The sequence below is a fragment of the Nycticebus coucang genome, chromosome 17 (genome assembly GCF_027406575.1).
Source record: "Nycticebus coucang isolate mNycCou1 chromosome 17, mNycCou1.pri, whole genome shotgun sequence".
In the NCBI taxonomy this organism is placed as follows: Eukaryota; Metazoa; Chordata; class Mammalia; order Primates; family Lorisidae; genus Nycticebus; species Nycticebus coucang.
The window spans coordinates 50,987,463-51,059,551 of NC_069796.1; the positions used below are offsets into that span (position 1 = coordinate 50,987,463).

Consider the following 72,089-nt stretch of genomic DNA (forward strand, 5'->3'; position numbering starts at 1 on the left):
AACCTCCAACTCCTGGGCTCAAGCAATTCTCCTGCCTCTGCCTCCCAAGTAGCTGGGACTATAGGCACCCGCTACAACACCTGGCTATTTTTTTTTTTTTGGTTGCAGCCATCATTGTTGTTTGGCGGGCTGGGGTGGATTTGAACCCACCAGTGCAGGTGTATTTGGCTGGCGCCTTAGCCACTTGAGTCACAGGTGCCGAGCCTAGTTTATCTTTCTTTTGTGAGACCAGGTTCTCATGCCATTTCCCAGGCTAGAATACAGTGGCATCATTATAGCTCACTGCAACCTCAAACTTCTGGGCTCAAGCAATCCTCCTGCCTCAGCTTCCCTAGTAGCTGGGACTATAGGCATATACCACCACATCTGGCTAATTTTTCTATTTTTTGTGAGACAGAGTCTCTCTCTCAGACTGGTATCAAACTCCTGGCCTCAAGAATACTCTGGTCTCAGCATCTCAAAGTGCTAGGATTACAGACATTAGCCACCATGCTTGGCCAGAATTTATTAGTTTTAATAATTTTTATTAGGGTCTTTGGGGTTTTCTATATACAAGATCATGTCATCTACAAGCAGGGACAGTTTAACATCTTCCTTTCCAAGTAGGATGCCTTTTATTTCTTTTTCTTGCTTAATTGTTCTGGCCTGCATTCTGCTCTCTTTTGTTTTGAATGATTTTTTGGTAGTGTACTATTGCAATTCCCTGCCTATTTCCTTCTTTGTATGTTTTAGTTACTTTCTTGTTGGATGCCGTGGAAATTATAATGAGCATCCTAAATATATAACAAGATAGATTATAACAAGATAGATTGGATTGCTAACAACATAGTTTCAATAGCAGGCAGAACACTGCTCCATCCTCCCTCCACCCTACCTTTATGTTGGTATTATAGGTAAAATCAACACAAAGTCAGAAATTGTTAGAAAAAATGAAGATCATTATATATTGAAAAAAATTCATCAAGAAGATATATTATTTAAAGCATTTGTGTACTAGACAACACAGACCCAAAATATATGAAGCAAACATTGACATAATTAAAGAGAAATATATAGTTCTACAATAGTAATAGGAGTCTTCAATACCCCATGTTGAGTAATGAATTGAACATAGAGACAAGATCAAAAAGTAAATAAAGGATTTAAATCATACTATTAACCAACTAGACCTAATAGACATGTACAGAATACTCCACCCATCAAGAGAAGAATATATGCTGGTTGCGCTCCTTGCAGTGCGTGGCAAGCACAGACCGGCACCGCTCCGGGGATGCAGTTGGTGATGGTCACTCCCCTACGGGAAGGGCGACCCGGCCAGCTTTCCTTTGGGTCGGGGACCCGGCGGGTTCAGGGAAGGGACTCTCCTGTTGCACCCACACTCACTCCGGTTGGACTCGCCGGTGTCACTGCCACGGACCTCACTTCGGGTGTCATACCTAGTGAAAATAATGGACTTTCAAGATGTAGTTCATTTAAGAAAAACAGACTTAAAGTTTTTTCAGAAAAAGGAAACTAAGACAGCCTTGGATTTCACAGATTCTCAAGAAAATGAAGAAAAACTTCTGAATATAGAGGATCTGAAACCAATCAAGTTGTTCCTGCAGCACAATCCTCACTTATAAACTGTGAGAAGATAGAAAACTTATTACCATTTGAGGGACTGAGTAATCTTGGCAATACTTGTTATCTTAATAGCATACTTCAGGTACTACATTTTTGTCCTGGTTTTAAGTCTGGAGTGAAGCACTTATTCAATACTGTTTCAAGGAAGAAAGAAGCTCTAAAAGATGAAGCCAATCAAAAAGATAAGGGAAATTGCAAAGAAGATTCTTTGGCAAGTTATGAACTAATATGTAGTTTACAGTCCTTAATCATTTCAGTGGAACAGCTTCAGGCTAGTTTTCTCTTAAATCCAGAGAAATATACTTGCTGCTCAGCCAAGGCGACCACTTAATACACTCAGGGAACTTCACCCTATGTATGAAGGATATCTACAGCATGATGGGCAGGAAGTACTACGGTGTATTTTGGGAAACATTCAAGAAGCATGCCAGCTCCTAAAAAAAGAAGTAAAAAATGTGGCAGAATTTTATCTACTAAGGTGGAAGAAAAACCTGATAATCAGAAAGAGGAAATGAGTGATTTTAATGGCATAGAGATTGACAATGTTAGGCATTTTGAAGAGTATAAAGAAAAACTCCCCAAAGGAAATGGGAAAAGAAAAAGTGCATTGAATTTGGTAACATGAAGAAAAAAGTTGAAGTATCCAAGGAACAACAGTCATTGGAAGAGAACCACAGACAAACTAGATCAAAAAGAAAAGCTACAGATGATACAGTAGAGGTTCCTTCTAAAATAATCCCCAAGTACATATCTGAAAATGAGAGTGCAAGACCCTCACAACAGAAATCAAGAGTTAAGATAAATTGGTTAAAGTCAGCAACTAAGCAACCCAGCATTCTTTCTAAATTCTGTAGCCTGGGAAAAATAACAACAAACCAAGGATCGAAAGGACAATCTAAAGAAAATGAGTATGATCTTGAAGAGGACTTGGGGAAGTGTGAAAGTAATAACACAGATAATGGTTGTGGACTTGAACCTACAGGAAATAATGTTAAACCTGTAAATGTTAATGAAGCTAAGCCCATTAACAAAGGTACAGAGCAAATTGGTTTTGAGCTAGGGGAGAAATTATTTCAAGGTCAGCTGGTGTTAAGAACTCGTTGCTTGGGATGTGAAAGTTTAACCGAAAGAGGAGAAGATTTTCAAGACAACAGTGTGCCAGTGCAAGAAGATGAGCTTTCCAAAGTAGAGGAGAGTTCTGAAATTTCTCCAGAGCTGAAAACAGAAATGAAGACCCTGAGATGGGCAATTTCACAATTTGCTTCAATAGAAAGGATTGTAGGAGAAGATAAATATTTCTGTGAAAATTGCCATCATTATACTGAAGCTGAACGAAGTCTTTCGTATGACAAAATGCCTGAAGTTATAACTTCATTTGAAGTGCTTTGCTGCTAGTGGCTTGGAGTTTGATTGTTACCGTGGTGGACTTTCCAAGTTTGGAATGTGTGTATTCACAATGGTGTACGTTTTGTGCCTTGAGTCACTTTGAAAAGTGTCTCAGAAAACTTGGACGGTCCTCATCTATCTTCACAAGAATTTTATATGTATTTATGAAGATGATTCTGTACTCCAGTAGATCTCTTTGGGCATGAACTAATTTGTATCTCTTCATACTTGATATTCTGCACTATCTGTATATAGTATCTCAGGCTTATAGAGGCAACCTTAAACTTTAACTTTTTTAAAAAAACCCCGGAGGTCAATAAAATTTAAACTGCTTAAAAACTATGTATACAAATGTTTGAATTTTTTACTTGCATATTTTTATCATAAGTAAGAGTTCTCTTAAGCAGAATAGATACATATATAGAAAGAATAAACATGCATAATCACTTTAATATACTCAATACTTTCAGACCGTGGAGGTGGAAAATTTTCAAAGGAGAAATTGTACTTAGTTCATCTAAGTTATCATATTTACAAGGTTTTAATAAAAATTTGTTGCCTCTAGTCCTTTAAAGTAGTCATATAAGTTAATGGAATCTAAAACTGGAAAAATTAAGATGATGCTTTGGGCACACAAAAACTTGGTTAATATCTCATTTTAAACACAATATACTAAACTGGTAAATGATTATCTTGTGATGTGTTGAAGAAGGTTCTTTATACTGAAGAGTTTTTCTTAATGATTCCAAGGAATATATAAATACTATTGGAATAGCACTGTTACATTCTATTTCAACAAATAAGAGTACCTTGTCAGCTAATAAATTTGGTGTCTTACATCCTTTCAAAAAAAAAAAGAGAGAGAGAAGAATATACATTCTCCGCAAGTGCACATGGTACATTCTAAAAATCATGTATTAGGGCACAAAACAAATGTTAATAAATTTTAAAAGAGCACAATGGAATGAAACTAGAAATCAATAAGAGAAGGAAAACTGGGAAGCTCACAAATATGTTGAATTTAAATAGAATATATTTGAGCAATTTATGGGCCAGAGAATAAATTACAAGGGATATTATGAAATACTTTTAGACAAATGGAAACAAAAATATGACATGCCAAAACTTATGGGATGCAGCAAAGACAGTGCACAAAAAGAAATGCTTACATTAAAAATATGAGAAAGGTTTTAAACAAGTAACCTGACTTTAGATACCAAATAACTAGAAAAGGAAACTAAACCCAGAGCTAATATAAGGAGGAAATAATAAAGATTAAAGAAAATAGAGAATAGAGAAACAATAGGATTAACAAAACCAAAAGTTAGTTCTTTGAAAGATAAACAACAATCATACACTTTTAGCTAGACTGACTAAGATAAAAAAGAAGGGACAAATTACTAAAATCAGATGTGAAAGTAGGGAGGTTAACACAGCCCTGTAACAGAAAAAGAGTACAAAAGAATACTATGGATAATTGTACCAACAAAATAACCTGCAAAATGAACAAGTTGCTAGAAACATACAAACTGCTAAAACTGATTCAAGAAGAAATAGAAAATTTGAACAGACATATAACAAATAGATTAAACCAGTAATCAGAAACCTCCAACAAAGAAGAGCATAGATCCACATTATTTAAGTGGTAAATTCTACCAAAGAGTTAAAGAATTAATAAAACACCTTCTCAAAATCCTCAAAATAGAAGAGTAGGGAGAAGAACATTTCTATTTCATCCTATGAGGCCAAAATTACCCTGATACCAAGCCAGACAAACAAAAAAAGTACAGGCCGGTATCCCTTATGAATATGTTTTTTTAAATCCTCCACAAGAAAGAAAGAAACTGAATAAAGGCCATCCTTGTTATTTAAAAAAAAAAAAAAAAAAAAAAAACCTCCACAAAATACTATTAAACCAAATTCAGCAGCATTTTAAAAGAATTATATAATATAAGCAAGTGGCATTTATCCTCAAAAAAAAGTGTTTCAGCAGGCAAAAATACATTAATGTAATTAGTGGAGTAAAGGGTTAAAAATGATTGTCTCATTCTATCAATTAATGTGGAAAAGTGTTCACAAGTTCAACACTCTCTCATGATAAAAAATATCCAACAAACCAGGAAGAGAAGGAAAATTTCTCGACATAATAAACATTATTTATGAAAAACCTACACAGCTAACATTTCCAATTATAAAAGACTATAATAGTTCCCCCTAAGATCAGGATCAAGACACAAATGGCTGCATTCACTACTTCTATTCAATATTATATTGAAAGTTCTAACTAGATCAATTAGCCTTAGCTATTATGAATGAATGAATGCATACATAAATAAATAATAAATAAGCCAAAAATTTTTTTCTGATTTTTCTATCTTTTGTTTGTTTATTTGGGATTCAGTGAGGGTACAAAGAATTAGGTTACACTGACTGCGTTTGTTAGGTAAAGTCCCTCTTATACTTACTTTCCGCCCCCAAGACCCAAGAGGTATGCCATACATCATGACCCCCATTTCCCTCCCTCCGCCCCTCTCCCTACTCACTCATTCCTCTACCCCCTCACCTTGTATTAGGTCATCAACTGCCTTCATATTAGAATTAAGTACACTGGATTCTTGTTTCTCTATTCTTGTGATGCTTTACTAAGAAGAATGTATTTCACCTCAACCTAGGTTCATACAAAAGATGTAAAGTCTCCATCTCTTTTAATGGCTGAATAGTATTCCATGATATACATATACCACAGTTTGTTAATCCTTTCCTAGGTTGGTGGGTATTTAGGTTGTTTCCACATTTTGGCGATTATAAATTGAGCTGCAATAAATGGTCTAGTGCAAATGTCCTTATGATAAAAGGATTTTTTTTTTCTTCTGGGTAGATGTCCAGTAGTGGGATTGCAGGATCAAATGGGGGGTCTAATTTGAGTTCTTTGAGGATTCTCCATACTTCCTTCCAAAAAGGTTGTGTTAGTTTGTAGTCCCCCCACTTTTACATTGTAAAAGTGTTCTCCTCTCTCCACATCCACACCCGCATCTGCAGCTTTGAGACTTTGTGATATGGGACATTCTCACTGGGGTTAGGTAAAATCTCAGGGTGGTTTTGATATGCATTTCTCTGATGATTAGAGATAATGAGCATTTTTTCATGTTTGTTAGCCATTCATCTGTCTTCTTTAGAGAAGTTTCTGTTCATATCTCTTGTCCAGTGATATATGGAATTGTTAGCTCTTTTGTTGTTGATTAATTTGAGCTCTTTGTAGGTCCTAGTTATCAAACTTTTGTCCAATTAATAATATGCAAATATTTTATCCCATTCTGAAGGTTCTCTATGTGGTTAAGTTGTTGTCTCCCCATAAGCTATTCAGTTATTTAAGTCCCATTTGTTTATTTTTGTTGTTGTTGCAATTGCCATGGAAGTCTTCTTTATAAAATGTTTTCCCAGGCTGATAACTTCAAGTGTTTTCCCCATACTTTCTTCAAGGATTTTTATTGTTTCATGCCTCAGATTTAAATCTTTTATCCATCTTGAGTCAATTTTTGTAAATGCTGGAAGGTGAGCGTCCATTTTCAGTCTTTTACATGTGGTTATCCAGTTCTCCCAGCACTATTTATTGAATAGGGATTCTTTTCCCCAGTGTATGTTCTTGTTTGGTTTATGAAAGATCAGATGGCCATAAGATGTTAGTTTCATTTCACGGTTTTCTGTTCAGTTCCAAATGTCTATGTCTCTATTTTTGTGCCAATACCACGCTGTTTTTGGTCCTGTGGCCTTGTAGTACAGCCCAAAGTCTGGTAGGGTAATGATCTTGGCTTTATTTCTATTACTAAGAATTGCCTTGGCTATACAGGGGTTTTTCTGGTTCCATACAAAATGAAGAATTATTTTTTCCAAATCTTGAAAGTATGATGTTGGTATTCAAATGGGGATTGCATTGACTCTGTAGATTGCTTTGGGAAGTATAGACATTTTAACAATATTGAATCTTCCCAGCCATGAGCAGGGTATTTTCTTCCATTTGTTAATATCTTCTGTTATTTCTTTTCTTAGGGTTTCATAATTTTCTTTATAGAGGTCCTTTACCTCTCTTGTTAGATATATTCTAAAACATTTCTTTTTTTTTTTTTTAGCTACTGTGAAGGAAATTGTGTCTTGATTAGCTTCTCAACTTGGCTATTGTTGCCATATACAAAGGCTACTGATTTGTAGACATCAATTTTATATCCTGAGGCATCACTGTATTTTTTGATCACTTTCACAAGTCTTGGGTTGAATCTCTGGGGTTCTCTAAGTATAAGATCATTCCATCAGCAAAGATGAGAGTTTGACCTCTTCTGCCCCCGTGTGGATGCCCTTTATTTCCTTCTCTTGCCTGGTTGTATTGACTAGAACTTTCAGCACTATGTTGAATAATAGTGACAACAGAAGACAGCCTTGTCTGGTTCCAATTCTAAGTGGAAAAGCTTTCAGTTTTACTCCATTCAGTATAATATTAGCTGTAGGTTTATCATAGATGGCTTTGATCAGTTTGAGAAATTTGCCACCTATACCTATATTCTTTTTTCTCTTTTCTTTTTTTTTTTTAGAGACAGAGTCTCACTGTACCGCCCTTGGGTAGAGTGCCGTGGCGTCACACAGCTCACAGCAACCTCTAACTCTTGGGCTTACATGATTCTCTTGCCTCAGCCTCCCAAGCAGCTGGGACTACAGGCGCCCGCCACAACGCCTGACTATTTTTTTGTTGCAGTTTGGCTGGGGCTGGGTTTGAACCCGCCACCCTCAGCATATGGGGCCGGCGCCCTACTCACTGAGCCACAGGCGCTGCCCTATACCTATATTCTTAAGTGTTCTACTAATTAAAAAAGAATGATGAATTCTATTGAATGCTTTTTCTGCATCTATTGAGAAGATCATATGATCTTTGTTTTTGCTTCTGTTGATATGGTGAATGGTGAATTAAATTTATGGAGTTGTATATGTTAAACCAGCCTTGCATCCTTGGGATGAAACGTACTTGATTGTGATGTATGATTTTTTAATCATAGCTATATCGTAGCTATATTCTATTGGCTTGGATTTTATTGAGAATTTTTGCATCTATATTAATTATTGAAATTAGTCTGAAGTTCTCCCCTTTAGTTGGATCTTTTCCTGGTTTTGGTATCAAGGTGATGTTTGCTTTGTAGAACATGTTGGGCAAGATTCCTTCCTTCTCAATTTTACGGAATAATTTCTGCAGTACGAGTATAAGCTCTTTGAAGGTTTGATAGTATTCTATCAAAACAGCCAAATTAAAAAGGAAGATGTAAAACTACATAATTTACAGACGATATAATCTTAGGAAGTTCCTAAAGGATTGAAACACACACACAAACTATCAGTGTTGCAGGATTGGCCAATCAAAACCAACAGACTCTTGCACCAAGAGTATGAGCAAGGAATGTTTTCAGCTGGCAGGAATTTTTTCGCAGCAGGCCATGAGCCTTAAAGCACTGAGACCCCCAAGTTGTTCCCACAAAGCTCTTTTATACTATTCTAGCAAGACATATGCATAGTTACAGTTACAGATGTTAGGTCATGGGAAATTTTTAGTTAGCAGGCAAAAAAAGTCATAAAAAGTTAATGATTATATTTCTTAAGAAACCAAAGTGATATTATTTGTTACATAGTCTCTTTCAAGGTTACTCCCATTTTGTGTATCTCTTAAAGTTCTTTCTTATCTTTGGATGCTGAGTTCTTCTGTAGCTGTTTTGCTGCATTCTCAGGACCACCAGGAAGTATAAGATTTATTTCTCCTTTCTCATTATAGCTAATAAACAAATGCAGTAAAATCACAGGATACAAGATCAGCAAACAAAAATATATGTTATTTCTGCATAATAGAGAAGAAAAATCCAAAAAAAGAAATGAAGAAAATATTCTATTTGTAATAGCTACCAGAAAGTAAAATATCTAGGTATAAACTATATCAAAGAGTTTAATACTTGTACACTGAAAACTACAAAACATTGCTGAAAGTAAAAATGAGCTAAAGAAATAGCAATGTGTCACATGATCATTGATAAGAAAACCTTTTTTTTTTTTTTTTTGAGACATAGCCTCATTCTGTTGCTCTGGGTGTAATGCCCTAGTGTCATCATAGCTTACAGCAACCTCCAACTCTTGGGCTCAAGTGAGTCTCCTGCCACAGCCTCTTGAGTAGCTGGGATGATGAGCACCCACCATAATGACTTGCTAGTTGGTGGATTTTCTTGTTTTTTATTACTTTTAGTAGATATGGGGTCTCGCTCTTGCTCAGGCTGCTCTTCAACTTGCAAACTCAAGCAATCCACCATCTTTGGCCTCCCAGAGTGGTAGGATTACAGGCATGAGCCAACACACCTGGCCTAGAAAACGATATTATTAAGATGCACTATTTCCCAAAGGAATCTACAGATTGAATATAATCCCCATTAAAAATCTCATGTTTCTTCTGCAGAAATAGTGAAGATGATGCTTAAATTCCTATGAAATTGAAAGGGAGCCATAACAATCTTTTTTTTTTTTTTGGCAGTTTTGGCTGGGGCCAGGTTTGAACTGGCCACCTCCGGTATATGGGGCCAGCACCCTACTCCTTTGAGCCACAGGCACTGCCCACCATAACAATCTTTAAAAATGGGGCAGCACCTGTGGCTCAGGGAGTAGGGCGCTGGCCCCATATACCAAGAGTGGTGAGTTCAAACCTGGCCCCAGCCAAACTGCAACAACAACAACAAAAATAGCTGGGCATTGTGGCAGGCGCCTGTAGTCCCAGGTTCTCAGGAGGCTGAGGCCAGATAATCACCAAAACCCAGGAGCTGTAGGTTGCTATGAGCTGTGATGCCACAGCACTCTACCAATGGCAACAAAGTGAGACTCTGTCTCTAAAAATAAAAAAATAAAATAAAATAAAAAATGATTCATTTGATGGATTCATACTTACTGATTTCAAGACTTACTACAAAGCTACAGTAATAAAAAGTGTGGGGAAATAATGCATTTGATAGACTCATACTTACTGATTTCAAAATGTACTACAAAGCTACAGTAATCAAAAAAGTGTGGTACTAGCATATGGGTAGAAATTTAGATGAATGGAGTAGAATGAATAGTATATACTTGTACATAAACCTGTACACCTGTGTTTAACTGGTGTTCAACAAGGGTGGCAAGACCTTTCAATGTGGAAAAAACAGTATTTTCAACAAATGGTGCTGGGAACACTGAATAGGTACCTACAAAGAGGTAGCTACAAAGAGGAAGTTAGATCCTTATCTTGTACCATACACAAAATTCACTCAAAATGGATTAAAGCTGTAGGTATGAGAGCCAAAACTATAGACATATGTTCCTATAAACTAGAAAACATTGGAGTAAATCTTTATGACTTTGGATTTGACAGTAGTTTTTTCCAAATAACATCAATAGTATAAACAACAACAAAAAAGTAGGTAAATTGGAAAAATTTGATACTTTTCCCTAAGATCCAGAGATAAACCAGATGCTTTCTTCTAAGATACCATCAGAGAATGAATATTCACTCTGTTTAGCATTCTAAATATGCTAAACATGGATTGGAAGACTTAATACTGTTAAGATGTTAGTACTCCAAGAATTGACCTACAAATTTAACACAATCTCTATCAGAATTTCAGCTAACATCTTTGGAAACATTAACAAGCCATTCCTAAAATCACATGAAAATACAAGTGACCCAGAATAGTCAAAGCAAACTTGTAAATAGCAACAAAGATGAAAGTATCACACGTCCCAATTAAAAACATAGTACAAAACTACAGTAATCAAAACACTATGTTACTGGCAAAAGAATAAACATATACAGAAATGGAATTCAATTAAGAGTTCAGAAATAAATCCACATATCTATAAACAACTGATTTTTGACAAGGGTAGTAAAGTAGTTTAACCATGGGGAAAAAACAATCTTTTCAACAAATGGTGCTGAAACAAATGGATAGCCCTATGGAAAAGAATGAAGTTGGACATTTACAAAAATTAACTCAGAATAGACTGAATATCTAAATGTAAGATAAAAACTATGAAACTCTTAGAAGAAAGCATAGAAGTAAATTTTTTTCCCTTTTTTTGTAGAGACAGAGTCTCACTTTTTATGGCCCTTGGTAGAGTGCCGTGGCCTCACACAGCTCACAGCAACCTCCAACTCCTGAGCTTAAGCGATTCTCTTGGCTCAGCCTCCCGAGCAGCTGGGACTACAGGCGCCCACCACAATGCCCGGCTATTTTTTGGTTGCAGTTTGGCCGGGGCCGGGTTTGAACCCACCACCCTCAGTATATGGGGCCGGCATCCCACCGACTAAGCCACAGGTGCCGCCCAGAAGTAAATCTTTATTATGTCCCCTGGAAATGGATTCTTAGCTGACTCCAAAAGCACAAGCAACAAAAGAAAAAATAGGGAAAAAAAGGTTTCATCAAAAGAAAAAAAAATTTTTTTCTGCTTCACAGGATAATATGAAAGCAAAAAGGTAACCTAAAGATTGGATGGAAATATTTGAAAATCCTATATTTTATAAGGATGAATACAAAACTTTTATGCCTCAATAATTAAAAAGACAAATAACCTAATTATTAAGAATTGGGCAAAGGACTTCACAAGACATTTCTCCAAAGAGGATACACAAATAGCTAACAAACACATGAAAAGATGTTCAAAATTATTATTCAGCAGGGAAATGCAAATCAAAACCACAAGCAGAAACCACTTCACATTCACTAGGACGGCTAGCATCAAAAAGTCAGATAATAACAGTGGTTAAAGATGATTTGGAAAAACCGGAACAGCCCCCCACCCTACACTGCTAATGGGAATGTAGGTGCAGCCACATTGGAGAGCAACATTACAGTTCTTCAAATGGTTAAACAGAATACCATGTGACCCAGGAATTCCTTTTGTAGAAATATACCCAAAAGAATTGAAAACACATATCCACACCAAAACTAAAACACTAATTTTTGTAGCAGTATAATTTATAAAGCCAAAAAATGAAAATAATACAAATGTCCATCAACCAATGAATGGGTAAAGAAAGTATGATATATATGTTCAATGGAATATTACTCATCCAGAAAAAGAAATACGTGCTACAACATGGATAAATGCAATTACACTAAATAAAAGAAGCCAGTGATTTAAAAAACTACATATTATATTATTCCATTTATATGGAATTTTTAGAATGGGCAACTCTACAGAGACAGAAAATAAAGCAGTGATTGCTAAGGGCTAGTGAAAAAGGGAATATAGGAGTGATTAACTAAAGGTTATAACGGTATCTTTGTGAGAAGAAATGTTATGAAATTCACTGCAGTAATGGTTTTACATATCTGTGAATATGCTAAAAATCACTGAATCATATATTTTAAATCGATGCAATGTATAGTATATATTATATCTCAATAAAGACATTCTTTTTTTTTAAGCTGAAACTCTTAAAAGAAATCAGAGGAAAACAGACACATTCCCTTTAAAGGAATAAGATTACCAGTTGACTTTTCAACAAAAATTATAAAAGCCAAAACAACACAATAAGATATTTAAACTTAAAATAACACTACCAAACCAGAATTTTATACCTACCAAAATGTCCATCAAAAATTGAAATGAAAATATTTTCAGACAAAAAACACCTGAGAACTGGAGCCAGCTTTCCACAGAGGCTCCGGTCCAGAAGGAGAGTTAAAGGACAGAAATTTAGCAAGTAAGCTGATGGTTTGGAGCTGAGCCAAGAGAAAAGGTTGAAGAACACACATCAACCCACTGAGGTGAGCTGCAACCCCAAGGAAACAAACAAAAGTTACAAAATCCATTGCCAAGCAGATGGGAGTCCCCTCCCCATGAGGACACCTTGCAGTATACTTTCTACAAACAAGTGAGCAGAGCTCAGATATCCTCCTATTTTATCCCACAGGAGAGACCCTCTAAAAACCAGAACTCCTTCCCCAGAGAGGACCTAGTAGTGTGCCATGGCATTCTCCCACCAGGCATAAAACTGTATAAAATGGTATATATTCTCTACTTGCAATTCTGAACTCCCAGCACTCCCCTCCACTCTCACCCTGAGGTCTGGAAGCCTATCCCCCATGGAGTCCAGATTCTTGGGCATTTTCTCGAGAGGTGTGGACAAGGCATGGGCTGTCGCAGGTCTGTGCTGATTCTGTGGCATGGGTGTAAGGAGAAGATGGCGAACTGGGGAAGCCATAGGGGCGAGGGAGAGGCAGTGCTTCATGGCACAGAGTGGTGGCAGCAGCAGTGGCAGGAACAATAAGCTCACACCCCTGGGGATATTTTGGAGAGACACTCCCCACCTCTCTGGGCAACCAGAGGAAGCAGGGTATCTTCTCCTGTGGCAACCACTGGTAGAATAGATCTGGGATGGAAACGCAGGCCCTGTGAGCAAAGGGTATGTCTGAGGCAGTACCTATCTGGGTGGGCCACAGTAGGGACAGAGACTAGAATACATGTGCACAGAGACGGCATACTCCCATGGAGGTGCTAAGTCAGAAGGGCTGCTTTAGTGAGCGTAAGAAGCACCTGGCACCCAGAGGATCATAGCTGAGACAGGAGAAGGTGGGGAAACTGCACCAGCTCAGGGAGAGGCAAGCATTAAGAGCTGAGCATGAGCTCTAACAGCACCCACCCCAACACAGAGTGCAGCACAGTTTCTGTGAAACAGTGCCTGGCCTGCAGGAGAATATCGCCAGAACAGAAACACAAATTCTGCGAAAATGTGTCAGCAACATCTATCAGGGGCAGGACTGGAACTGAGTGAACAAGCCCACCTTCCACCTAAGGTTCCCCCTGCCGGATGGTGGCAGAATGCCTCAGTCTGGCTGAGAAGACATAGATCTCCCTGTGACTCAGGCAGGCACAAACCCCTGAAGCATCGGCTCCTTGGAGGGAACTGGGTCACAGCCCTACGGGGTTACCAGTGCCTGGGTGTGACAGAGGTGCAAAAGTTGAGAAGGAGGCATCAATCTTCCCTGACTAATTCATTTGCTGGGTGGGTCCTTCTGACCTCAAGGAGCACCAGAGCAAGTCATATTCAAGCTGCCATCAGACACCTGTTATCTAGTTGCTGGAGACCTTTGAACTCTCCCGCTTGAGACTGGGTGCTAACTTGGACAATTGCTTTGGAACTCTTGAACTGGCCAATCACCCGAGGACTATCCAAAGTGGTAACCTGGGTGTGTGGTTTGGGGAAGGTTTGATTTTCCTTTTCCAGTTGTTGCCCATGGAGGGCAGGGTGACTTAATTGCTGGTATTTCTCCACAGCTGAGACTTCAACCCAAAGTAACTGATTCACTAGGATTGGACAGAGGCCAGCTGAAAACAAGACAGAGCCACTTAGCCCCACCACACAAAGTAGGTCCCCAGTGTCTCAGGCCATAGCACTGTATAGGTCCTTTGCAAAGCTCTAGGGGAAAAGGTACAAACACCAGTCCCAGCTCTTGGGCAAAGGGCTGGTTAATCACTACTCCAGGAGCCCACAACCCAACTTCAGCTTATGTGCTTATCTAGCCAAACAGTCCAAAATAGTCATGGGGCAGAATCAGTGGAAAAACTCTGGCAACATGAACAACCAGAGTAGATCATCTTCTCCAAGGAATGACATGGTTGATGCCACAGAAGATCCCTTCATAAACAAATGGCAGAGATGTCAGAAATCAAATTCATAATTTGGATTGCAAATAAGATTAATAGAATGGAGGTAAAGTTGGAATTAGAAATTCAAGGAGCATTTCAAAATTTATCTCAAGAATTCAATGAATTCAAAGACAAAATCACCAAAGATGTTGACACATTGAGACAAGAATTTGCAACCCTCAAAGATCTGAGAAATACAGTAGAATCCCTCAGTAATAGAATGGAGCAGGCAGAAGAAAGGATTTCTGACATTGAAGACAAAGCTTTTGAATGCTCCCAAATGCTCAAAGAGGAAGAGAAGTGGAGAACAAAAACAGATCATTCGCAGAGAGCTCTGGGATAATTCAAAGAAAACTAATATTTGCCTTATAGGAATTCCTGAAGGTGACAAGGTTGCTTTGAAAGGCAACAATGTTCTACTCCATGAGATAATAAAGGACAACTTCCCAGACATGCCAAGAGATTCTGAAATTCAGATAGCAGACAGTTTGGAAACCCCAGTATGACTCAACTCAAATAAGACATCTCCTAGACATTATCATTAACCTTGCCAAAGTTAATATAAAGAAGAAAATTCTGCAAGCAGCAGATATAAGAAAACCATAACCTACAAGGGGAAGAATATTAGAATGACTACAGATCTCTCTGCTGAAACCTTTCAAGCTAGAAGAGGATGGTCATCAACTTTTAATCTCCTAAAACAAAATAAGTTTCAACCCACAATCCTGTATCCAGAAAAACTGAGTTTCATTTGTGATAGAGAAATTACTTTAGTGACATTCACATGTTGTAGAAATTAGCCATAACTAAACCAGCTATCCTTCATAATGAGAAGTGTAATCTTTCACCACAAAAGTAAACTCACTCAGAAACTTTTGATCAAATTCCAACTTCCACAGTGGCAAAAGGATTAAAAATGTTCACTGGACTTTCAAAAAACTCGATACCCAAAATTCTACCAGGCTTATCAATATTCACAGTTAATGTAAATGGCTTAAATTGACCTCTAAAGAGGCGCAGGTTCACTGACTGGATACAAAACCTCAGGTCAGATATATGCTGCATACAAGAATCTCATCTTCCCTTAAAAGATAAATACAGACTCAGGGTGAAGGGATGGTCTTCTATATTTCAGGCAAATGAAAATCAGAAAAAAGCAGGTGTTGCAATTTTATTTGCAGACACAATAGGCTTTAAACCAACAAAAGTAAGGAAAAAGGATGGTCACTTCATATTTGTTAAGGGTAACACTCCTCATGATGAGATTTCAATTATTAACATTCATGCACCCAAACAGAATGTACCTCAATTTATAAGAGAGACTCTAACAGACATGAGCAGCTTGATTTCCTCCAGTACCATAATAGTTGGAGATTTTAACACTTCTTTGGCAGTATTAGATACATCCTCCAAAAAGAAGCTAAGCAAAGAAATTTTAGACTTAAACGTAACCATTCAACAATTGGATTTAACAGACATCTACAGAACAGTTCATCCTTAAAAAACTGAATACACACTCTTCTCATCAGCCCATGAACATCCTCAAAAATTGATCACATCTTAAGTCACAAGTCTAAACTCAGCAAATTTAAAAGAATAGAAATTATTATTGCATCTTCCTGGACAATCATGGAATAAAAGTTGAACTCAGTAACAACAGGAATCTGCACACTCATACAAAAACATGGAAACTAAATAACCTTATGCTGAATGATAGATGGGTCATAAATGACATTAAGAAGGAAATTACCAAATTTTTGGAACAAAACGATAATAAAGACACGAATTATCAGAACCTCTGGGATACTGCAAAGGCAGTCCTAAGAGGGAAATTTATAGCACTGCAAGCCTTCCTCAAGAGAATGGAAAGAGAGGAAGTTAAATTAATGGGACATCTCAAGCAACCAGAAAAGGAAGAACATTCTAATCCCAAACCCAGCAGAAGAAAAGAAATAACCAAAGTTAGAGCAGAATTAAATGAAATTGAAAACAAAAGGATTATTCAACAGATCAATAAATCAAAAAGTTGGTTTTTTGAAAAGCTCAATAACATAGATAAACCTTTGGCTAACCTACCCAGGAAAAATAGAGTAAAATCTATAATTTTATCAATCAGAAACGGTAAAGATGAAATAACAAGACTCCTCAGAAATTCAAAAAATCCTTAATGAATATTACGAGAAATTCTATTCTCAGAAATATGAAAATCTGAAGGAAATAGACCAATACTTGGAAGCACACCACCTTCCTAGAGTAAGCTAGAATGAAGTGAGAATGTTGAACAGGCCTATATCAAGTTCTGAAATAGCATCAACTATACAAAATCTCCCTAAAAAGAAAAGCCCGAGACCAGATGGCTTCATGTCAGAATTCTACCAAACCTTTAAAGAGGAACTAGTACCTATATTACTCAACCTTTTCCAAAATATAGAAAGAAGAAATACTACCCAACACATTCTATGAAGCAAACATCACCTTGATCCTCAAACCAGGAAAAGACCAAACAAGAAAAGAAAATTATAGACCAATATCACTAATGAATACTGATGCAAAATATTCAGTAAGATCCTAGCAAACAGAATCCAGCAACACATCAAACAAATTATACACCATGACCAATTGGGTTTTATCCCAGGCTCTCAAGGCTGGTTCAATATACATAAATCTACAAATGTAATTCATCACATAAACAAATTAAAAAACAAAGACCATACAATTCTCTCAATGGATGCGGGAAAAGCTTCCAGCATCCTTTCATGATCAGAACACTTAAGAAAATTGGTATAGAAGGGACATTTCCTAAACTGATAGAGGCCATCTACAGTAAACCCACAGCCAATATCATATTGAATGGAATTCAATTGAAATCATTTCCACTCAGATCAGGAGCCAGGCAAGGTTGCCCATTGTCTCCACTTCTTTTTAACATCATAATGGAAGTCTTAGCCATCACAATTAGGCAAGAAAAGCCAATCAAGGGTATCCTTGTAGGATCAGAAGAGATCAAACGTTGACTCTTCACAGATGATATGATTGTATATCTGGAAAACACCAGGGATTCGAACACAAAACTCTCAGAAGTGATCAAGGAATACAGCAGCGTCTCAGGTTACAAAACCAACACTCATAAATCTGAGGCCTTTATATATACCAATAATAGTCAAGCTGAAAAAACAGTCAAGGACTCTATTCCTTTCATAGTAGTGACAAACAAGATGAAATATTTGGGAGTTTACCTAACAAAGGACGTGAAAGATCTCTATAAACAGAACTATGAAACTCTAAGAAAAGAAATAGCTGAAGATGTTAACAAATGGAAAAACATACCATGCTCATGGCTGGGAAGAATCAACATTGTTAAAATGTCCATACTAACCAAAACAATATACAATTTTAATGCAATTCCTATTAAAGCTCCACTGTCATACTTTAAAGATCTCAAAAAATAACACTTCATTTTATATGGAATCAGGAAAAACCTGGAATAGCCAAGACATTACTCAGAAATAAAAACAAAGCAGGAGGAATCACACTCCCAGACCTCAGACTATACTATAAATTGATAGTGATCAAAACAGCATGGTACTGGCACAAAAACAGAGAGGTAGATGTATGAAACAGAATAGATAACCAAGAGATGAACCCAGCTACTTACTGTTATTTGATCTTTGACAAGCCAATTAAAAACATGCAATGGGGAAAAAAAAAACATTCAATGGGGAAAAGATTCCCTATTTAACAAATGCTGCTGGGTGAACTGGCTGGCAACATGTAGAAGACTGAAACTGGACCCACACCTTTCACCATTAACTAAGATAGACTCATGCTGGATTAAAGATTTAAACTTAAGGGCAGCACCTATGGCTCAAAGGAGGGCACCAGCCCCATATGCCAGAGGTGGCAGGTTCAAGCCCAGCCCCAGCCAAAAACTGCAAAAAAAAAAAAAAAAAAAGATTTAAACTTAAGACATGAAACTATAAAAATACTAGAAGAATGTGTAGGGAAAACACTTGAAGAAATCAGCCTGGGCGAATATTTTATGAGGAAGCCCCCCCCAACCCCCCGGACAATTGAAGCAACACCAAAAATACATTACTGGCTCCTGATCAAACTAAAAAGCTTCTGCACAGTCAAGAACACAGTAAGTGAAGCAAGCAGACAGCCCAAAGAATGGGAGAAGATATTTGCAGGTTATGTCTCTGACAAAGTTTTAATTACCAGAATCCATAGAGAACTCAAACATATTATCAAGAAAAGAACAAGTGATCCCATCTCAGGGTGGGCAAGGGACTTGAAGAGAAACTTCTGTGAAGAAGAAAGGCACATGGCCTACAGACATATGAAAAAATGCTCATCATCCTTAATGATCAGAGAAATGCAAATCAAAACCACTTTGAGATATCATCTGACTCTAGTAAGATTAGCCCACATTACAAAATCCCCAAACAGGAGATGTTGGTGTGGATGTGGAGAAAAGGGAACACTTCTGCACTGCTGATAAGAATGCAAACTAATATAATCCTTTTGGAAAGATGTTTGGAGAACACTTAGGGATCTAAAAACAGACCTGCCATTCGATCCTACAATTCCTCTGCTAGGAATATTTCCAGAAGACCAAAAATCACATTATAACAAAGATATTTGCACCAGAATGTTTATTGCAGCCCAATTCATAATTCCTAAGTCATGGAAGAAGCTCAAGTGCCCATCAACCCATGAATGGATTAATAAATTGTGGTATATGTACACCATGGAATATTATGCAACCTTAAAGAAAGGTGGAGACTTTACCTCGTTCATGTTTACATGGATGGAGCTGGAACATACTCTTCTTAGCAAAGTATCTCAAGAATGGAAGAAAAAGTATCCAATGTACTCAGACCTACTATGAAACAAATTTCATATGAAAGCTATAACCCAATTATAGCCTATGAATATGGAGAGAGGGGAGTGTGAAGGGAGGGGAGGTGGGAGGATGGGTGGAGGGATGGTAATTGGTGGACCCACACCTACGGTGCATCTTACAAGGATACATGTTAAATTTACTAAGTGTAGACTATAAATGTCTTAACATAATAACTAAGAAAATGCTGTGAAGGCTATGTTAACCACTTTGATGAAAATATTTCAAATTGTATATAAAACCAGCACATTGTACCCCATGATTGCATTAATGTACACAGCTATGATTTAATAAAAAAAAAGAAAACACCTGAGATTATTCTTTTCTAGCATACTACCCTGTTTTCCCAAAAATAAGACATCCTCCGAAAATAAGACCTACTTACAGGAAAGATAAGACGTCCCCTGAAAATAAGACCTAGCTCATCTTTGGGAGCACACCTTAAAATAAGACACTGTCTTATTTTTGGGGAAACAGGGTAAATGAAATATTACAGATAATTAATTCTTCAGAGAGAAGGAAAAATTTTATTGTAAGATCTAAGCCAACCAATAAATGGATAATAAAGATAAATGAAATTATTTGATGAGAGAAATGTAATACTTAGAGATATTGCAGGTTTGGTTCCAGACCACTGCAATAAAGAGAGTATCCATAGAAAGTGAGTCACATGAACTTTTTGCTTTCCCAGTGCATACAAAATTTATGTTTACGCTATACTATAGTCTACGAAGTGTGCAATAGCATTATATCTTTAATATAAAAGATATATAATCTTCATGTGTCATGAAATTTTATTCTGTATCAATTATATTTTTTTGTTTTGTATATGTTATGATGTTTTGAAATGTTGTGCAGGAGTATTTGCTGGCTGGGGAAAGACTGCCTCTCCCAGAGCTAGTTAATTCCTAACCTGGTACCTTGCCTGAGAGCACTCTTTTCATATGCAAACCAACCGATCCCAAATCCATCTCCCCAACCACCTTCTTTATCTTTCTTTTACCCACCACACCAGTATTTCCCCTGCCCTAAATCCCAGGGTCAGGTATCAGACAAATAAGGACAACACTATGCCCAAAGCCCTTCTGAATTATTTCAAATACCCAATCCTAACGTGTCTACTCCACCCACCTTGCCTTTCCCAAAGAAATCACAAGGAACTGTGTCCTATTCTTTCTCCTCTCTTCTGTTTCCTGACTGACATGAAGTTTTCCCCTCTCCTCCTACATGCAGGCCCAGCCCCTCATTTCTATGGGAACATTAATAACATTAAGCTTTCCTTTCAATGGCATTGAACTCAGTCACCTTTACAAATTAAGAACAGAATGTTACCAGAATTTCTTTCTGCAGTAGGTTCTTGGTCTCAGAAAGGTTCAAAGACTAAATCTATGGACCACAGAAATCAGTGATAAGATAGGATTTATTACGTATGATAGAAAGGAATAAGGAAGAGAGGAAAGGTACCAGAGCCTTTGGCAGAAGAGGGAGACCCAAGTAGGAATAGCCACATGAGTTTGTCATCTAGGAGCTTTTGTACTGTTTTTTCCAGAATTATACTTGGCCAGGACTTGACAGACTTCGATGTTAATTAGCGACTGAATGAGAGATTTTCCCACGTGGGGGGGGGGGAGTGTGTGTGTGTGTGTGTGGGCACAGCCTGGGGTCCACTCCAGAAGGGGCTTAGCTTACTGGAAAAAGTACTTTTCTCTTGTCCTGTTTGCATTCAGACAGTGCAGTTTTGAAGAGATAAGGTCTGTTGGCTTCCCAGTCCTGAGTGGGAGAAACCTCGTATCAAGAGCACAAATCATATTATTCTTTTAATTTTTTTCCCACTCAGTTACAAATGTAAAACAACATTCTTGGGTTGCAGGTAGTGGCAGTTTACCAATCAGTACTCTATCTTGCTCTCCCACTAACTAGCTGTGTCCCCTCAGGCAAGTTGATTAATCTCTCTGTGTCTCAATTTCTTCATGTGTAAAATGAGATTATGAATGGAACCAAGTTCGTGGAGTTGTAGTTCAAAAGGTGTAGTTCATGGAGTATATATTCAAAGCACCTTGAACAATGCATGGTTCACAGTGAGAATGATTTCTGACGCTTACTACCTGGAGGTGAGCCAAACTACACAGGTTAAAAGTAGTCCTCTAAAGATTGACCTCACTTTAGTCACCAACTGCAAACTGAGGAGTACCAGACAACCTTCACTTCTGACCAGTAGGCTACAAATTCAGGGGTTCCCACAACTCCCCTCAGGATTGATAACTCACTTCAGTAATTTACATATACAGAGGGTGGCAAAAAATGTATACATTAAGAAAGGAAAAAAACTTTTAAAATTGTAATACTCAAGTCACATTTGACTTCTGCAATTACAAAAGATACAATATACAAGATAACAAACATCGGTATGTATCGAGTATAAAAATTTTAATTCATTGTTTTCTTTTCTTAAAATCTGTATATATATTTTTGGCACCCTCTGTAGAACTCAGGAAAGCAATATACTTACAACTACAGTTGTATAGTAGCAAAAGGATAGAAATCAGAACTAGCCAGAAGGAGACATACATATTGAGGTCTGGAAGAGTCCCAAAAGAAACTTTTCTTGTTTTCTCACCATTGAGTCAGGACATGTTATTCTTTTAGTACATCACAGTGTCACCATACATGGATTAATGCCAACCACGAGTTTCCCTGAATTTGGTGTTCAGTGTTCAGTGTTTTTATTGAGGGTTTATTACCTAGGCTTGATTGATCGAATCATCTGCCATAGTGTTGAACTCAATGTCCAACTCTTCTCCACTCCCCAGATGTTGGGAGATCCTTACCATAACATTTTATATTTTAAAGCCACAACCCTCCAATCATAGGGTTGGTCTTTTCAGGGTGAGCAGCCTACATCCTAAGTCGTTTTTGTTGTTTTTTTTTTAGTAAGTCTTAGTATAAACTAGGGGGTCCTCCGTCTGGTTAGCATAAACCACTAGAACCCATCCTGATTAGCAAAAATACTCCTATCACTGGGGAAATTCCAAAGATTTAGAGGTTACTCGCTAGGAAATGGAGACAAAAGCTAGCCAAATTCTTTATTACACAATATTAAATGTTGTGTAATTCTTTTTTACTTTTTTTTTTTTATTTTTTTGAGTCAGAGCCTCACTTTGCTGTCCTAGGTAGAGTGCTCTCACGTCACAGCTCACAGCAACCTCAAACTCTTGGGCTTAAGTGATTCTCTTACCTTTACCTCCCAAGTAGCTGGGGCTACAGGCACCTGCCACAACACTGGCTAGTTTTAGAGACGAGATCTCGCTATGGCTCAGGCTGGTCTCAAACCTGTGAGCTCAGGCAATCCACTCGCCTGGGCCTCCCAGAGTGTTAGGATTGATTACAGGTGTGAGCCACTGCGCACGGCCTTCCTTTTTTTTTTTTTTTTTTAACATGCCATATGGAAACTTACATAACACGAAGGGTGATTATATATTTCCCCCCCAACAACCAGATTTCCCATACTATAGAAACTTTGCTGATTGGGTATTGATCAATTTCAAGTAATATCATCTTTACAGTATTAAAACGTCCTGTGGAGGAAAACTCTCTGCTTTTGTTTTGTTTTTTAATATTAACCCTAATGGGCTGGTTATTGGTGTTGACATTTGTGGAATCAGTATAAATTTAAATGTGTGTTCTTAGGAATGATCCTACTTGATCGAAGAATACTAATTTAAAGTATTGTTAGCTTTAATTTGCAGGCATTTTAATTAAATCTCTGGGATGTATTTCCCCTTTGGTCATAACTTTATACTCACAGATCCACTCTGAGAAGTGGTAGGATCAAACGCAAGAATTGATAGCCAAAAGGCTTTGGGCTCAAGCTCAAATTCGGAATTCAGTATATAAACCTTTACTGAAATGTGATCCCGCTCGCAATACTTCTTGAAATGGGATGGGTCTGCGTGCGGGGTGCCTGTGCATCACTCATTCTGGGTATCTTTTCGTAAGGGGTGGGGGACTGACGAGGGGAACGCAGTACTGGAATTAGAAAGCGCGGGGAAGACCCACGGACCTGGCCTGAGGACGCGCATGTGCAACAGCGGAGCGCGGGCATCCTGGAAGGTGTAGTTTGCGCTCCGAGGGGGACCGCGCTCCGGCGAGCCCCGCAGGCGGAGCCCTCTTCTGCGCATGTGTGCTCCCCCCGCCCCGCCGCGCTGCCTGGGGGCGGGGGTGAGTCCCGAGGGGCTGTGCCCTCGGTCTGGCTGGACTGGCGTGAGCTGGGGATGCGGCAAGCAGAGGAAGAGGACGCGGGCTCGGACGAGGTGGGGAAAGAACAATAGGGTTCAGCGGGACTTTGGGGTAGGCGGTGGACCGCGGGTGTTAACAGCTGGAGGGGCCTTCACCCCAGCTTGGTCTGTGAGCCCGGGGCAGTTGTGCTTCGGCAGGTTCCCGGGTCTGCGTTTCTGCGGGTCTGGAGACCTGACGCAGTACGCCGGCACTGCAGGTGCCGCGTCCCGAAGCGCAGCCAACGGTGGCTGTGCGCATGCGTGCTGAAGGGACCGGGGAGGTGCGTACTCCCGATGCTTTACCGAAGCTCTGAATGTTCAGGTAGAGTACTACCTGCTTTTCCAGAGGTGTCTGACCATAACTGTAAGTAAATGTTTTTCAACAATGGACTGCAACCTGTTAATGAGTATGGGTCGTGAAATCTAGCGAGTCAGATATCTTTATTTACCAGGGTTCTGTCTAAAACTTAGAGTATCGTTTACATAAAATGAGATAGACAGCATTTACAGGAAATAAAAGCATACAATTTTGTTGTATACACCCGTGTAGCTACCACCTTCATGAAAATATGTAACCTTTCAGTCCGCTATGAAGTTCTACCCCTTTCCTATCAACACCACCCTCCACCTACCCAGTAAACAGTTTTTCAGTTTCTTTCTCTAGAGGTTACTTTTCTCATTATGTAGAACATCGTCTATGGAATCTCGCAGTATGTACTTTTATATGAGCATCATTTAAAACACATAAAATTCTCTAACAGATGATATGTGTATTCACCTAACAAGGATTGTTTTACCAAACTTGCTGCAGCTATATAGTATTTTTTTTTCCAGTTACTATTATTGAGCATCTCTGAGCCAGGCACAGTTCCAGTGCTGGGAAAAGAACACTGAATCAGACAAAAATCCTGCCTTCCTGAAATTTTTGTTTTAGTAAGTAGATGCAATCAATACGCATAATAAATAGACTATATAATATGTTAGAAGATAATTGTGTTATACACCAAGAAAAAGTAGATCAGGATGAAGGAGATGGGGGAGGGGTTAAATTTAAATTAAGTAGACAGAGGGAGGCCTCCTTGGTGACATTTAAACAAAACTTGAAAGAAATAGTGAAAGAATGTGCTGAACAAAGGGAAGAACCAACGTGGACATACACAAACATAAATTAACACTAGATAGTTTTGTAAAATAATCTTAATGTAAAAAATAAAAACTAAAAGGCCCCTGGTATAATACAGGTATTATTTCCAATATTACTGAGGCTCAGAAATGTGAAATGACTTGCTCAAGGTCAAACAGCCAGTAGGTAAATTCAAACCCAAATGTTTGCCTTCTCCCAACCTGAAAACATAGCATTTGCTCTCTGCAACTTAAATCTTAGAGACCAGCACCTCATCTCCCCTGTGGAAGATTTCAGAGACACTGTGGAATGAATTTTACCTTGTGGATGTTATGTTTTCCAGGGTTTGTTGATGTGTCTGCCCAGTCCCTGAGTCCCACTAAAAAAACAGTGCTGGTACATAACTACCTTCAGACTCTAGCCTATCTCTGCCTGTTTTGGCCCTGGTTAGAGTCTACAGAAGGTATGACTGAAGGGTCAGAGAAGAGCATATTCTCAGCTACCATTTACATAACCATAAAAATCTTATTTGATGACTGCAAGTTTATCTTTGGGGCATAGAGTCTATGTTTTTAACCAGTTTTTTAATTTGATTACAACTTTTCTTTATATTAAAAAGTGCTGTGACAGATACCCTTTTAGCTAAAATCTTAGTGCAAATCTGTAATTTTCTTACAGTGAATAATGGAGGGCCCAAGGGACATCTTCCCTCAAGGTATCTTGATCCCCCTTACTATGTAGAGGTTTGTTAGGCCAGTGATTCTGGGATCAAGGTCCTCATGGCTCTATCTCTTACCCTACCTCTGTCTTCTTAGATACCTGCTTTCACCCCAGTGCCACAGAAAATGACCAAGTCACAGGTGAGTTTGTATGTTTTTTTTATACAGCTTCACTAATACAGGACTATAAAAATGACCATGCAAGTTGAAATCATACAAAGCAATCTTCACAATCAGTGGGATTTTTCCATTGGTTAAAGTTGTTCCCTGACCTTAAATTTTTTTGTTGAAACATTACTCTCTTACTGTTGGTTATATATGTATAGGGAAATGAAAAAGAATAAAACAAACATTTCATCAACTGTAGCTTAAAACATTAGAAACCTTAAGAATTAAAGTGTTTTCTTTATTGAAAACAAAATCCTTATCAATAGTTTAAACAGTGCTTGTTTCTTATTAAATAACTTTCAGTACAGACAGAGCATCATTTCTATGCTTTGGCAGATTGAATCAGTTTCCAATATTTGATCATTTGCATCTAGGACAGTCAGTTTTGGACTTGCAGGGGATGCTCAGTAAATGTTTGTGTAATGACTTAATAAATGAATGGCCTGATGAATAAGTATAAAGCATTTCAAATACAGTTTTATGTCAGCCATAAAATAGAACATAAAACTAGACAAATGAGCATCATGTTTAATTTAGCACATGCTCAAGAGGCAGAATGAGACCAACTTGGTGTAATGTCACCCAAAATAAAATGGAGCTAAATTTCAGTGCCTACTCAACTCCCTTTTCCTTAATGATAAATATTCTTAGAATAAGTTGCCAGGATTGGTAGGTCCTCTTCCCCAGTATAATGCAATACTGATCACTTTAGTTGGACAAGGAATATGTTGTTACAGGGACCAGTATCCTTCAAGGATGTGGCGGTGGATTTTACCCGGGAGGAATGGCAGTGTTTGGACTCTCCCCAGAGGGACCTGTATAGGGATGTGATGCTGGAGAACTACATCAACCTCATCTCTGTGGGTGAGGACCATTTCCAAGTATTGATTGGCATGTGCTGGTTGACTGCTTTTCTCATTCACTCCAAATTGCCAACCCTTTGAAATACTTTCATAGGTGTAAGTATGTGACTCTCAGGAGATTAAGATCAACAATCTTTTGGGAAGTCTGACTTTTGGGGGTCTGTTTAAAGACCTTTCTGTTTTAGGTCTAAATGGGCACCTTCATCAGGCAGTCTCTGATGAAGTGCACAATTCAAAGGATTGAAACCCAAGGAACTAGACCCAAATCCCATATTATTTCCCATTGACAGGATGTCAAACCACGAAGCCTGCTGTAATCCACAAGTTGGAACAAGGAGAAGAGCCATGGATAACAGAGAAAGAAACCTCAAGGTGGAGCAATCCAGGTGAGTTAGGTAAAGAGTGGCATGGATGGCTCAGTGCCCATCACTCAGTGGTAGGGCGCTGGCTAGATACACCAGGGCTGGTGGGTTCAAACCCAGTCCCCTGCTAAACAACAATGACAACTGCAACCAAAAATAGCCAGGCATTGTGGCGGGCAACTGTAGTCCCAGCTACTTGGGAGGCTGAGGCAAGAGAATTGCTTAAGCTCACCAAGAGTTTGAGGTTGCTGTGAGCTGTGGTTGCTACCGAGGGCAACAGAGTGAGAGACTGTCTAAAAAAAAAAAAAAAAAAAGTGGCATGGATGGAGGTGAGTCAAAGTAAGATCACAGTTGGTCAGTGAAGATTGGCATTTTTTGAGAAAAATGCTATAGGATTCTCTTATAGGCCTTAGACCTTTGGAAATAATTGTGGACATCTGATGTAAGCTTCTTATGCATCTGAGCACCATTTTCATGTATCATCTTTCTGTGTCAGTGCTCTTTGCATGGCTTGTAGAGAGCATTTTCCCCTTCAGCTATATTCTGCCCATGACTCTGATCAATTTCATTTAGGACTTTGATGGGATTTTTTTCTCTTTCATTCTTCTATAATTGTGGTGAAAATGTATGTAGCATAAAATTTACCATTTTAACCATTTGTAAGTAGCCTTCCCTTGTCAACAAACAGCAATATTTTTGCTCTTTTTTTTTTGTCTTGGAGACAGAGTTTTGTTTTGTCACTCTTGGTAGAGTGCCATCGCATCACAGCTCACAGCAACCTCAAACTCTTGGGCTTAAGCAATTCTCTTGCCTCAGCCTCCCTAGTAGCTGGGACTTCAGGTGCCTGCCACAACGCTCCTATAACATGAGACACAACGGTGTTAAAATTAGGCCAGTTAGGGCAGCGCCTGTGGCTCAGTGAGTAGGACGCTGGCCCCATATACTGAGAGTGGTGGGTTCGAACCCTGCCCCAGCCAAACTGCAACAAGAACAACAACAAAAATAGCCGGGTATTGTGGTGGGCATCTGTAGTCCCAGCTACTCGGGAAGCTGAGGCAGAAGAATTGCCTAAGCCCAAGGCTGTGAGCTGTGACGCCACAGCATTCTACTATGGGCAACAAAGTAAGACTCTGTCTCTTAAAAAAAAAATTAGGCCAGTTAATTTTCAGTGTTCAAGTGAAATAAGAGTTGCATGTCTTTCACTTTATATCAAAAGCTAGAAATGACTAAGCTTAGAGAGGAAGGCATATCAAAAGCCAACATAAGCCAAAGCCAGACCTCTTACACCAGTCAAGTTAAAGATGCAAAGCAAAAGTTCTTGAAGAAAATTAAAAATGTTTTCCAGTCCACATACAAAATGATGAGAAAGTGAAATACCCTTACTGCTGATAAGAAAAAGGTTGAGGCTTGGCACCTGTAGCTCAGCGGCTAGGTTGCCAGCCACATTCACCAAGGCTGGTGGGTTTGAACCCGGCCCAGGCCTGCCAAACAATGATAACTACAGCAACAACAATGAAAAAATAGCCGGGTGTTGTGGTGGCTGCCTGTAGTCCCAGCTACTTGGGAGGCTGAGGCAAGAGAATCGCTTAAGCCCAAGAGTTTGAGGTTACTATGAGCTGTGGTACCACAGCACTCTACCCATGGCAATCTGCTGAGTGTGACATAGTGAGATTCTGTCTCAAAAAAACAAACAAAAAAAAATGTTGAGAGAGAAGATCAGACTAGCCACAACATTCCTGTAAGCCAGAGCCTAATCCAAAAAAAGGTCCTAACTATATTGAATCCTATGAAGGCTGAGAGAAATGAGGAAGCTGATGAGGAAAAATTAGAAAGTAAAAGAGATTGGTTCATGAAGTTTAGAAAAAGAAGCTGTCAGGAGTGGCGCCTGTGACTCAGAGTAGGGCACCAGCCCCATATGCCAGAGGTGGCGGGTTCAAACCCAGCCCCGACCAAAAACTGCAAAAAAAGAAAAAAAAAAGAAGCTGTCTGCCTAACTTGCAAGGTGAAGTAGCAAATGCTAATCTAGAAGTTGCAACAAGTAATCTAGAAGACCTACAGAAAATCATTGATGTAAGTGGCTACATTTAAACAACATATTTTTATTGTAGACAAAATGGCCTTCTCTAGGAAGAAGATGCCATCTAGGACTTTCATTACTAGAGAGGAAAAGTCAATGCCTGGGTTCAGAGAACAGGCTGATTCTTGTTATATATATATATATTATATATATATATATAATATAGCTGGTGACTTCAAGTTGAAGCCAGAACTTCTGAAAGTCTGAGGACTCTTAAGAACTATGCTAAATATACTCTGCCTTTGCTTTATAACTGGAACAACAAAACACAGATGACAACACATTGTATACAGAATATTTTAAGCCCATTATTGAAACCTGCTGCTCATAAAAAAGGACTCCTTTCAAAATATTGGTGTTCCAGCTGGATATGGTGGCTCACGCCTGTAATCCTAGCACTCTGGCAGGCCACAGAAAATGGATTGCCTGAGCTCACAGGTTTGAGACCAGCCTGAGCCAAAGCAAGACAATACCTCATCTCTAAAAATAGCCAGGCATTGTGGTGGGTGCCTGTAGTCCCTGCTACTTGGGAGGCCGAGGCAAGAGAATCTCTTGAGCCCAAGAGTTTGAGGTTGCTGTGAGCTATGATGCCACGGCACTCTACCAAGGGCAACAAAGTAAAACTCTGTCTCCAAAAAACAAACAAACAAAATATTGCTGTTCACTGACAGTATACCTGATCACTCAAGAGGCCTGATGGAGATGTACAAGAAGTTAAATGTTTTCATTCCTTCTAACCATCATCCATTCTGAAAACAAGTTAAATGTTTTCATTCCTTCTAACACATCAATCCATTCTGCAAGGATGAAGGAGGAGTTTTGACTTTTAGGTCGTATTATGTAAGAAATGCATTCCATAAGGCTATAGCTGCCATAGATAGTGACAGCTCTGATGGGTCTGGGCAAAGTAAATTGAAAACCTTTTGTAAGGAATTCACCATTCAAGATGCCATTAAGAACATTTGTGATTCATGGGAGGAGGTTAAAATATCAACATTACTAGAAGTTTGTAAGATATTTATTCTAACCTTAATGCATGACTCTGAGGGGTTCAAGAGTTTAGTGGAGGAAGTAACTGCAGATATGGTAGAAATAGCAAGATAACTGGAATTAGAAATGGAATCTGAAGATGTGACTGAATTGCTTCAATTTCATGATAGCACACGAATGGGTGAGGAGTTGCTTCTTATGAATGAGCAAAGGAAGTGGTTTCTTGAGATGGAATCAACTCCTGGTAAAGACGCTGTGAACATTGTTGAAATGAAAACAAAAAATTTAGAATATTGTTCAAACTTAGTTGATAAAACAACAAAGTTGAGAGGATTGACTTTGATTTTCAAAGAAGTTCTGTGGGTAAATGCTACCAAATAGCATTGAATGCTACAGAGGAATCTGTTTTGAAAGGAAAAGTCACTTGACGTGGCAGACTTTATCATTGTCTTATTTTAAGAAATTGCCAGAGTTGCCCTAAACTTCAGCAACCACCACCCTGATCATTCAACAGCCATCAACATCAAGACCTTCCACCAGCAAAAAGATTATGACTTGCTGAAGACTTAGACGATCATTAGTATTTTTTGGCAATAAAGTACCTTTAAAACAAGGCATGTAAATTGGTTTAGACATAATGCTTATGCACACTTAAGAGACTATAGTATGGTGTAAACATAACATTCATGTTAGAAGAAAACCAGTAAGTTCATATGACTTAACCTTGTCGTCATATTCACTGTCTTGCCTGGTCTCAAACCTGTGGTATGCATGTATATGATTTGCAGATATTTTCCCCCTTTCCGTAAGTTGCTTTTTCACTGTCTTGTGGTTTCTCTTGATATAAAAATGATTTTAATTTTGATACAGTAAACTTTATCTGTTTTTTCTTTTTTTGCCTATGCTTTTAGAGTCATACAAAAAAATATTAACAAATCCAATGTCATAAAGTTTCCCCTAATGTTTTCTTTTTTCATTTTTTTTATTGATTGAGGGTACAAAGAATTAGGTTACACTGATTATAGTTTGTTATAATATATAATCGTGTCCCACCCCCAAGAGGTGTGCCCTAATGTTTTCTTTTAAGTGCTTTATAATTTTTAAATCTTACATTTAGATGTTTGATCCATTTTGAGTTAATTTTTTTATATGGTGTAAGGTAAGCACCCAACTTCATTCATTAGTATGCAGTTTTTCCAGCATTTTTATTCAAAAGACTGACTTTTCTCCATTGAATGGATAGTCTTGGCACCCTTTTCAAAAATTACTTAACTATATATACAGGAGTTTATTTCTGGGCTCTATTTTGGTCCTATGATTATAAGTCTGTATTTATGCCAAATAAATATATATCATACCATTTTGATTGGAGTAGCTTTATGCTGAGTTTTGAAATCAAGAAGTGTCAGTTCTTCCACTCTGTTATTTTTTCTTTTTTTTCTTTTTTTTTTTTATTAAACCATAGCTGTATACATTAGTATGATCGTGGGGCACCATACACTTGGTTCATAGATCGTTTGACACATTTTCATCACATTAGTTAACATAGCTTTTGTAGCATGTTCTTAGTTATTTTGCTAAGACCTTTACATTCCACATTTACTAGGATTCACATATACCCTTGTAAGATGCACCGCAGGTGTAATCCCATTAATCACTCTGTTATTTTTTCAAGATTGTTTTGATGATTTGGGATCCCTTGAGATTTCGTATGGAATTGAGGATAGATTTTCTGTTTCTTAGGAAAATGTTTTTGAGATTGGATTTAGAGTGGGTTTTTTGTTGTTGTTGTTGTTGTTGTTGTTGTTGTTGTTGTTGTTTTATGAGACAGAGTATCAGTATGTTGCCCTTGGTAGAGTGCTGTGGCATCACGGGTCACAGCAACCTTAAACTCTTGCGCTTAAGTGATTGTCTTGCCTGAGCCTCCCAAGTAGCTGGGACTACAAGCACCCGTCACAACACCTGGCTATTTTTCTGCAGCAGTTGTCATTGTTTTAGCTGGCCCCAGCTGGATTCGAACCCTCCAGCCTTGGTGTATGTGGCTAGAGCCATAACCACTGTGCTATGGGTGCTAAGCCAGATTTAGAGTGTTTTTAATCTTTATTTTTCTAGTATTGGGTTCAGCATCTATAGCTCAGTGGTTACAGGGCTAGCAGGTTTGAACCTGGCCTGCTAACAACAATGAGAACTACAACAAAAGAATACCTGGGCACTGTGGTGAGTGCCTCCAGCTACTTGGGAGGCTGAGGCAAGAGAATCACTTAAGCCCAAGAGTTTGAGGTTGCTGTGAGCTGTGATGCCACAGCATACCAAGGGTGACAAAGTGAGACTCTGTCTCAAAAAAAGAAAAAAAAAATTATTTTTCTAGTATTGTAGCCTCACCACCCCTACCTTTACATAGTCACAGGGTCTTGTAGTAGTTTCCTAAGCAGTCACTAAAAATTACCACGAAACTGGGTGGCTTAAAACAACAGAAATAAATTGTCTCATAGTTTCAGAGTTCAGAAGTTCAAAAGCAAGGAGTTGGCAGGGCTCTGCTCTGTATGAAAGCTCTAAGGAAGAATCCTCTTTTCCTCTTCCAGTTTCTGTTAGCCCCAGGTGTTCCTTAGCTTATATCTGCCCATGTAATTCCTTTCTCTGCCTCAGTCAGCATATGACCATCTTCTCTGTGCCTCTACATGCTCTCTTCTTCTTATAAAGACGTCAGTCATTGGATTTAGGACCAACCCTAAATCCAGGATGATTTCATCTCAAAATTATTTACTAATTAATTCTGCAAAAACCCTGTTTCCAAACAAGGGTATATGAATATTTGGTAGAGGCTGTGAGGTCTGACAGTTAATTTTGGTGAGCCATTCTAGAAAAAGTGCTCCATACCTCATTGCTGAATATCTCTACAATCACCTTTGAAGTACTCTCCTTGGGAAGCTGTGCACCAATGCCAATACCTAGTCCATCCTTCACAGCAGTTTTGGAACTCTTTTTTTCTGGAATGACCATTAAAGCTGTGGTAGTATTACCCTTGATATCCTAAATGTCATCAAAATGTTTTCCTTACAATATTTTCTTTATCTTAAGGTGAAGAAAAAAGTCACTGGGGGCCACATCATGTGAGTAGGGAGGGTGTTCCAATATAGTTGTTTGTTCACTGGCTAATAACTCCCTCACAGACAGTGCCATGTGAGCTGGTGCATTGTTGTGATGCAAGAGCCATGAATTGGTGAAAAGTTCAGTCATTTTCATCTAACTTTGTCATGCTACCTTTTCAGCACTTTCAAATAGTAAACGTTGTTAACTGTTCAAGTTAGTACAAATACATAATGAACAATCCCTATGATATCAAAAAAGGTTTGCGACATCAAATCTTGATTTGATTTGGAATGATGGAACTTTTGGGGCTGTGGAGAATTGGCTGACTTTCACTGTGCATGTTGACACTTTGTTTCAAGGTCATATTGGTACATTCATATTCCAGTAATTATCATAGCTCAAAACATCGTCTTGCTTCTCCAGAAGGTTTTGGTATACTTCAACTCTCCTTTGCTTTTATTCATCAGTGAGCTCTTTGGGACCATTTGTGCACCTTTCTCATGCCAAGAGTTTTAGTTATTTTTTTTTTTTTTTTTTTTTTGTAGAGACAGAGTCTCACTTTATGGCCCTGGGTAGAGTGCCATGGCCTCACACAGCTCACAGCAACCTCCAACTCCTGGGCTTAAGCGATTCTCTTGCCTCAGCCTCCCGAGTAGCTGGGACTACAGGCGCCCGCCACAACGCCCAGCTATTTTTTGGTTGCAGTTTGGCCGGGGCCGGTTTTGAACCCACCACCCTCGGTATATGGGGCCGGCGCCCTACCGACTGAGCCACAGGTGCCGCCCTTTAGTTAAGATTTTATTAACTGTTTCTCTGTTGATGTTTACTTGGTCTGTTATGCTTCTCACAGTCAACCAATGATTTTGATGTACAATTTGATGAATTTTTGCGGGGTTTTGTCAGTTCTGCCATTATTGGCCGCCTTGACCTCTCTTCTTCAGAAATGCTTTCTCTCCCCTCAGAAAAGTATTTAATCCATTTGTACCTTGCTGTTTTCTTCATGGCTTTATCCCCACAAACTTGGACTAACATATCCCTGATTTCACTTACATTCTTGCCAAGTTTAACAAGAAATTTGTTCATTGCCCTACTTCAAGCTCTGACATTCTCATGATGGCACATGAAAACATGCACCACCAATATTGAACACCATTCAGCAAGATAACACATGTTGACATGAACACAACTGTGAGACACCAATATAGCAGAGTTCTGAAACCTTACCAAGTTGTTGGTATAGTGCTGCACAATGCGGCAAGTTGGCAGGCTTAATTGTCAGACCTCATATTCAACCTACTACAGACATTGTAGAGGATTTCAAACATATACCAAAATCTAAAAAGTAATATGACAAATCCCTGGGGACCCATTAGCCTGCTTCTACAATTATCAACGTAAGGCCAGTATTTCATCTCTGTTTCATTCACTCATTCTCTTCTCAAATAATTTGGAGGCAAATTCCCAAGACCATATTCCATCAAAAAATATTTTTATATATGTTATAGGTAATAGTATCTTTAAAAAAAGAATACTTATACCTAATAAATAACTTAATATCATTATTTAATATCCCAAGTAGCAAGTAAACATATTTCCACTCTTAGACTTTTTAATTTTATTGAAACCTTAATCTTTTAATTCCAATTATCTTCTATTTTATTTTATTTCTTAGAAAAGGCTTCAGATCAGTAATTTCTCACAGTCACACTTCCTATTCTCTCCTTAATCCCTGCAGAAAGGAATATTGCTTCCTGTGTTCCCTGTGGTATTAACTAAAGCCAAGCCTCCACACATTTCTAAGGAATTACCCTTCTTTTGTATATTTTTATGCTAATTAGACTGGTGTATTACATAGTGATTAAGAGCACAGACTTAAATCAGACTGTGTGGTTAAAATCTCAGCTCTACTACTTAATAGATACATAAATTTGGGCAGGTTACTAAACTTTGTACCTCATTTTTCTCATCTATAAAATGAAGATAGTAGCAGGGTCTAACTTATAAGGTTGTAGTGAGATCTAAAAGAGTTTATATACATGCCTAGCACATAATTAACACCATATAAGGATTAGCATTTATCATTACATTTATTGTAATCTTTCCTAAAATTTGCCTCCACCTGAATTTAAGTAAAGCACATTCACGTGGTCTCATTTAAATTACTTTATCACTTTTTTTTTTTAGCTCACAGTTACTTTTATTATTATTATTATTATTTTTTATTGTTGGGGATTCATTGAGGGTACAATAAGCCAGGTTACACTGATTGCAATTGTTAGGTAAAGTCCCTCTTGCAATCATGTCTTGCCCCCATAAAGTGTGACACACACCAAGGCCCCACCCCCCTCCCTCCGTCCCTCTTTCTGCTTCCCTCCCCATAACCTTAATTGTCATTAATTGTCCTCATATCAAAATTGAGTACAAAAGCATCACAAGAATGGAGAAGCATGAATCCTATGTACTTTATCACTTTAAAAAATTTTTTGATTGTCTCATTTCTCTCTGAGAGTATTGTATTCTCTGACTTTCTCTGACTTATGTAAGTCCCTCAACAGCAAGCTCCTTACCATGTAGTTCTCAATAATATATCCTAGATAGACCACTGTTCACTTCGATAGCTTCCATATAGTCCAAGCCATCATAAACTCCTGTGTGAATGAGCACTGCAGGCTTCACACTGGTCTCCCTGCTTCCAACCTGTTCTTTAACAGTCTGTTTCCCACAAAGCAGCTAGAGGGATCTTGTTAAATTTTAAGTTAGGTCACGTCATTTCCTTAAATAAAAAAAATTCTTAAAGTATCTTCCAATAGCTTATTTCTCACTAGTTTTGGTTTTTTCTTAACATTTGAAAAATGTCCTCCATATTTCCTGTTTTCTCTGGTCCTACTGCTTGCTATTAACCAAAATCATGCCAACATTATTCTTTTCTGTATTATTCTAGTATCTGTATAATTCTAAGGAATTACCCTGCTTTTGTATACTTTTCTGCTAATTAGACTGAGGTATTACATAGTGATTAAGAACACAGACTTAAATCATACTGCATATTAGGATTCTGATAATTAAAGCATAATTGTTCTGTCATATGTGTTTGCCTAAAACACACTGTTTATCAATAGCCTAACAAAGTAAATGTTAAATTGTTCTGTTATCTAATATATTTAAATTCTTCTTAAGTTCTCCAACTATCTAGTATCTCTAATGTTATTTTTCTCTCTTCCCCACAGTTAGCTTTACTCCTTTTGAAAATCCAATAAATGACTTCACTGGGACAGAAGTTAGGTGATGAGGGCTGTGGGGAACCAAGATTGGATTCAGAATATAGATCTATTCATATTTTTTCTTTGCAGAAATGGACCAGAAAGCTCAGTAGAATTGTAGAATTCTGAACCAAGAAGTGAATTTATTGACCTGGGTATAGGTAGTACAGTGTAACAGTAGTTAGGTACAGTCAGAGGTGAAAATGGGGAAAACTAAGGTTGATAGAAATTTAGAAATCTATTGATTGAGTGACACCTGTAGCTCAGTGGGTAGGGTACTGGCCACATACACCAAGGCTGGAGGGTTCGAACCTGGCCCAGGTTAGCTAAAAAACAATGACAACTGCAACAAAAAAACAGCCGGGCGTTGTGGCAGGTGTCTATAGTCCCAGCTACTTGGGGGGCTGAGGCAAGAGAATCACTTGAGCCCAAGAGTTGGAGGTTGCTGTGAGCTATGATGCCATGGCATTCTACCAAGGGCAACAGCTTGGGACTCTGTCTCAAAAAAACAAAAAAAATCTATTGCTTAAGGCAGTGGTTCTCAACCTTCCTAATGCCACAATGTATTTTTATTGTTATAAAGGGGTCTCAACCCACAGGTTGAGAACCGCTGGCTTAAGGGTTCTGCATCAATAGTATACAGAAGTTTGGAAATCCTAATACAAAGCATAATTAAAGTGGCAAGTACACAGTTGTCTGAGGATCAGTAATAATACATGTTAATAACAACACTTAAATATTATCAAAAACTTGTTACGTGACAGGCAGTATTATCAGTGCTTTTTATCTTTTGGCTCATTCAATCTTCATTCAGTAGATAGGCACTACCGTTATCCCTTTTATAGAAGAGTAAATTGAAGCCCAAAGAGATCAAGTAGCTTGCCTCTGGCCATCATCTAATTAGTGACTGAGGCTTAAAATTGTGGTAAACTGGATTCATAGCCCATGCACTTAATTTCAATGCCTCTTCTATATGTGTTAGGAAGAGAACAAGATGGGGCAGAATTTAATAGACAGGATTGATGTGGTATCCATGAATGATTACTAAATAAGATGATAAGCTCAGCAGTCAGAATTCAGTAGTGAATCTAATCCTGATTTGGCTTGTCCTGTAACTTATTTTATCATCTTGTTAGACATACCAATTCCTGGGCCTTCACAGTCATACAATAATCAATACTATAATTTTTAAATTATAATTAAAATCAATACATTTCCAAGCACTGGTTACAAAGGTAGGTGTTCTATTTGCAAATGAAATTGATGATTTTATGAAATCAGTTTTATGTTGGTGGGTGAATAGAGAAAAGCTAAAAGACACTAGAAGCAAACAAACAAACTAAGATTAAACTATAGCAATTCAACAATGAATTAATGAAGGTTCAGCCCAGATCTCTCTGTTCTGCATCCAGTCCTTCCTTCATTTGCCCTAGTCACCATTGTTACCCTAACCATTTTTAATTCTGCTAGATGAGATCTCCCATTGACCCTATAGTAGTAGCTTTCCTCCTTTGTTCCTTTTCTTTTCTTTTTAGAGTTAGGGTCTCACTCTGTCACATAGGCTGGCATGCAGTGGCGTGATCATAGCTCACTGTAACCATGAACACCTTGGTCTCAAGCAATCTTCCTGCCTCAGCCTCCCAAGTAGCTAGGACTACAAGGATGAGCTACCATGCCCAGCTAAGTTTTTTTATTTTTTTGTAGAGACAGGGTGTCTCCAGATTACCCAGGCTGGTCTTGAGCTCCTATGCTCAAGCAATCCTCCTGCCTCAGCCTCCCAGAACAGTGGGTTTACAGGCATGAGCCATATTGCACAGCCCTTTGCTCCTTTTTACTATTCCTCAGAATTACTCCAGTATTCTCCCAAGTTTGCAATGTCATATATATATTTGTATTCATTGTCATGTTCTGATTCTGTTTCTACTTCTACAATTAGAAAAAAAAAAAATGTGGTTTTCTTTCTTACAAAGTTCCAGAGCCTAGATTCCATTTAGTCTTGCTATTTCTTTTATATATGGATATTAGGCCTGAAAGTAAAGATTTAATCTCATAATATGGCAAAAAGGTTATGGGCCATAATTCATTAGGAGATGTATTGACCAATATATGGTTTGTTGTGCTTCTTTCTAGTAGAAGTCGGGCAAGTACATGGCCACATGGACAGGCACCAGGAGTGCCAAGAAACACTTTCAAGGCACATTAATGTCATTGATCAGGGAATGGTGACCAAGAAAAAGGGCCACAAGCGTAATGCACTTGAAAATACACTTCATCTGAGTACAGACTGTGTTTCTTCTAAACAAAGATTAAAAAAAGGTGACTCTTGTGGTAAAAAGTCAAACTATTCATTTAGTGGCAATGAAAAATGTGCAAAAAAGAATGGATGTAGCAATGGAAAATGTACAAAAAAGAATGGATGCAACAAATGTGGGAAAGCCTTCTTCCAGAAGTCAGACCTCATTGTGCATAACAGAATTCACACAGGAGAAAAGCCCTTTGTATGTACTGAATGTGGGAAAGGCTTCAGCAAGAACTCAAATCTCATTATACATCTGAGAGTCCATACTCAAGAGAAACCCTATGAGTGCATTGAATGTAGAAAAGCTTTCTCCCATAAGTCACACCTCATTGAACATCAGAGAATTCACACTGGAGAGAAGCCTTATGAATGTAATGAATGTGGAAAAGCCTTTTTCCAGAAATCACACCTCAACGTTCATCAGAGAACTCACACCGGAGAAAAACCCTATGCTTGTGATGAATGTGGGAGAGCCTTCCGTGTGAGGTCACACCTCTTTGTACACCGAAGAATACACACAGGAGAGAAGCCTTATGTATGCACTAAGTGTGAGAGAGCTTTCAGTGAAATATCATGCCTTATTAGACACCAGAAAATCCATACTGGGGAGAAACCTTATGAATGTAGTGAGTGTAAAAAAGCCTTTTCTGAGAAGTCTGACCTCATTATACATCACAGAACTCACACAGGGGAAAAACCCTATGAATGCAATCACTGTGGAAAAACCTTCAGACATAGCTCAGGCCTCTGTCGGCATAAGAGGATTCATAAAGGAAAAGTTCCCTGAAAGAGAAATTAATGTGGGCATACCTTCAACTAGAATTTATAGTTACAGAAAGCCTTCAGTAGAAATCAAATTTCGTTATGTATTGAGAAATCTTACTAAGTCTACAAATTTATTTACAAAAGTATGTAGCTATGTCCTATGGAAATCATATTCCAGGTATGATTCCAAAGTATTTCTAGACGACATTACAAAAAGTATACCTGCTTACTAGAGGATAAGGGTTCACTGTGGACCACAAAGGCTTTTAAAATACAAATAAGCGGAATAGTCAGAACAAAAAAAAGAAAACCATCTACGGATAATCAACAAGGTATGAAAACATTACTATAAGTGCTACTATTTACTACTCTAAGCCCTGGCTGCACTACATTATGCTATCTGCCACATAACAGAAGACATATACATGTTGGAATTGCATATGTAAATCTACAATAATTGTGAATATAAAATAAGTATGTATAGAATGCCATCTACCAAGATTTTCCACATTAAATAATGCTATTTTCTTCTATCTTAAGACAATATGAATTATAAGCAAAATTATAGTGTTCAATAAGAATTCCAAAGTGTAACATAAATTCTTTTCCTTTCGCTTGCTGGTATATACAAAAGACTCCTGCTGCTTCTTGATCAGTGATGAGGTATGTTAAGTCTCATTTACATAAAGTATGTAAATATGAGATAGATGTCACATGAGACTAAATAAGCAAAAGAAAATATTCATGGCATCTTATAAGACTCACTATAATTTAAAACGTTGTTCTTGGTGGGTGAATCGCTTCCTGCTCGCATAATGTTATGAGCTAAATTGCCTGCTCACCTGATCTCTGTGCTTTAGCCCTAACCCCCAGTACCTCAGAATGTAACTTTGGACATGGAGGCTCTAAAGAATATCTAAGTTGAAATGAAGCTGTTAAGATGTGCCCTAATTCAGTCTGACTGGTATCCTTACAAGAACTGGAGACTAGGACACACAAGGAGATCAGGGTCAGGTTTGCACAGGGGGACAAGCATGTGAAGCAGCAGAAAGGAGGTGGCCATCCACAGCCAAGGAGAAAGCCCACAGAGGAAACTCACCCTGCTGCACTTTGATTGTGGACTTGTACCTTCCAGAACTGTGAGAAAATACAAACTTCTGTTGGTGAAGCCACTGAGTCTGTTGTATTTTGTTACAGCAGTCCAAAAGACAACTACACATACTACTGTTGTGTTTCCCTGGAGTACTTCATTGGCTTAACTGTACACATTATAAGCACTACATAAGCCAACAGTATGATAGAGGGCTTGCTAGCCTACACACCATTTCTATCTATTTGGCATTCTAACAAATCAGTAAGAGAAATACTTTTCCATAAGAATTTTACAATGCAGGAATGTCATAAACTTAGCAAAGAGAATTGTTCATGATAATAAATACCATTTAATAGGCAGAGATGGGGTGGGGGCTAAGCTGTTCTATAAATTTCCATGTGAATAGCCATACCAATAGAAATAAGTTTATGAATTAAAAGTGGAACCCCATTCTCCTAATGTGAGTTTTGACAGAATTAAGATTACAGGGAAGAAATGTACAAAAGATGGTATAAGAGCTGTCATTCTGGAGCTAGATAGACCTAGATACTGATCTGCTTTGAGCTTCATCTTCTCCTTGTGAATTAGTGATAACAGCACCTAATTTGTTAGATTATTGCAAGAAATTAGACAAGATCATGTATGGTGCTCATAATTTTTGTTGTTGTTGTGACTTGATATAATTGGAGCTCCCATTGTAGTTATGAGGACAGACAAAGAAACCATTTGCTCTAGGTAGGGCTGTGCTAGAGGTGGGGAGAACTGTAGGGGATCTTGGGCATCACTCTGTTTGATTCTCATAACCACGTGCCCAGCTGCAGTCCTCCACTATGCTGCGTTGCCCCTCTGCATCTATCCTGTAATTGCTTGCTCGTAATGTCATCTCGCAACACTCCAGAGTCCTTGTCATTAGCCTGCCTACTGATGGGTTGGTATGCTTTAATATGTCAAACTCTTCCAGGTCACTGTGAATTTCAGACCACATTCTTTTCTCCCTTATCCACCACTTAGATAAGAGAAGATGCTACTGACCCCTGGGAATTTTAACACCTCCCCAATGTAGTCTTTGCAATCTCATATTCCCCAACCTAGATGGCACAATCCCTAACCAGAAAAGGGGGGGACCCTTATCCTGCCCCTTGATCCACCACATAGGTAAAAGGATCTGCTGCCAAATCCCCAGACTCTTGTCCCCTGACCTGGCTCATGTGGTCTCATTTGTCTTCTAAAAAGCCAAACTTTACTTTGGATGCCAAATTTAATAAGCACAAATACAAGGTCAAGGCCTGGCAGATTCAACTGGCCAAGTGACAGTATTTTAGATTCAGGATTTATTACTTGCAAAGAGCAAAAGGAAAGGTAGCCAAAAGTGCCAGCTGGCCATGGCCCTTACATTGTGTGATAACAGAAATGATTAGATGACTGAAACACAAATGATAGGACACCCTGTTGCTGAGGAGCCAAAATTCCGGTGAAGCAGTTTTGTAGCCTACAGCTGTGCACCAAGTGCAAGGCAGAAATCCTCACACTTCATCAGAACCTGAGAGGTGATAAGCAAATTGTTTTGTGATAGCTTGCTTGGTAGACAGGGAAGTAAGAATAGATTTGCTGTAGCTCCTCACAAACTCCTGCTGAGACGCATCAGTTGCAATTCAGTTACCTGTGTGGCCTGTATGGCTGTGTGGAAGCTGTTTTACACCAAGTCTGCATAGCCTTGTTCGTGAGTTGGCCCATAAAGGACCAAAGGATAATGTTCCTATGCTCTGGAGGCATGTTAACGCCATTTGTTCTTTGAAAGGAACGAGCATAATGGAAGAAAGAACAGGTCTATGGAATTCTCTAGGACAATGGTTCTCAATTTGGGGAATGATTTTGTTTTCCAGGGGACATTTATGTCTGGAGACTTTGTTTTTTTTTTTGTGGTTTTTGGCTGAGGCTGGGTTTGAACCTGCCACCTCCAGCATATGGGACCGGCGCCCTACTCCTTGAGCCACAGGTGCCACCCTGTCTGGAGACATTTTTAGTTGAGGGGGCAAGGGTGGTATGTGGCAGGCTGTTTATCAGCATCTACACCCTATATCCACTAGATGCCAGTAGCACCTCCCAGTTGTCACCCTAAAAATGTTTATCCTTTCTAGAAAGGTTCACTGACTTCCCTTTTGAATTCACTGGGCAGAAGCCTCTGACCGCATTCAATAGAACAGTAACTTCTCTTAGGAAGTATGGAGAAACCTCAAAGCACTCAACCTAGACCTCCCATTCGATCCTGCAATCCCATTACTGGGCATCTACCCAGAAGGAAAAAAATCCTTTTATCATAAGGACACTTGTACTAGACTGTTTATTGCAGCTCAATTTACAATCGCCAAAATGTGGAAACAGCCTAAATGCCCACCAACCCAGGAATGGATTAACAAGCTGTGGTATATGTATACCATGGAATACTATTCAGCCATTAAAAAAAATGGAGACTTTACATCCTTCGTATTAACCTGGATGGAGTGGAAGACATTATTCTTAGTAAAGCATCACAAGAATGGAGAAGCATGAATCCTATGTACTCAATCTTGATATGAGGACAATTAAGGTTATGGGGGGGGGAAGCAGAAAGAGGGATGGAGGGAGGGGGGTGGGGCCTTAGTGTGTGTCACACTTTATGGGGGCAAAACATGATTTGCAAGAGGGACTTTACCTAACAATTGCAATCAGTGTAACTGGCTTATTGTACCCTCAATGAATCCCCAACAATAAAAAAAAAAAAAAAAAATAGAACAGTAACTTCTCTTGAGAGTACACTCGCTAATGTGTTGGAACTAGGTGGAAAGGCCTAAATTCTCATTTTTCTACCTTGTGATGCTGTTTTGTTTTTTTCCTTATCAGGTGTTTGGCTTAGATATTTAGCTTATAGGGCAGTAAATCTTAAGCAACCTATATTCTTTTCCTTCACATGATTGTGAAACTGCAGAACACCAGAGACAAAGGGATCATAGAAAGATGAAAGAAAAAAGCTATACTAATTACATAAACATGAATAAGGGTTAAATGAGAGCGCAGGGTGGCACCCATAGCCCAGTCAAAAGGGTGTTGACCACATACACCTAGGGTGGAGGGTTCGAATCCAGCCCTGGCCTGCTAAGCAACAATAAAAACTGCAACCAAAAAATAGCCGGGCATTGTGGCAGGCGCCTGCAGTCCCAGCTACTTGGGAGGCTGAGGCAAGAGAATTGCTTGAGCCCAGGAGTTTGAGGTTGCTGTGATGCCATGACTTTGTGACTCTGTCTCAAAACAAACAAACAAACAAAAACAAAAAAAGCAGAATTCTCGATAGCAATGGTTACTCAGAATTTCAATAATATAGTGAAATTGTTGAGTGAGAATAACACCCTAGAATTTGTATCCAGCAAGTTTATCTTTCAAATTCAATGACAGTGAAAGAAAAGATGCATCAGAAGCTGACTCCATGCTCACCAATTATGTTTTCTCTTCCTTATCATCTGGGGACACCCTCTTGGCATTATAATCACATAACTGGGTTCTGGCAAAAGTGATAATTGTCACTTTCAGAATTGATAATAAAACCTCCAGTGAGATCCTCAAGACTTTCTTGATTCACCTTGCTGAAAGCACAAGTTACAGAAAAACCCCAAAGGAAAGAAAATAAACAGCAGAGGCCCCAGACAGGAGGGCTGTGGTCTCTGATCCATTGCCTGAAGGGTAGTTACAAAGAAGTCCATTGATAAAACACCCTACTAGTTCTCTGTGTGTATACACTTACTGTATTTAAGCCACTGAGATTTAGGACTTGCTTATAAACACCAAATATCAATTGTTTCTTGATAATTGGTCTTGAAAGTGTGCTGCTAATGTGGCAAAAAGCAAAAATGTGTAGCGTTGGCCTAGGAGCTGGCAGGGAGAAAACTGGTATCTGTGGCTGGGAAAAGGGTTATCCATCTTTTACTAGGGCAAAACATTGGTAAAATTTTGTGTCCTCTGTGTATATACCTGATACGCCAATAGCTTCAGAAGATGATTAGAAAATGGAATATTAGTAATATTTGCTGATTTATATTGGCTACATTTGGAAACTGTAACAAAAAAGAAACTGAGGGAAAATTAGTGATTTATAAAGTAAAAATGAAAACAGAGTCTTGAAATTTGGGCCCTTGGGTGGTGCCTGTGGCTCAAGGAGTAGGGCGCCAGTCCCATATGCCGGAGGTGGCGGGTTCAAACCTATCCCCGGCCAAAATAAAAAAAAAAAAAGAAATTTGGGCCCTTAATAGAGTTCAAAACAAAAACTACTATTTCTGGACTCTAAATGTAAAGAGAATGATTTGAAGGGCTTCGAGTACCAAAGACCCGACAAACCTTTTTAGTGAGATAAAATGACTCAGAAGGAAGATCAGATTCAGGGCTGAAACATTTTCCTTCATGCCTGAATAATCTCCAAGCAGTCTTTCATCCACCTGCCCTTAGTTGCATGGTAGAGAAGCTCACCATTGGGCTGCACAGAGAAGACTGGGGCCCCTATTCCCAAACCAGTTCCCACTCCTGGAACAGAGTCTCTAACAAAGGTAAGGTAGGCCAAGAATGCTGGAGCCCCAACCACCCCCTCCCCAGGTCTTGTTTGTAGGGTGGATATTACATGCCAGGAGCAAGCTAAAAAGACTGCATGCTACATGCTCCCAGCTCCCACACACAGGGCAGAGGTTTCAAGCTGGGAGGAATAAATTGAAAAGACGGCAGGTATCCATATTCCTTCTATGATCCCACCAGGAGGGAGGAGTACCCCTGCTGACAAGAGAAGCTAAACAGCTTACCCAGCTCCCACTTGCAGGGCAGAGGTGTCACTCCGGTGAAGACAGGCTTTTCCTTTTGCCCTCAGCTCTAACAATAGGGTAGAGGTTCTTTTCAGGAGGAGAGGCAAAATGGGAGGACTGGAGGTTCCCCAGCTGTGTTAGGTGGCTGACTTTATTTGATATACAACATAAAGGCATGCATGACTTAATAAGGCACTGTTGAAAATTGAGATCTTAGTGGCAAGCACTTAGGAGAATTCTAATAGCTCCATGAAACAAGTAGTAACAAATGAAACAGCAGGCCATGCAGAAGTTTAACAGAAAGAGCAAAGGAAAAGAGCTAAAAAGTGCTCTGCTAAGATTGCAATTGTCACTGTCCAGAAGGCTGTGCGTATGTCTGTGTTTCACATATGCAGGATTAATCAGATTAGGCATTTCATTTCATTTCTTTTTTTTTTTGAGATAGAGCCTCAAGCTGTCACCCTGAGTAGAGTGCTGGGGCATCACAGCTCACAGCAAACTCCAACTCCTGGGCTCAAGCAATTCTTTTGCCTCAGCCTCCCAAGTAGCTGGGATTACAGGTGCCCACCACAACACCTGGACATTTTTTGGTTATAGCAGTCATTGTTTTTTGGCAGGCCCAGGCTGGATTCGAACCCATCAGCTCTGGTGTATATAGCTAGCACCTTAGTTGCTTGGCCTACAGGCGCCAAGCCAGATTAGGCATTTCAAAGGTACTAGTTACTGAAGTTGGGGTGGACTTGCAATTCCCCAAACCACACACACATCCTTCAATAGAGAGTGGAAGCATTACTGGCTCAAGGAGCTTAACCACACGTGACCTATGACCAGACATTGGCTGAACAATGGGGTATTTTGACCCAGAAATGACTTCTAGGAAGCCAGGCTCAGGGTTAAGGAGGGGTGTAATGGGGAGGGACCCAGCAATGACATAGAGGCCACACACTGCGGGGGCAAAATAGACTTTACAAATTAGTTCAGGCAAACCACTAAACCAAACTAACAGAACTAACAAAACAGAGCAACATTAAAAAGCCCTAAAGGGCATGTATCAGAATACAGAGTTCTACAATATATTATCTCAAAAACTATATGAGATGCAAAATAACAATAATATAACTTTTGTACAGAAAAGTCAGAGCAATAGAAACTTCCTTTGAGAAAGTCCGGATGCTGGACTTACAAGGCAAAGACTCAAAGACACTATTATATAAATACATTCAAAAAACTAAAGGGAACCAGGTCTAAAGGATTAAAGAAATATATGATGACAGTGACTCATCAAACAGAGAGTTCAATAGATTAAAAATTACTTAAAGAATCAAATAAAAATTCTGGAGTTCAAAAGTACAGTACTTGAAAGGAAGATTTACTGTAGGTGATCAATAGTAGATTTGAGCTGGCAGAAGAATCAAGTAAATTTGGAGATAGATCATTAGACATTATACAGTCTTGAGAATAAGAAAAAAGAATGAAAAACTGAGAAGACTTCTGGTTTCTAGTCTGACATGTAAAGAGCATGATAGTTCTCATTCCCATCCTCACAACTAAAAAAAAAAAAAAAAAGTCTTAACAAACTAGAAATCAATACCTCTTCTTAAATCCTTCAGAGAATTGAGGTCATAGAACAATCCACTACCCTGAAATCTTGAGATAGGCAGATATGAGAATCACAGTTGACTGGGACAGAAACTCACCCCAGGACTCAGTGATTTTAGGAACATTTAAACTGAACATGGTGTCCCCATGACCTAAACACTTATCATAATTGATGAGTTGCTGGAGACTTAGTGTGGACTAGCATGAGTTAGAAACCTAGAGGCTCAGTAGGAGAGTTCCCATACTTACATGAGTTTTGCCTCCAAGAGTTTCACCAGGTTTTTTGAGTGAAGATTAAAGTTCCCTTATCATCTGGAACAGGGAGCAGAAAAATAATTATTTTGAAAAATACCAAAAGCATTCTTTTTAAAGACAGAGTCTCACTCTGTTCCCCTGGCTAGAGTCCCACGGCATCGTAGCTCATAGCAACCTCAAACTCTTGGGCTTAAGAGATCCTCTTGTCTCAGCCTCCTGAGTCACTGAGACTATAGGCATGTGCCACCATGCTCAGCTAGTTTTTCTATTTTTAGTAGGGATGAGGTCTCTTGCTCAAGTTGGTCTTGAATCCCTGAACTCAAGCAATCTGCCCTCCTCAGCCTCTCAGAGTGCTAGAATTACAAACATGAGCCACCACATCTGGCCACCATTCTAAAGAGAGGACTTGGTTGGCTCAGTGCCTATAGCTCAACCGCTAGGGTGCCAGCCACGTACACCAGAGCTGGTGGGTTCGAACCCTGGCTGGGCCTGCTAAACAACAATGACAACTACAATGACAAAATAGTCAAGCGTTGTGGCAGGTGCCTGTAGTCCCAGCTACTGGGAAGGCTGAAGCAAGAGAATAGCTTAAACCCAAGAGTTTGAAGTGGTTGTGAGCTGTGATGCCACAGCACTCTACTCAGGTTGACAGCTTGAGACTCTGTCTTAAAAAAAAAAAAAAAAAGGAAGAACTTGCATCAAAAGAAATTATTATACCAGAGCCTAATTATAATGCATTTTACCAGAGACTGAACAGGGGAAAAGAAAATAACCCCCTCCAGCATTCAAAGTGGAAGAAGGGAAATACCCAACTCCAGCCTTCTTTGATATGTAGGAAAGTAAATACCTGACTTAAGCCAACTCTAGTTCCCTAAGCTGGGGGACATGGAGAGCTGAGAGTACTTACAAATGTCACAGACCAGGAGCACAGGCTCACTTAGAGACCGGTACCTAATTATAGGAGTATAGCATGCTTCCCTCCCTCCACACCTACCCACAACATCAACCTCCTGTATAATAACAGTAGACTATAGCTAACAGATCTGCAAAGCTCAGCACTATTTAAGAACGATGCTCTAGGGAAAACCCAAAGACAACAGAAGAGATGAAAAACAAACAAACTAGAGGAAAATTTAACCTTTCACATCTACAGGTACAGCAAATAAACTCAGCCTCACTCCTAGCCAGATAAACATAAACCATCATAATAATGACCTTTGTACCTCATTTCCTTTTACCTAATATCATGTCTGGAGTTCAGCAAAAAATTAGAAGGCACACTTAAAAGACAAAAGAAAGGGAAAAAAGCACAAAATAGAACCTAAAACCACAATTTGAAGATGCAAAACAGGCTTCAGAATCAGACTCAGATATGGCAGACATTTTGGAATTATTAGATCGTGAATTTAAAATAATTATGATTAATGTACCAAAGGCTATAGTGAAAAAATACACAACATGCAAGTATATACAATATAAGCAGAGATGAAAACTCTAAAAAACCCAAAAGGAAATGTTAGAAAACAATGAGACAGTAATAGAAATGAAGAATGTGGCTCGGCACCTGTAGCTCAAGTGGCTAGGGCGCCAGCCACATACACCCAGCTGGAGGGTTCGAACCCAATGACAACTACAACAAAAAAATAGCCAGGTGTTGGTGGTGCCTGTAGCTCAAGTGGCTAAGGTGCCAGCCACATACACCAGAGCTGGTGGGTTCGAATCTGGCCCGGGCCTGCCAAACAATGACGACTACAACCAAAAAATAGCCAGGCATTGTGGCGGGCGCCTGTAGTCCCAGCAACTTGGGAGGTGGAGGCAGGAGAATCTCTTAAGCCCAGGAGTTCGAGGTTGCTGTGAGCTGTGACACTACGGCACTCTACCCAGAGCTATAGCTTAAGGCTCTGTCTCAAAAAAAAAAAAAATAGCCAGGGCTCCGGTAGTCCTAGCTACTCGGGAGGCTGAGGCAAGGGAGCGCTTAAGTACGAGTTGTTTTTTTTTTGTTTGTTTGTTTGTTTTGAGACAGAGTCCTGCTGTGTTGCCCTTAATTTTATGGTTCCAGGGTCACCACAACATGAGGAACTGTCTTAAAGGGTCGTGGTAGTAGGCAGGTTGAGAACGCCTGGAGCAGATGTGGCAGAGTGGATGCAAGATCTGGGGTTAGAGCTATTTTAAAAACAATTTGAAGCCAGGAGTCTCGCCCTCTGTTCATTTCATAGGACAGAAAAATCCCTTGGGCAAGGCAAATCTTGGTGAAAAACCCAGACCTCCATCTCATTCTTTCCCAGATAGCCCATTGTTCTTCTGGTGCTGGCAAATGATGCTGTGGTCTACTGGAGGGCAGGGCTCTACTGAGGAGTCACTGCATTATACAACCAGGGTGCCTACAAGAGTCACTATCTTGCACTTCAAGGAGGATTCCTTGTAAGACAACCTATACTTACAGCACTCTGCACAAAGGCCACTGAGTTTAGTGGCCAATAAACTATTTCACATTATTAAAAAAAGAAAGAAAGAAAAGAAAACAACCCAGGTCCTTTTCCATGTTCTTTCTGCTTACTAGAACTTACCTGCCTCATGGAGCACAGGATGGTATTACTAGTTGTCTTGCCTTTACAAGGTAGGTCACATAGACCCACAAGTAAGCTGTGTATACTTTCTTTAAGAGATGTCTCTTGTTGGCTCGGCCCCCAAAGCACAATGGTTACCGTGCCAGCCATGTGCACGAAGGCTGGCAGGTATGAACCAGGCCCCGGCCAGCTAAAACAATGACAACTGCAACAACAACGACAAAAAAAATAGCCGGGTGTTGTGGTGGGTGCCTGTAGTCCCAGCTACTCGGGAAGCTGAGGCAAAAGAATCTCTTAAGCCCAAGAGTTTGAGGTTGCTGTGAGCTGTGACGCCATAGCACTCTACCGAGGGCGACATAGTAAGACTCTGTCTCAAAAAAAAAAGAGATGCCTCTTGTTATGGGCATACTAGCCCCCTCAGATCTGAAATCCCAGACACAGTAGACCCTCCAGATAAGGGTGAGGCTGGCTATAAGTACCTTGGTTACTAAGCCACCAGTGGATTAGAATGTTAAAATCACACCACCGTGGAAACACAGAACCACAGAATTTTGTATCTGGATGACACTAAAGAGCTCACCTTAATAGAAAAATCTACATTTACTGATTAGAAAATTTTAACCATGTAGCATAACCATGTACATATACCAGTCTCAAAGAGACAAAGGGTGGGAATGCCTTCTTTGATTGCCCCATGAAAGCATAAAATAAGCCTGAAACCCCACCGTATCAGAATCTGTGAGACAAAAGGAAAATTATTCGGTCACAAATGTCAGAAGTAATTACCGAATCAGGGTTTAGAGATGCTGAAAGTGGGGAATTGGAGGTGAATGAGGTGGGGGGTGAGAGGGGTCACAAAGATGCTTCCTTTATTTATCCATTGTCTTGAAATTTCTTCATGATTAAGACATTTATTCTTCTGCATTTGGAGTTAATGACAAAGTATGAACTTTAACACAGAAATGTGAATGCTGGTACTTCTGAAATCGAGTTTCTAGAACGTCCATTCTAGTGACAGCTTGCCTGGACACCAAGTAACTTAAGTTGTTAAGTAAACACCAACTGGTGAGGCTAAATACCTTATTTCAATCTCTTCTAACATTTTAATTATTTCATTTTTTTTATAAGAAACACAAATGCTAAAGCAGAAATAATTCTACTTTAGATAACTTTGGGAAACCCTTGCAAAGTGTAGGATTAATTTTGTGATTCTTTGATGAGAATGAACTTTTGGAGAAACTCTGAGGGCTGGGGCAGATTTTGATTAAGGCAAGGATGTGAAGAGAATTTTCAAAGGAGAGATGTAAAATATAGTGGAGTTTGATTTTCATAATCAAGAGTTTGAGAGGGTACAACAGAAGTGTTTGAGAGTAAGTAGAGTGGTAGGGGTTTGCAGGCGACATAGGGAATAGTGTGGAGCTGGGGGTTTGATGATGGGAGACCAGAGAGTCTTGTATTATACTTTTGTCAGTGGGTGTCTTAGTCTCTTTTGTGTTGCTATAATGGGATAGTCGAGATTAGATGCTTTATAAAGGAAAGATGTTTATTTGGCTCACAATTCTAGAGTCTGGCAAGTCCAAGAAGCAAGGTACTTGGATCTGCTTGGCTTCTGGTGAGGGCCTTATGCTACATCACAAAATGGCAGAGAAGAGTAAGAAGGAAGGGTGTGCAAAAAAGGGACCAAACACAAAAGGCAACCTCTCTTACAATAATGCATTCTCATGGGAATGTTCCCATGAGAACTACGTCTTTTGAGAAAGACACTAATCTATCTTAATGACCTAATCACCTAAGCCACCAACTCCCAACACCATTATGTTGACAGTTAAGTTTCAACATGATTTATGGTGGGAACAATCCATCCAAATCACAGCAATGGGTAAAGTGAACAAAACTATGAAGTGTTATAGTACTAATTCTGATGCTGTCTTGGTGTGAGTGAGCCCTTAGTTTTAGGGCAGTTGTCCCTGAATGCTTCAGATAGTGTCATGACAATGATGCATTCAGCTGTTGCCTCAGGATTTATGTGTTTTAAAGTCTGCTGGGGGGTGGGGGAGGGAGAGAGAGAGATTTGGATGCTAAAAGAAATTTAGATTAAATTGTGGCAGGTGCAGTGATTACCAACAAATGAAGGAAACAACCAGAGATCAAGCCATGGGACCCATCCTTCTCTCCTGTAAATCTCATAGATTAGTGACAAGAGCCTTCTAAAGCAAGACAAATATCATTCTTGCTTTATTCATATGTCATGGAATTCAACTCAATAGAAGACTCCTGTACTCAATTAAGAGACTATTATTTTATCTAATTTTTGAATTTGTTCTTGATTGGCAGGACCTGAATATTTAGCACACTTTGTGGTTATCATGGCATTTACCAATGAGAAGAATCTGGGAATTTGAAGTAATCAAGCACCTAGACTTCTGTAACTTTTTGAGACCAGGCATGTTGGTTCTTAAGGCTCATAGGCTTACACACTACATTCAAAAGTAGGCATCTGTCTGTCTGTCCTGTCTGGCCTACAGACCCTCTACCTTGAACTGCTTTGGGGAGAATTAAATTAATTCTCTATAATAATTGTATTCAAATATCATCTTGGTTCCTTTTTTCTTTTTTTGATTGATTGTGTGTGTGTTAAAGTACACATAACATTTATCATCGTAACCATTTTTAAGTGTACATTTCCGTGGTATTAAATACATTCATAATATACAGCCATTGCCACCATCAATCTCCGAAACTCTTTTCATCTTGTAAAACTGAATCTCTGTACCCATTAAACAATAATTCTCGCAGCTCCTGGAAGCCACCATTCTACTATTTGTCTCTATAATTTTGACTAGTCTTTGTATTTGGTTTAATTGAGCTGACTCCCGTTAAGAGTTGCCTTTCCATTTGCATAATTTTGATTTCCTTACTAATAAGGGCAACTGCTATTTCCAGTTCAGTGTATGAGCTTTATGCTGATGTTAAAGATCATTTTCACTTGTAGGTCCATATAATGACTTTCACATGCTTTGTGTATTAACCAATTAATGGTTTGTTCTGGAAAACTGGATGCCCTCTTCTCATTTTTTTTCCTCAGGAAATAATAGTTCATCTTAGCCAACTTGTGTTCTCATCAAGGTTCACCTTGCGCATATTGATCAATCCCAAAAGAAAACTGATGAGTGAGTATCGTCAAAATTAAAGAGAGTTGAGTGAAGGGGACATTTACAAAGACATGAGCAGAATCACAAAAACACAAAAAGCATGATGATGTTCCCTGGGGCGAGCAGGATGCCACTACCATGGTAGGCCTGGACGGACAAGAAGATGGAGCATTTACCAGAACCCAGAGTGTTGAGAAAAGGAGCTCCATACAGGAATGGTGGCGTTTAGCAGAGAAACACAGCCACAGCCAATCCACAGCCTGGGAGGGAGAAAAAGAGAGAGAGGGGAAAAAACTCCAACCTCTCACCTTTCATTCTCATCAATCTCCATGCCTTTTGTTGGCTTAGTACAACCAGAAGCAGAGGCAAATGAGTGTGAATGGTTCATAAAGGTTAGCCTCCCAGATGTAACAGAAGATGAAAGATGGAGAGTGGATTTGGGTGAGCTAATTGGGACTATTCCTCATTATCTATCTTGCCTTTTATTCCAATGAAATATTTATGTCATCAGCACAGGCGACCAAAGTGTCATCAACTACCATATCATCTCTGGGTAATGTCAATTCAGCAAGTAGTAAGGGGGGTCAGGGAAGAGGAAATACATAACATAAATCATAGTTCCTATATTCTCTGATTTTTTTATTATCATGGTTTCCCTCTTCTACCATCTGTTCCATTTCTCCATTAATTTCTGCAGGTGTCTTCTTATTATGTTGCTGATGGAAAATTAAAAAAAAAAAGAAAATAAAAAATTCTCTAAGTCATTATCTACTGATCAGGGGCTGAGCTGATTTGCTCCAATAAAGACATTACTTCTGCAACTACAGCTGTGATTAGCATCATTAAGTGATTAAGTTTGCTCTCATCCAGCTGGGCATGGTGGTTCACACCTGGAATCCTAGCAATCTGGGAGGCTAATGTGGGAGGGAGGTATCCCTTGAACTTAGGAGTTTGAGACCAGCCTAAGCAAGAGTGAGACCCTGTCTCTAAAAATAATAATAGTAATGGTAATAAGTTTGCACTAATTCACAGTCATTTGCCCAGACCTATCTGATCTTTGCTTGGCCAAAAAGGTGAGGTAAAGGGAAAAGTGGTAGGACAGTGTTCCTCAAACTTTAATGTGCATATGACTCATTTGAGGATCTTGTTAATATGCAGATTGTGATTCACAATGGGTAGATATCAAGAGTCTGAGTTTTTAGCAAATGCCCAGGTAACGTAACCAGATAAGATGAGTTTATAGCTGGGCGTTGTGGCGGGCGCCTGTAGTCCCAGCTGCTCGGGAGGCTGAGGCAGGAGAATCACCTAAGCCCAGGAGTTGGAGGTTGCTGTGAGGTTGATGCCACAGCACTCTACCGAGGGCAATAAAGTGAAACTCTGTCTCTACAAAAAACAAAAAGAAAAACAAACAGATAAGATGAGTTTGGAAAACTGGCATTATTTAGTAAAGTTAAAGGCATGCATACTAGCTTTTTGCCTTTTGGATTTTTTTATTTTCTCCACATTAAGTAAATAAAGCAGCCATGTCTAGGGTCTGTCAATGCTGGGGGACTAGCAGAGGCTCCCATCATTCATCCAATTTCCAATCTCCAGTAGTACTATATTGAGACCTGTGTTTTGACCCCACAGCCATCTGACCCCATTTATTAATATATTTAAAGATTTCTCCTCCACTGGGATGAGCTCCTTGACCGTCCCCTTTGTCTTTCCACATTCTCTTGTAAATTTCTCTAATTTTCTTACTTACCTCTTGTTTCACCATAATCTTTCTCTTGGGTGGTGATCCTCAGGCTAGCAACCATAGCTTGTACTGACTAAGCTTGGCTCCATGTCAGGATCTACCCTAACACTCTCCTTTACTTTCATTTTAACAATAACCAAGCGATTATATTGTTATTTTATATTTCCCTATATATCCAGTAAGCTAGCATCTTAGGGGTTGGTTCTTTTATTTCTAAATTCCATTGGTAAATTTGCCTATAGAAACTAATCACAGCTCAGCTTCAGTTCTGTACCATGGGTGACCCACTGGCTATCTAGGAATCAACAATTCACCAACCACCACCCTCTCATCCTTCCCTTCCCAAACCGTGCTTATGCCATGTCTCATTAAGTCAGAGTTATTCTAGCAAATCTCCCTTCTGAAACTAACTCACTGGTGGAGGTCCTCAAGACTACCCTCAAGTTCAATGATTCACTGGAAAGGCCTAGAGAACTCAGAAAATCCATTATTATCATGGCTATGGTTTATTACAGTGAAAGGATAGATGTGCATAAAGTTTCCTTAGCAAAGGGAAGATGTGCATAAAGTTTCCAGGAAGGTTCCATGCATGAGTTTTCAGTGGCCTCTCTGGATGAAGTTTTGTGGACAGTGCTTACTTCTCCTAGGAACAATGCGTGGCAACCAGTACTGCCAACCAGGGCGCTTACCTGAGCCTTAGTGCCCAGGGGTTTTATTGGGATTTAGTCATGAAGATAGTCACGAACAACCATGACTATCAGAGATTAAGTCTCTGTCCCCTGGAGAGAGCAAGCTGATTGTACTTTTCTCAAGGGTCCCACTATATATCACATTGTCAGCTAGACTATCTGACATGACCCAAGGCCCAGAGGAAAACAAACTCTGACAATGCAGGACATTTGGAGGGCTTAGAAGTTACCTCCCAGGAACTGGTCATGGGCCAAGTCTTTCTTTGGGAAAGGTTGATCTTTTGCTGAAAAGTAGTTTTCTGTCTGTTCATTTGTTTCCTGTTTGTTTTTTGGCACTTCCTTACTTTCTAGTATTATGAGGTATCCCAGGATCATCGTGTATATTTTTGGCCCTACTCCTAGAATCAGCCATTTCTCCAGGGACCCTGGGTTCCTTTCACTGGAGAATAATTTAGAAACCAGGATTTGAAAACACAGGTGTAAAATCTTCATGATCTTGGATAAGACAATGAATTCTTAAATTTGACACTGAAAGTACAAGTAACAAAATAACAAATAAATGAATTGGACATTATGAAAACTAAAAATTTTGTGCTTCAAAGGACTCCCATCAAGACAGAGAAAAGATACAGGAGAAAAGAACAGAAGCAAACTTTTTCTTTTTTTTCTTCTTTTTTTTTTTTTTTTTTTTTGTGGTTTTTGGCCGGGGCTGGGTTTGAACCCGCCACCTCCGGCATATGGGACTGGCGCCCCACTCCTTGAGCCACAGGCGCTGCCCTCTTCTTATTTTTTTATAAGCAAACTTTTTCAAATCATATATCTGATAAGGTACTTTTATCTAGAATATATAGAGAACTCATTGAAAAGACAAATAACCTAATGTATAATTCAAATTTTGCTTTAAGTAGTAATAAAAAACTAAAATGTATAGTCTTTATACACACTAGACCTCCATTAAGTGGCCTTTGGGTGTTAGAAAGATGTAAGATCTTTGAGAAAGGCAAGGTAGACATTGAATAAATGTGTATCCAATTTGTTTGCCACATCGTCCAAAAACATTCCCAACCCCCTGGCCTAAGAGACTTCTCCTGTCCCCTGAGCTCCAACAGCACTCCCAGTCTTCAACTCTCACCGCATGCGGGGCTCTTCACTCTCAAGCCCTCCCGCACTTGAGCCCTGGACGGTAGAAGCTGGGTTTTACTGTTCAGTGTTTCCAATTAGGCCTGGGATGGTTCTAGGATTATGGCTAATCTGTGGGTCTGAAAGGGTTAAATTCAGTACTCAGATCAGTCTGGCCGAGAACAGTGGCTACACTGCTCCCATCAGCCTTCCTCTCAAATGCTCCCAGAACTCCAGCCCCGGACCCTTTACTCTCTGTACATCCCACCCTGTCCCACACCGGGCTCTCTGCACCGAGCAAACTCCGGAGCAGATAAATGATGGCTGCCTCTTCCCTAGATGGGTCTGTCATAGCCATGAACTATGAGCTTCTTGTTTTATTGGTAGGTTCTCCCAGAATGTAAGGAGCAGCCAATTTTTTTCTAACAGCAATAATACACGTTGATTGTTAAAAACTCAGATGTACAAGAGGGACTTTACCTAACAATTGCAATCAGTGTAACTGGCTTATTGTACCCTCAATGAATCCCCAACAATAAAAAAAAAAAAAAAAAAAAACTCAGATGTACAGCTATAAAGAGGAAAGTGAGAATCAACTTAACTTCCCCACCCAACATAAATATTGTTAACATCTAGCATATTATCCTTTCACATTTGTGGAAATACTTAGGAAAAAATGGGATGAAGTTTATATGTTTATAGCTAGTTTTTACTCATTAGTATTTCATATATATCTATTTTATTCTATTAAAATGACGCAATAATAGTCCCTCATGTGAATGTACTTTTTTGCCAGGCTTCTGTTTGGAGGCCTGGTTTGCTTTCAATTTTTCGGTAATATGAACAATGCTAAGATAAACCTGTGTGTGATTCTAACACAGGATTTTAATTTTAACCACAAGGGGGAAGCAGGCAACCATGGGAAGACAGGCTAAGTTTTTTGTTTGTTTTGTTTTGTTTTGCTTTTTGTTTTTAAGAAAACTGTTTAGCCAAAGGGCTAGAACTACAGGCATGAGCCACCACACCTGGCCCTAGAAGCTATTTTGTAATATAAGATAATAAATGGAAATTATGATTTTTTTTTTTTTTTTTTTTTTTTTGTCGAGACAGAGTTCTACCCTATGCCCTGAGCAGAGGACAGTGGCATCGTAGCTCACTGCAACCTCAGACTCCGGCTGTGGGCATCCTGCTGCCTCAGCCTCCGAAGCCGCTGGGATTACAGGCGCTCGCCGCGGTGCCCGGCTGGGTTTTTCCATTTTTTTCCATGAGTCGGGGTCTCACTCTTGCTCAGAGAAGCCTCGAACTCCTGAGCTCAAGCAATCCTCCCTCCTCAGCCTCCCACAGTGCTGGGATTACAGGCGTGAGCCACCGCGCCCGGCTGAAATTATGATTTTTTAATGTTCACATGTATCCTGACCTGAAAGTGATATCCCAGAAGTGAAAATAATGATGAGGTCTTTTAATTTTTTTTAAATTTTTATCAGAAGTTTTTTGTTTGTTTTTTTTTAAACAAAATCTCAGGCTAAAGTGCCGTGGTGTCAGCCAAGCTCACAGCAACCTCAAACTCCTGGGGCTCAAGGGATCCTTGCCTCAGCCTCCCAGGTAGCTGGTACTACAAGTACATGCCACAATGCCCAGCTAATTTTTCTATTTATAGTAGAGGTGGAGTTTCACTTTTGTTCAGGCTGATCTCAAATTTCTGAGCTCAAGCGATCTTCCTGCCTTGGGCTCCCAGGGCCCAGGATTACATGCATGAACCACTGTGCCTGGCCCAAAAGTTGGTATATTTTTATAGTGAATTCTATTTAGTGGATTGGCTGTTTTCTCTTTGAATATGTAGCTAGTGGTGACATACCTTATCAAAAAAATAAATATGCTAAAAACGTTTAAAATTCCCCCCCCCAAAAAAGAAAACTGTTTAGAAAGACCTTTCACATACATAAGCTTTCCCCAACTTTATGGGTGAGCATTAGCATTAGTATTATCTCTACTTTATGGATGAGGAAACTGGGCGTGGGGGGAGTACGCATTGTTCATAGATTCTCATCACCCAGTGAGTGCCATCTCCTGATTCCATGCAGCGGTGCTCTTCCCCTAACAGACTTCCACGTTGACAGCAGGACCACATTCTGCCTATATTCAACTCAATTCTAGGCCCCATGTTGGGGACACTACAAGGCTTGCAGAAATAAAGGAGAATCCCTGCCCCTCTGGGCTCATCATGAGGTGTGAGGCCAGACTTATGCATAAATTCCTGACTGACTAAGTGCTCACACCCACTGTATTAGACAGGAGAGCCCAGGAAGGCAGGAAATCCACACTGACAGTGAGGCTGGGCATGGCTTTTTGAAAGAGGCGCAATGACGAGAAGAGTGAGGGTGTATTCATGTTTACTCGGTGAGGCACTGTGCTGAGTGTTTTCATGCATAATCTCACAGTCACATTAATACTTCCTCATACACCTGAAGGCATCATACCTTTTTTTACAGGGAAGTAAACTGATGGTTAGAGAGGTTAGGAAATTGGCTACTTGTGGCAGGACACTAGAACCCACATCCTTACTGTGAATTCAGCAGGCCAGAGATGTGTTGATAGACCACATGTGTTGGTAGAGCCGGGGGAAGCTTCTAAGAGAGGAAACACAGAAACAAAACCTTGGAAGCAAGAAATACAGGCAAATTTGGGAATGAGAAGGGAATCTGTGTGCCTGGTTTGTGACAAAGGAGGAATCTGAAGCGCTCAAAGTGAGGGGGAGAAAACTGAGCCAGATTGGAAAAGTCTGTGAATAGCAAGCCAAGGGGATCTTACAGTATCTTGTATTCAGGAGGGACCCAGCCAAAGAGAATGACACCATGGGTGCTGTATGAGGATCAGTTTGGCGGACTGCCTCAGATAAACAAGGACACTAGTTTAGGGCTTGTTAAAATAATCCTGGGCAAAGATAACTAGAGAAGAAATAAGAACTGGGCTCAGTAGTTAGGGCATTGGCCACATGCACCAAGGCTGGTGGGTTCAAACCCGGCCCAGGCCTGCTAAACAACAATAACAACTACAACAAAAAAATAGCCAGGCATTGTGGTGGGTGCCTGTAGTCCCAGCTACTTGAGAGGCTAAAGCAAGAGAATCGCTTAAGCCCAAGAGTTTGAGGTTACTATGAGCTGTGATGCCAGATCACTCTACCCAGGGCGACATAGTGAGACTCTGTCTCAAAAAAAATCCACAAGATTTGGCATCTCATTAGATGTTGAGGAAGAGAGGAGAGAACTGTCATTAAGGTTTCCACATTTCTGGGAGAATGTGAGTGTGTGTGCTAGGAGAGGAGCTGGGAGAGTGGAGTGGTGAGTTCAGTCTTCTTACAAGGTTAATGAGTTGGGGGACATCTGCATGGAGATGTTCAGTGGGAAGCAAGTTAGAAATAAGAAGTTGCCTGGTCAGCTTCGCACCCGTAGCACAGTGGTTATGGTGCCTGCCACATATACCGAAGGTGGTGGGTTCGAACCCGGCCCGGGCCAGCTAAACAACTGCAACAAAAAATAGCCGGGCATTATGGTGGGCACCTGTAGTCCCAGCTACTTAGGAGGCTGAGGCAAGAGAATCGCTTAAGCCCAAGAGTTTGAGGTTGCTGTGAGCTGTGATGCCACAGCACTCTACTGAGGGCGACATAGTGAGACTCTGTCTCAAAAAAAATAAAAAGAAACGTTGCCTGATGTGGTGGCTGACACGTGTAATCCTTTGGGAGGCCAAGGCAGACAGATTGCTTGAGCTCAGGAGCTCTAAACAAGAGCAAGACCTCATTTCTACTAAAAAAAGAAAAACTACCTAGGTGTGGTGATGGGCGCCTGTAGTCCCAGCTACTTAGGAGGCCAAGGCAGGAGGATTGCTTGAGCTCAAGAGTTTGAGTTCACAACTCTTGCTGTGAGCTATGATATCATAGCACTTTACCCAGGGCAACAGAGTGAGCTCTTTCTGAAAGAGAGAGAGAGAGATGAGAATCAGAAGAAATGATCTAGGGAGCTGGCCAGGTAGACTCTGTATTTAAGATTTAGCAGGGGATGTTCAGATCCTAATAACCTGAAATTCCGTAGCCAAGTTTCTGTCTTAGAGAAATAAAATTACATGTGTGCAAGACACCATTTGGAGATTGTTCATAGCAGCATTATCTTTAGCAGTAAACGGCTGGGTGAGGAGAGAAGCAGCTGAATAAACCATTAAACATCCACATTGTGCAGTGGGTACAAATTAGATCAAAGATACTAACGTGACAGATCTACAGATCTCCAAAACGTAGAGTGGGTGAAAAGGCAAGTTGTAGCGCAGTAATAATGTAATACTACTTCTGAGAAAAGAAGAAAAGCCAGACAACAAATACTATCACATACATATTTTGAATGGTATGTATCCGTATAGGCATAGTGAAAATTCTGGAAGGACAAACACACTGCTAATTGCGCTAGAGGAGAGAAGCTGTGATAAAAATGGAGAGCAGAAAGGGCTAAATGAGATTTTAGCCATAGTTGTCAGGTTTTAGTTGGACAAGAACGCAATCATTTACTGCTTATGCAAATAAATATTCTCAATCTATTTTTTAAAAAAAGATAGATTGAATAGGAGGAAGAAAGAATGGAAGAGGCAGGGACATATTGGAGATACTGGGTAGGGCAATATTACTGGGAACATTAGGAAAAGTTTCTGGACTGTGAGGTGAAGGGTGGACCACTGCACTCAGTAACCCTGCAGAGACAGCAGCCAGCAGGATGAGTCCTTTTCAACACCTTTTAATTATAGCCACAAGCTCCTGTGTCCGTGAAAGGTTACTATGTCTCACCACATGCCTTGAGATGGTGTTTGTTCTGTTCTTTTCTGGGTTGTAAATATCCTAAGGATTTTCATCCAACTCTTGTGTTTGGACAGGCCCTCCCTTTCCCAGAAAATCCACAGTGATGTTCTTGTATTCTTGGTATTCTCACTCTGAACCTTTAAGCTGCCTATGAAATTCACTTCCTCCCAGACCAGCTCCAGCACCTCCCTGCCCTCTCTCTTGCACCCCATTCAAAAAACTTCCCATTCCGGATCACTTTTAAGAAGAGCTTAAAAGGCTCGGCGCCTGTGGCTCAAGTGGCTAAGGCGCCAGCCACATACACCAGAGCTGGCAGGTTCGAATCCAGCCTGGGCCCCCCAAACAACAATGGCGGCCACAACCAAAAAATAGCCAGGTGTTGTGGCAGGTGCCTGTAGTCCCAGCTACTTGGGAGGCAGAGGCAGGAGAATCGCTTGAGCCCAGGAGTTGGAGGTTGCTGTGATGCCACAGCACTCTACTCAGAGCGATAGCTTGAGGCTCTGTCTCAAAAAATAAACAACAGAGCTTAAAAGTGGGGGGCCTTTTAGGAATTTCTCAAAAGACACCCAACATCAATGTAGCTTACACTCACTGAGCACATTAGAGGTGCCAGGCACTGTGCTAACTGCATAGAAAGCAACTCAGCTAATCCTTCCAACTACCCCAGCAGGTCAGTATTATCACAACCCTCATTTCACAGCTGAGACTTGTGTAGTTGAATGAAATAAGGATACACAGAGTGGTAAGTGGTGGTATAAGCATGTGTGTGTCTTACTGTTGGAGCTTGTATAAAGTAGACAGTAGACGTACTTGATAACTTATCCTTCTGAGCCTAAGTCATCTATGAGGGTCTGGAGGGCAGTGAGGGCTGTACTAGGGGACAGTGTCTCAGGTGTGCAGTGGAGTTCAATTTACCATGTGCCTCTATAACCATTATTTCAATCATGCTCTAACCATGGGGGCCATTAGTGAAATAATGAGTCAAGCTTTATAATTCCCTTAAAGTGCCTCTGGGGTAGGGTGGGGGCTGAGGGCGGGGAGGTTTTTGACCCAGCTCTTCAAGGATCATCTAGCAGCTACTCCTCCCAGTCTGGAAGGTCTTGGCCAGGCAATTTCTGCTGTCCAAACCTGCCCATCCCAAGAGCTCCCTAAGCAACAGAGGTTCCAGGTCCTGGGATTAATAAACAGGCTGTTTATTGCCAGGAGCAGTCACAGGACAGGAACCAGCAGGCTGGGAGGTCATGTTCCCTATTAATGTTGAGGTTTCTCATAAACATGTCCCCCGTGAGCCTTCTGGGAGGCGAGACCAATTCTGGGCCATTGCCCTTGCTGGGGCGGAGCACCAGGGTCCCATACGCAATTCCTTCTTTCTCCCCACGCTGGCTCTCCTCCTCCTTCCTTTCTTTGTGCACCGCTTCCTTTTCTTCTGTAGTGGAAAGAGGATATGTTTTCACCGTAGATGCTCCTGATAACTTATCCCTCTGAGCCTTGGCTTCCTCCTTCATAAAATGGGGTAATCACCAGGCCCTCCTTGAGGATGTATGTATGGGCGCGTACCCAGCCCCGTGTTTGGCTCATAACAGCAGACATTTAAAAAGTAGTGGTCTTTCCTCTCCCTCTTCTCCCTATCCTTTATCCTGGGGAAGAAATACTCAGAACTCTGACAATAATACAACTATCTGGGAGACAGAGAAAGAAAGCAGGCCAGAAACCAAATTGCATGATTACAGCAACCCCCTTCCCATACTCCCAGAAGTCCTCAGGACCCTGACAAGAGTATAGCCATCCTGGGAGGACAGCTAGTGCTACAGAGCAGGGCATAGGCCAAATGGCACGGTCATAGCAACCCCCTCCCACCCTCCTGAAATGCTTTAAGGCCGGGGTTCCTGGGAAGCATCAGAATCTCCTACCCTGGTCCTGGCTGGCACTGGAGCTGAGGCTTTCATGCAAGGTTAATGCCTTTTGTGGAAGGCAGTAGTTCTAAAATCAGTCTGGGAGACAGCATCTTTTACTCTGCAGGAAAGACAACTTCCCTCGCCTTTCACAACTCCCTCCTACATTTCAACTACACTAACAAAAGTCCCTTGAAACTGAGCTGAGCTGACTTCTGGTCAGACTCCATTCTGCTCCTTTGAAACAAAGCCTATCCTTAATCCCTGGACTGGCCTCCTCTCTTTCTTTTGGACCCTGGCTGGACTCTAGCCCTAAACCTCTCATCCTGACGGCTGCCCCATTCCCTTTTTATTTTATTTTCTAGCCCTGCCCTATTTCCACCCTGGGCACTTCTGCCCCCTGACTATGTTGCTGCCATCTGGGAGGGTGGAAGAAGGAGCCAGACTTAATTCTGAAGAGGGTCGACCACAGTGGGGCGTGGCTGGCCATGGCACTTCCCCGTGAGGCTGCATCCTAGGCCTCTCTCCATTTAGTAAATAGCCCACAGGACCTGGGGGTACGCAGAGGATGTAAAATAGGAGAGGCCAAGATGCCTTAACCTTTGGTTTATTTTTCCCCCAGTCTGGCTCTTCCAGTGGCTAATGGTCAGAGGTCACTGTGTAACTGCCATGTAACTCTGGGCAGGTCCCCTTTCCTCTCTGGGCTCCAGTGAAGTGTGGGATAGAAGTGAAGGAGCAGAAGCAGAGAGGTGGTGCAGGTCCTGGAACGAGACAGTCGAGATGGAACCCCCATCCCCACTGTTTAGTAGCCTGGATGATGTAAGCTCTCTGTACCTCAATTTCCTCAACTGTAAAATGGAATTTATGGTATAAAGGAGGATTAAATAAGTGAGTCTGTTTAAAGCACTTAGAATCGAGTCTAGCCCATCATCACTACTAAATTAATCTTAGCTATCATATGTAAATAGAGAGGTGGAACAGGGGTATGTGTGCTTGGGGATATTCTTTGAGGGTACTGTGAAGTACTGAAACCTCCTACTCCTCCTCTCTACTGACTTCTATGAAAGAATAGGACAGAATCTTGAACACAAAGTATTTGACTGTCTCAGGGAAAACATAGGAAACTTGTTGAAGAATTTCAAAGCCAGGCTTGACACCTGTAGCTCAGTGGTTAGGAAGCTGGCCACATATATCAGGGCTGGTGGGTTCAAATCCAGCCTGGGCCTGCTAAACAACAGTGACAACAACAAAAAAATAGCCAGGCATTGTGGCAGGTACCTGTAGTCCCAGCTACTTGGGAGGCTGAGGCAAGAGAATCACTTAAGCCCAGGAGGTTGAGGTTGCTGTGAGCTGTGACACTACAGCACTCTACCAAGGGTGACAAAGTGAGACTCTGTCTCAAAAAAAAAAAAATTTTTTTTTCAAAGCCAGACAGAGCTCTTAGAAATCATCTGGTCCAACTTCTCATGGTGCAGAAAGAGCAGGTAGGACCAGAGAGACTACAGGTCTTATCTGAGATCAGAGAACTTTGATGAGTTGTGAAATTCCAGGTGTGATGTGCAGGGCAGGGAAGGATTTTAAGGGGACAACAGGATGGACTTCCAGAGAGGGAAGGATGCTGAGGGTCCAAGACCCCAGCTCTGTGTCCTCTGGGATTCTTATCTCAGGCGCCCACCCCATGGCTAAGATACCGGGTCACCACTGTCATCTTTGATACTCACAACCATCTAATGAGGAGGGACTACATCCCAAGCACATTACCGAATGCTTTTGCACACATTATCTCAGTCCATACAAAGTCCCCTTTGTACAGATGAGGAAAGATGCCTTGCCCAAAGGGAAACAACTAGGCAAAAGCAGAGCTGAGATTTGAATCAGATTCCTCTGACACCAAATCTAGCCTTCTCATGCAACACTCTTTTAATATTTCCAGTGCCTGCCCTGAGGCTTGAGCCCACAACCAGAAAATAGGATCTTAAATCTGTCTGTCTGAGCAGGCCAAGCAAACAACACCAGTGGAGCAGCCTGGGCTCCTGGTCCTCTTTCCCACTCTTTCCACCCTGCCCCACAGCCATGATGAGAGACCAGACATTGTATGGGAGGGCAGGCCCTTTCCTCCAGGATCCCTGCCTCTGTACAGTCTGTCTCCACTGTCTGGGGGAGAAGAAGTGACTGTGGAAGAGTCAGGGAAGAACGGCTTGGAGCCTGAGGTGACACTCTTATCTGACATACTGACCCACCCAAACGGCAGCCAGGGCCTTGACTCAGGTAGGAGGAATGTGAACAAATGGAAAGAGAAGCAAGAATAAAAAAAGAACTCCCCTCTCAAAAACGTAAAGTTCATACCCTGTTTCCCCGAAAATAAGACAGTGTCTTATATTAATTTTTGCTCCCAAAGATGCACTAGGTCTTATTTTCAGGGGATGTCTTATTTTTCCATGAAGAAGAATACGGTACACATTTATTGTCAAATGAAAATAAAGGAAATTTATTACCTGTATATGGTATAGTAGTACGGTAGTTGTCAACACAAACCAGACAAACTGTGAATCCTACAGTATCAAGAATTTACTCATTTATTTAATGACAATCATGTCATCATCTTCTGGAACATCATCATAACAATCCAATCCCTGAATTTCCTGGTGAATTTTTTGTGACTCCATTTCTTTCAGAATCAGTGGACCAAATCTCTCATGTTTAGCAATAGCACTGTCCTTAAATGAGTACTTCTTGTCAAGGTAGCCTGCTCGCAGTGCATTTGCAATGCAACTGTCAGTGATTTTCTCCCATGAATTCTTCACCCAAGTCACAACTTCTTGCAGTTTAGGTTTCACAAAGTTTCCACGCTGATTTCTCTCCATTCTATTTTCAATGTAGTCATTAATTTCCATGCGAAAATTGTCCTTGAATGGCTTGTTTATTGCAATATCAAGAGTCTGCGAAAGTCTCCTCCTCTCTCCCGCCCCGCACTCACCGCTCACTCCAACCTCTGCTCCGCCTCCACACAGCAGTGACATCAAGACTCCGCGTAGGGCGGCACCTGTGGCTCAGTCGGTAAGGCGCCAGCCCCATATACCGAGGGTGGCGGGTTCAAACCCGGCCCTGGCTGAACTGCAACCAAAAAATAGCTGGGCATTGTGGCGGGCACCTGTAGTCCCAGCTACTCGGGAGGCTGAGGCAAGAGAATCGCTTAAGCCCAGGAGTTGGAGGTTGTTGTGAGCTGTGTGATGCCACGGCACTCTACCAAGGGCCATAAAGTGAGACTCTGTCTCTACAAAAAAAAAAAAAAAAAAGACTCCGTGTAACGTCACTGGTTGCTAGATGCCAGTCGGGGCAGCCCTAGCAACCAGTTTACAGTAAATTAATTTTCCTTCCGAGACAGAGCCTGGGGGGCCTTATTTTCGGGGGATGCCTTATATTTCACCCAGAAGGAAACCCGTAAGTAGGTCTTATTTTTAGAGGATGTTTTATTTTCAGGGAAACACAATAGTTGATATGAATGTGTCCATTTAATGTAATGTAAGAAGCATACTGTTTTCCTCTCTATAAGGGCAGGAGCTATATTTTCTTCACTTATTTTCTTCACTACCGAACGCTTAGTGTCCAGCGAGGCCACGGTAGAGTCAATGCTCAATAAATATATGAAAAAAGGAATGAAAAAATGAATGAATAGAAGGAAAAGCACTGAAACCTGAGTCAGAAAACCTGCATTATGGGTTTTAGCTCCATGGCTCACTGTGACCCTTGGCCAAATCACTTTAGCTTCACAAGCCTCAGTTTCTACATCTATAAAATAGATGCCATGGTAATTCCTACCTCACAGGGCTTTGAAATCATAAATTTCAGGGGAAGAAATGGTCATTTGGACACTGATTGTCAAGGTGAAAATTGTACTCCAGAGCAAGGCTGAGTTTAGCAGTCTATTCAAGGGGGCTTACTTAAACCAGGAGCAGAACAAAGCTGGAGCTGTGGTTCTAGGAAAGGGGATTAACTATAAAAGAAATTGTAAAGCTGCTTGGAGAAATATAGCATTAAGAATGGTTTGACAGGGTCAGTGCCTGTAGCTCAGCAGCTAGGGCGCCAGCCACATACACCAGAGCTGGAGGGTTCAAACCTGGCCCAGGCTTGCCAAACAACAATGACAACTACAACAAAAAAATAGCCAGGCATTGTGGTGGGCACCTGTAGTTGCAGCTACTTGGGAGGCTGAGGCAAAAGAGTTGCTTAAGCCCAAGAGTTTGAGGTTGCTGTGAGCTGTGATGCCACCGCACTCTCCTGGGGCTGACATAGTGAGATTCCATCTCAAAAAAAAAAAAAAAACTTGTATGACAAAGCAGGCAAGAATAACAGGTAGCAGTTAGCATTGGCTGGAGCACATATCTGGGCTCAAGTTGGAAGATGTTAGATCATCTGGCCCACTCTCCTTTGCACCTTCTGCAGGTAAGAAGACCATAGCTCAGTGAGGGAGTTAGGGACAAGGCCAAGCATCAAAAGGGTGGGTATGTGTGAGGGGGGATTCTAAGAGAAACAGATTGGACTGAGGAAAGAAGTCTTCCTCATAGTAATTGCTTACAAAGAGCTTCAAAATAGGAGTCATCTCTTTAAAGAAGAGGAGGAACATGAGGAGGACAAAGTGAAAGTAATTCCTATACCTGTATTGATTATGTTTCAAAACTGCGCTATGAGGCATAGCTTGTTATGTGTGTGGTGTTGTTATGGTGTTAGATGGAGAGTTACTGATGGAGCATCAGAAAGCCCATTTTTGTCACCTAACTCTGCCATGCACACACTCTGTGACCTCAGGCAAATCCTCTCTTGATGTGAGGTGCGAAGGCAATAACATCTACCCCACAGAGCTGATCTTGGGGATCAAATTAGGAAATGGGGATCAAATGGATGAACTCTGTAAAATGATCTACAAGGGTGGTGCCTGTGGCTCAGTGAGTAGGGCACTGGCCCCATACACTGAGGGTTGGAGGTTGCTGTTAGCTGTGTGACGCCATGGCACTCTACCGAGGACAATAAAGTGAGACTCTGTCTCTACAAAAATAAATAAAATAAAATAAAATGATTTACAAGTGGGCAAGATGGTCATGAGTGAGGTCACAAGTGTGTGATTTAGACAATTCTCTTAACCTTTCTGCACTTCTGTTTCCTTATCCGCAAAACAGATGTGGTAGAAATCAAATATAATGTCTTTATAACATTTGGCACAGTCCCTGGTACATACTAAGCATGCAACATACTATTAGTTACTATTACTAGTTAAGTGTGACAGCTTTTCTCATTTAATCCTCATAATACTTCTATAAGGTAGGGTTATTATCGGTTTTACCTTGCACACGAAGAAACCAAGACCTACAGAGAAGAATTGCTTCCCCAAGACTCATAGCTAATTAATAGGTAGCAAAACTAGAACTAAAACCCAAATGCCATGACTATTCCACCAGGCATGCAAAGATCAGAATTACAGTGCAGAATGGCAGCAATGGGAATGCCTGTCAGTGGAGATCAGGGAAAGATGTCACAAAGCCAGCATTCCAGTAGCTGTACAGAAGGATTTCCTACTTTAAACTGTACGGTTGGAGCTCAGTCAGAATGAGCCTTATTTCATCTGTGACTTAAGAAGCAGAGAAAAATAAGCCCTGAAAAGAGAAAAAGGATGTTTGGATTCCAGAAACTTTAGATTATTTATTCCCTAGACTAATCTCCTCCCCTCTGTGTGCCTCAGTTTCCCCAACTGCATATTGAAAAATTAAAGTAGATCAATGTATCTTGAACTTGAATGAGGCTCTGAATCACCTAAGAATCTCCTAAAAGTGCGGATTCTGATTCTCAGTAGGTCTGTGGAGGAGCCCAAGATTCTGCAATTTCTGATAAGCGCCCAGTTTGTGCCAATGCCACAGATCGAAGGATCACATTTTGAATAGCAAGGGACTAGATCAGCTCTCAAGACACTTCCAGGCTGCTTGTCTCCATGAGGGTGATACATCAAGCCTGAGAAGTAGAAAAAGAACTGATTCTGCTCCATATGTCCTGAAGTATTTTGGGGTTCAGTATGAGAGCCAGGTATTTCCCAGCAACCACATATCCCTTGATGATCAAATCTCAGTCAGGTATTCAGTCCCAGCCCACTAGATTCTTCTTAGCCCATTTCTTACCCTCACCTGCATTTCACTTACTAAAGGGAAGAGGCAAAACTTTCTGAGCCACAACCCTCCCCTATGAAAGGTGGGGAGGGGGAGGCTTATCCCTGATTAAAGACAAAGGAGGAGGCTTAGGAGACACTCCCAAATCTTTTTCCCTCCTTCTGTTTTCTCATTCATTTATTCATTCATTAGTCATATTCAGCAACTATTTATTGAGTACTCTCTGGGTGCCTGGTACTCTACTAGAGAATATCTATATCGCAATGAATATTGAATGAATATCTATATTCAATGAATATCTATAAATGGAATGACTCCACGGCACTCTACCCGAGGGCCGTAGGTGAGACTGGATACAAAACTCTATAAATGGATAGATATTCATTGAAAGCATGAAAACCAATAAAAGAGTAACAAAACAAAAGTGATGGGGTGACAGAGGCTTTTTCTTTTCACTATCTCTAGGATAAAGTCCAAGGGTATCAAAGTTGTCTTGGTCCATTTATGTTGCTATAAAGAAATATCTGAGACTAGATAATTTACAAAGAAAACAGGTTAAGTTGGGTGCTGTGGCTCACACCTGTAATCATAGCACTCTGAGAAGTGAAGGCAAAAGGATCCCTTGAGCTCAGGAGTTCAAGACCATTCTAACAAAGAGAGAGGCCTGCCCATATCTACTAAAAATAGAAAAATTGTATTCAAAAATTTTGAAAATTTGGCCCCGTGTCACTCGCGCTGCTGGAGTCAAGATGGAGGAATATGCCCGGGAACCTTGGGAGTAAACCACAGACTACGAGGGAGTTTGACAGCTATTAAAACCAGAGCTCCGGGCAGCACCTGTGGCTCAGCAGGTAGGGTGCTGGCCCCATATGCCGAGGGTGGCGGGTTCAAACCCAGCCCCGGCCAAACTGCAACAACGACGACAACAACAAAAAATAGCCGGGTATTGTGGCAGGCGCCTGTAGTCCCAGCTACTTGGGAGGCTGAGTCAAGAGAATCGCCTAAGCCCAAGGATTTGGAGGTTGCTGTGAGCTGTGTGACGCCACGGCACTCCACCGAAGGCGATAAGGTGAGACTCTGTCTCTACAAAAAAAACCAAAAAAACAAAACCAGAGCTCCACAATTGGGAGGTAGCTTTGCTGTTTGGGGAGGTCTGTTTTCCATGATTGACTGTAGTATAGTTCAAGTCAGAGGAAAAGAAGATCCCTGGAACTCCATCACAAGTGGTGCCTTAACAGGAGCCATACTGGCAGCAAGAAATGGACCTGTGGCCATGGTTGGGTCAGCTGCAATGGGTGGCATTCTCCTAGCTTTCATTGAAGGAGCTGGTATCTTGTTGACAAGTTTACTTCTGCGCAGTTTCCCAATGGTCTTCAGTTTGCTGAAGACCCTTCCCAGTTGCCTTCAACCCAGTTACCATCCTCGCCTTTTGGAGACTATCGACAATATCAATAGGACATCTTTCCCAGGATTTCTTTAACAAAATGAGCTGTAGTTTGAGAAGGATTTCAGAAGACCAAATTACAATTGGTTTTTAAAAGCGTAAGTTTTTAAAACTACGGCCAAATAGGCTATGAAGAGACATTTAGCACTTTTTTCCCACTTGGGGTGGGAGTGTTAATAATACATTTATTCACACTTGCATTGCATTTGTGATCAAAATGTCTCATATCATTAAAAGAAAATATGGTAAGTGCTTACATGATGAAGGACCAAAGGGCAAATAACAGTGCAGTGTGACCATCAATTCCTTAAGGACTTGTCTGCCTAATTTTATGTGTTCTGTTATTCAAACAATAAAAGCTCCTGGAACTTACTCTTTTTCTTAAAAGATAAGTTGTAGAGTTCTACTTTTCATGCTTGCATACTTTAGGTAATGCATGTTTTACAGTTAGTCCCTCATCTAACTTGAAGTGAATTATGTGTGAGAAGAATTACGTGGAGTCCCCATGGATCATTTTACAGTGGAATCCTTTATGGATTGAAGGATATGGTAATATGTATAGTCTATTCAAAAGTAAAATATGCTGTCTTAATTGTGAAGATGTTGGATACAAAACTCTTACCTTTAGTGCTGTTGTGTCTTGGTTCCTGATAATCAGAAACAGCTTGCTTCCAATATCCCTAATTCTGTATGAAGAATTCATAGAGTTCCAGTGGTGCTGGAAAAGTCTGAAGTTTAATGTGTCCTTGAAAATAGAATCTGTGGGCGGCACCTGTGGCTCAGTGAGTAGGGCGTGGGCCCCATATGCTGAGGGTGGCGGGTTCAAACCCGGCCCCGGCCAAACTGCAACAAAAAAATAGCCGGGCGTTGTGGCGGGCGCCTGTAGTCCCAGCTGCTCTGGAGGCTGAGGCAAGAGAATCGCGTAAGCCCAAGAGTTGGAGGTTGCTGTGAGCCGTGTGACTCCACAGCACTCTACCCGAGGGCCGTACAGTGAGACTCTGTCTCTACAAAAAAAAAAAAAAAGAAAATAGAATCTGTGTTGCTTTTTTTTTTTTTTTTTGTAGAGACAGTCTCACATTATGGCCCTCGGTAGAGTGCCGTGGCCTCACACAGGTCACAGCAACCTCCAACTC

General features: G+C 40.3%; 1 protein-coding gene and 1 pseudogene across 4 annotated transcripts; both read left to right on the forward strand.

Annotated features, from left to right (window-relative positions):
• The first annotated feature begins 1,270 nt into the window (after window positions 1-1,270).
• On the forward strand, window positions 1,271-3,112 carry LOC128568544 (ubiquitin carboxyl-terminal hydrolase 1-like; annotated as a pseudogene).
• A 20,688-nt stretch (window positions 3,113-23,800) lies between these two features.
• On the forward strand, window positions 23,801-40,327 carry LOC128568830 (zinc finger protein 630-like). 4 transcript variants are annotated; one of them, XM_053566728.1, is made up of 7 exons: window positions 23,808-23,919; window positions 24,718-24,816; window positions 25,685-25,721; window positions 25,822-25,866; window positions 26,631-26,757; window positions 27,047-27,142; window positions 38,666-40,327. In XM_053566728.1, exons 4-7 carry the CDS (start codon window positions 25,852-25,854, stop codon window positions 39,619-39,621), a joined length of 1,194 nt encoding a protein of 397 aa, XP_053422703.1. In that variant the 5' UTR covers window positions 23,808-23,919; window positions 24,718-24,816; window positions 25,685-25,721; window positions 25,822-25,851; the 3' UTR covers window positions 39,622-40,327. The 4 variants fall into 4 exon arrangements, with proteins under 4 accessions (XP_053422700.1, XP_053422703.1, XP_053422701.1 ...); XM_053566726.1 differs by lacking the exon at window positions 25,685-25,721; XM_053566727.1 differs by lacking the exons at window positions 23,808-23,919; window positions 25,685-25,721 and adding an exon at window positions 23,932-24,247.
• The last annotated feature ends 31,762 nt before the right edge of the window (window positions 40,328-72,089 follow it).

Excerpts from the sequence above, each read along its gene's own strand:
- LOC128568830 (XM_053566725.1), top strand. The coding sequence starts at position 23,881 with ATGCGGCAAGCAGAGGAAGAGGACGCGGGCTCGGACGAG. Across the intron at positions 25,867-26,630 it reads AGAAAATGACCAAGTCACAG|GGACCAGTATCCTTCAAGGA; the intron begins GTGAGTTTGTAT and ends ATGTTGTTACAG. Across the intron at positions 27,143-38,665 it reads CTCAAGGTGGAGCAATCCAG|TAGAAGTCGGGCAAGTACAT; the intron begins GTGAGTTAGGTA and ends GCTTCTTTCTAG.